The sequence below is a fragment of the Eublepharis macularius genome, chromosome 12 (genome assembly GCF_028583425.1).
Source record: "Eublepharis macularius isolate TG4126 chromosome 12, MPM_Emac_v1.0, whole genome shotgun sequence".
Taxonomy (NCBI): domain Eukaryota; kingdom Metazoa; phylum Chordata; class Lepidosauria; order Squamata; family Eublepharidae; genus Eublepharis; species Eublepharis macularius.
The window spans coordinates 1,092,682-1,160,102 of NC_072801.1; the positions used below are offsets into that span (position 1 = coordinate 1,092,682).

The 67,421-nt window shown below is 55.4% G+C and overlaps 2 protein-coding genes across 8 annotated transcripts; one reads left to right on the plus strand and one right to left on the minus strand.

The window, feature by feature from the left end:
* Positions 1–3,862: 3,862 nt before the first annotated feature.
* Positions 3,863–26,212, plus strand: SCNN1B (sodium channel epithelial 1 subunit beta). Of its 6 annotated transcripts, none has more exons than XM_054994734.1 (16): positions 3,863–4,047; positions 6,259–6,402; positions 6,645–6,892; positions 12,655–12,973; positions 13,973–14,270; positions 14,575–14,765; positions 16,020–16,126; positions 16,514–16,677; positions 17,166–17,273; positions 19,364–19,453; positions 19,898–20,015; positions 20,346–20,421; positions 20,571–20,628; positions 21,346–21,407; positions 24,094–24,169; positions 25,246–26,212. In XM_054994734.1, exons 3-16 carry the CDS (start codon positions 6,844–6,846, stop codon positions 25,642–25,644), a joined length of 2,115 nt encoding a protein of 704 aa, XP_054850709.1. In that variant the 5' UTR covers positions 3,863–4,047; positions 6,259–6,402; positions 6,645–6,843; the 3' UTR covers positions 25,645–26,212. The 6 variants fall into 6 exon arrangements, with proteins under 6 accessions (XP_054850709.1, XP_054850715.1, XP_054850712.1 ...); XM_054994740.1 differs by having other exon boundaries at positions 16,023–16,126; XM_054994737.1 differs by having other exon boundaries at positions 6,259–6,314.
* A 1,617-nt stretch (positions 26,213–27,829) lies between these two features.
* Positions 27,830–50,689, minus strand: COG7 (component of oligomeric golgi complex 7). 2 transcript variants are annotated; one of them, XM_054994733.1, is made up of 18 exons: positions 50,614–50,689; positions 49,713–49,936; positions 49,300–49,448; positions 48,427–48,543; positions 47,585–47,753; positions 45,706–45,788; positions 44,696–44,818; positions 35,283–35,397; positions 33,750–33,877; positions 33,147–33,301; positions 32,755–32,871; positions 32,061–32,126; positions 31,383–31,566; positions 30,563–30,700; positions 30,367–30,450; positions 28,949–29,063; positions 28,331–28,474; positions 27,830–28,128 (listed from the first exon to the last, which is right to left on the minus strand). In XM_054994733.1, the coding sequence occupies exons 2-18, from the start codon at positions 49,876–49,878 to the stop codon at positions 27,962–27,964; spliced, it is 2,220 nt and encodes a 739-aa protein (XP_054850708.1). In that variant the 5' UTR covers positions 49,879–49,936; positions 50,614–50,689; the 3' UTR covers positions 27,830–27,961. The 2 variants fall into 2 exon arrangements, with proteins under 2 accessions (XP_054850708.1, XP_054850707.1); XM_054994732.1 differs by having other exon boundaries at positions 35,199–35,397.
* Between the last annotated feature and the right edge of the window lie 16,732 nt (positions 50,690–67,421).

Consider the following 67,421-nt stretch of genomic DNA (forward strand, 5'->3'; position numbering starts at 1 on the left):
GCCCCCCCGGCTCAGGGTCCATTTGGACCACTGTTTCCCTACAGCTGCCCTGACAGACCGGGACCTCACCCCTACAGACCTCCTGGAAGAGAAACGGCTTTCCTGTTGTGCCTTTGCAAGGGAGGAAAAAACGGGACACCGGGCAGCTTGATGACCAACCGAGTGGATCCCTGGATCCCTGGATCCACTCATTTCTGCATTTTGAGTATCTGAGCGTGTGCAGGAGCCCCACTATCTCCCCCCCCCCCTCAGCAGAACAGGCCAGGACTTCAGGGCTGGAGTCCACTGAGGGTTTGGAAACACCGCAGGTGGTGGTGGTGGGCTCGCTCAGCCACGGAAGGGACACGCTCCACCAGCCATGCAAAGCATCCCAACAGGGTGGTTTTCTTTGGATTGGCAGAATGCGCCCCGGGCTAGCTGCAGCCCCTCTGCCAGCAGAAGGCCGCAATCTCCCCACAGCTGCCATTAAGCCCCCTTTCTCAAGTCCCGTCCAGTCTCCTAGAGGCCTTTCCCCCTTGATGCTGCCAAATAAGGGAGGTGGTGAGCTCCCCTTCACTGGCAGTTTTCAAGAAGAGGCCGGATGAATCTTTATCAGGGATGCTTTAGGCTGATCCTGCACTGGGCAGGGGGTTGGACTAGATGGTCTGTATGGCCCCTTCCAACTCTATGACTCTATGATTCTAAGGGCCCAGGGGTATTCCTCCCTTCCTAGAGTCCATGATATTTTCTCTGGTTCCTGGACTGAGTCCAACTGTAGCCTGAACTAAAGATGATCAGCCCAGTCTGAGGCTGGGGGGAATTCCTTTCCAGGGTGCCCAAGCAGCCCCTCCCAATCCCAGGCAGAAGCCTCACGGAGACAACCTGTGGACCGTCCATCTCCTAAAGCAATCTGATGCCTTGGCTACAAATACAGCTGCGGACCGCCTGTTTGTCCCCAAACAATTGTGTTCAGTGCGAAGTGTTAAGGCGATGTTGTGGAAACAGGGCTGAATTGTTCTTGCGTTGTGGACAACCATTTGCTTGGCCAGTGTCCTGACAGCGTCAGGCTTTCAGGTTTTTCTCCACTTGGGTCTTTCCCTTGTGTGAGAAAAGGCGGCACTTCCCCTGTCGGAGGGATGCTTGGCTGTGTCAAGTTTCCTGTTTGGGTTCAAAGCACCACCAGAGTTCAGCCTGCACGTAAGAGATCGCCTCATAATTACAACCTGTTTTACCCAAGAAGTGACTCAGAACTCTTCTTGTGAGAATTAATCAGGGGATATAGCAACACTTCTAATGAATTTCTTCCCCGGGGCTGGAGTTGCGAAGACCATCCACACCTGAGTAGATTTCAAAGATAAGGATTTAAATTACTTGAGCTGCTAGAGAGCCCGGTTCTGAACCGCTCCTGCAGGCAGACGAGTCCAGAGCTGCCATCGTTCAAGAAGCTGTAGGGGGAACCCAGAACGTCGTCCGCAGCCCGTCGCAGTCCCGGGTTCCCCCCATCTCAGCTTTCTCCAGTCTTGTTTTACAGCAATTTTAAACAACATCTGCAGCTCCAGGACCTCCAGTGTGGAGTGTCACGGCAGTGTTGAGGTTTGGGGGGGGGGCTATGTGCCCTGGAGCTCAGTTAGAAACCCCATAAAAAAGAGCAGCCATAGATCTGGAACTGGGTGCGGGGGTTCGTGGACACCTCACACCAGGAGGCCTTGGGCCAGGCAGACGCAGGGCGGAGAACTCTGGCAGGGGCTTCTGGCCAAGAGGGCCAAGGAAGCCTCCCTGTCCGGACCCCAGCGCTGGGGGGCAGCAGTGGGGGCGGGCTTGGCCCTGGTGCCCGGTTTATTTGACCTTCCAGGGCAACTGGGTGACTCCTGGGGCTGGTGGATGCAGGCCTAGATGAACCCCCTCACGGGGCACTGACCTGGGGACTTTTTGAACTTTGAACAGCTGCATTTTATTACTTTATTAACAGGGAGCCCAGCGTTCCCTTGTGGAAAACAACAGCCCAGCCAGCAGCTTCCTCCACAGGCCGCAACTTGCTAATGCCAAATATCAGGCACTCACCAAGAGGGAGGAGAGGCATTGAGGGAGAAGGAAGCGAAGGCCGAGGCGGCTTTTAGGGCGACACCCAGCCTGGCAGAAACTGGAAGAGGCCAAGGTGTGGGTGGGAGGAGGCTCCTCTGTGCAGCAGTCACATCCTCTGGTGTTTTGTAACTGCCTTCTAGCCTGGAATCGCCCAATGGCATGGCCAAGGTGACACAAAGGAGACCTGACCCCACCCGTGCCTGGGAGGGAGGCTGCCAGCCCCCTTCAAGCGAAATTCAGTGCAGGCTTGATGTGAGGCACACTTTAACTATAGGCCCACAGGGTCTGAAATGGCTGAGACTGAAAGGGAAAGAGATCTTGGGGCCGGAGAGGACAGCTTGATGAAAAGGCCGACTCGGTGCACACAGGAGTGGTGACGGGTCTGAAAACAGACCCCCCCCATTATTGTTAGGCCTTTTCCCTGAGCTATGAGGGTGGCTGCATCAATTGCTGTGTGTGTGTGTTGTGTCTTCTGTCTAGCAGCTGCTGTTCACCTTCCCTCCATTTTGTAAGCCGGCCAGAGCTTGAACTCCCCCTGGGACCCCCCCCAAGCCTTGCCACCCCTGCCCCCAACTGCCTGTGAGGCAGCCCCGCCCACCGTCGAAGGGGCGCCTCCTCCCTCGGGGGAGTCTGCCATTCTGCCGCTCCTGGCATTAGGGGCCACGGCGGGGAAGCAAACCAAGCTCGGCCCATCAGGAGCTTCAGCGCCAGGAGTGCCGAAGGAGATGCCCGAGGCCATTCCAGGTGCGGGCACTGACCCTGCTGGCAAACCCTGGGTTTCCGGGGAGAGCTCTGTGTTGTCTAGATTAGCCTCAGCCTCCCCCGAGGAAAATGCTCGCTTCTGGGCCCTCTCCGGCTGTTTGCTGCCTACAGGCCCCTTCTGCAGACAATGGGAACGGCGCAAGGAGCAGAACAGAACTAAGAGGCCAGGCAGGCGCGGAAGACGGAGAGCCGGCCGAGGCTCGCCTGCGGGAGGGCGCGGCCCGCACCCTGCTGACAAGAGGCAGCCGGACTGCCCTTGCGAAGGGCCACACAAGGAAGGCCCGGGCCGGCACAAGGGCCCGGGCGCAGGGCAGAGCGCAGCCGAGCGAGGGGCCCGAGGTTGCGCTTTCCCGCGGGAGACTCGAGGGCTCTTTTGGGAAGAGCTTCCGTGTTAAAACTGAACGCGGGGGACCCGCTTCGCCGATCCCTGGGCCCGATCCCCAGGCAGCAATCCGAAAGAGAGGGCGGAGGGGGGCCGGCGGCGCTCTGCAAAACCCCGCGCCGGGACCGAGAGCCATCGGCCCCGGCGCTCTCGCAGCTACGACTCGCCCCGAGGGCTTCCCGGCCCGCCGAGAGGCGCCTGCAGCCTCTGCCTGGAGCGACGGCGGACTGCAAAGCTCCCGGGCGGGAAAGGAAGGCGTCGAGGGCGCACGAGCGGCGAAGCACCGGCGGCAGGAGGGGCGCGTCTGGCGGGGCGCCGGGCGAGGCCCACAGGGCGAGTCCAGCCGGAGCCGCCTGGACGGGGCCGGCTCCGGCCATTTGACGCAGGGCGGCGAGCTTGCCGCAGGCGCGAAACGGAGGCCCCGAAGGGCCGGAGACGCTGCCCGAGCCCTCCTCGTAGGCCCGGGGGCGGCAGGCCTTCCTGGGCCCGGCTCCTGCGCACGCGGCGGGGAGAGGCGCGGCTCGGGCTTAGAAGCGAGCAGCCGCCCCGCCACCCACAGCCCGGCTCCAGGAGCCGCCGGAGGAGGGGCAGCCGGCCGGGGAGGCCCTGGCCTCTGCCCCCGCCCCTCCCTCATCGCCGGGCGGGGTCGCTACTTTTCCGCGCCCGCGGGACCGACCGGGGCGGGCGCAGTTCCCCAGTCGCGGAAAGCTCCACCGGCCGGCCCACTTCGCCAAGGGGCGTCAGGCTCGCCCTGCCCTCGCCGCGCTTCGGTGGCCGCCCCGTCGGGGAGAGGCCTGCAGCGCTGTGCAGCGGGCGCTGGAGCGGCGGGCGGGAGCGCGCAGGTGAGGCGGCGGCGGGCGGGGGCTTGGCCGTCGAGGGGCGGGCGGGCGAGGGGCTCACGTCGGGACTGCAGCGGAGACGCCGCCGCCTCCGGCTCTGAGAAACGCGGGGGCGTCTGGCCGGGGGAGCGCGCTCTTGCCCGCGCCTCCTGCTGCCGCCCCCGCTTAAGCGCTCCTTGCCCCGCTCGCCCCCGGGCGCTTTTCGGCCGCTCTCGTTGGGTTGCGTGAAGTCCCGGGGCGCGAGAGGGGCGCTGCTCCGCCTGAGCGTCCCGGCCAGGGGTGTCGGTCAAACGGCGCGGTGTTGCGCTGCGAGGGCCGCCCAGCCTCCGGCAGAGCGGGCTGGCACCTCCGCTGTGCCGCCGAGGCTCCCTGGGTGGCCTTGGCCAGTCCCGCCCGCTCGGCGAGCCCTGCCTGGGGGCCGGGCCGGACTGGTCTTTCTGGCCCACCCCGCTCTGGAGAGAAGGGCTGAAGGGCGCCTGCGGAACTCCCGGCCGCTGCTGGCCGCTCGGCTGTGAGGCTTGCGGGGCTGCGGGTGGCCGGGGGCTCCCTCTGGTGGCGGAAGAGAGTCCCGGCTCTTTCCCATGTGGCCCTCGCGAATGCGCCCAGCCAAGGGCCCCCGGGCGAGGACGCCTGTGATGAGCGGGTTTCAGGGGGGCAGCCGTGTGGGTCTGCCGCAGAACAGGGGCCCGGGGCACCGCGAGAACCACCGGGATTTTCAGGGCATGACCCTTCAAGAGTCAGAGTGCCCTTCCAGCGCTTCTACCCCGAAAGTCCTGGTGGCCTTTAGCGTTCCCCTGGGCTTGGAGCTTGATATTTTGAGCCGGTTCCTCTGGTGGTGTGAAAGGGACTAGAGCAGCGCTTCAGCCCCATACAATAGGGGAGGTCTCCAGGCCTGCGCTTTCTCCTGCAAAGCAGTGGAGCTCTCGCTGGGGCCGGGTTCTAATTCTGCCCCGCTTGACTTCCATCAGGGGACTCCAGGCACTGTGTACATGGGGGGGGGGGCACGGTCCCACAAAGTTCCCCGTCTGAGCACTGGCCTGATCAAGTCCTGCTTGGCTTAGGCGGGGGCAGGGGGGGCACATCTTGCCCCCTCAGTCAAAATCCAAAGCCTGATCTATAAAGAAAGATCAGAGGCCTCTGGGAAAGGCCCTCTATACAGAAGAGGTGTTCCAGCCGAGTGGTTGAGGCTGGCGTTGATCCCTCGGAGAGGGCGGGGCTGCTAGAAATGCCGCTGCCAGTTTTGTTGTGTGCTTACAAGTCTTGAGGCTGAGAGCACGACTCATCTTTCACTGGCTCTGAAAGACCAGAAGGGACCCTTTGGGCCCGTCGATAGCAAGCCAGTTCCACCCACTTGCAAAGCAAAAGTGCGAGTTCCGAGAGCTCAGTGGGGGCTCTGCAGTGCCTTTGGCAGGTTATTCTTCCCACCCAAAGACTTTGGGCTCTCAGCTGTGAAGCTGTGGCCAGCAGAGCCCCCAGCCTGAGTCAGTAAGGATCTTGCCTCTCATCCCCACGGGCCAGGGGGGTCTGGGCTCCAGGCAGGCTCCAGTTTCCGCTAGTCTGAAGGGAGCGCCTGGGGCTAGGTTCACAAGCAGCGCTGTTTGTTTGCAAACCTCCCTACCAAATCCCAATCTCTTAAATGGAACCTGCCTAGAGGACACTCCCAAGCAGTGTTTTGGCACTGCCAGCTCCCCTGGCAGAGACTAGGTAGGCCAAACACTCAGCTCAACATGCCAGGAAAGCCTCAGCACCTTTCTCCAGGCCCAAAGGGGGTTTGTGCTTTTTGCCATTCATCCTCTCCTTGATGCAACATCAAACCTGAGTGATTATTTGTCGCAGTGGATCCCACAACCTCAGAAATCTACTTTCTGAGGACAGCAATAAAGTGCAAACCTGGAGGCTCAGGTCACTGAAGGGTGCTTGTACTTTCCTCCTGTGCAAGCAGGCGCTCTTGCTTACCCCGTCCCCTCGTGTCGCTACTGGATCGGCCCTGGGCCTCTTCCGTTTCCTCAGAATCCCCTTTGGGCCTCTAGTCCCAGCTCCTTGTTTATGGCCTGTCTCTTTCCCTTCCTCTCTTCTTCGGCACTGGGCACTTCTTTCTCTGGGACTGATGGTCCCACCTGAGCTGGTCTCTTCCACCTGTCCAGATGTTTCTGTTTTGAACTGCCGGAGGTGCTGCAGATGAACTCAGCTCTCCCAACTCTTTTTGTAATGCAGGATGAAAAAACAGGAAACTGTGGAACCGCTTTTCAGCTTTACGAGCTTGAAGAATTGTATGTTTGTTTTTGGGTGTTTGATTCTGCCCTTCCTCCTCTGAAAGGTCACACTGATGGTTTTCAGGAGAAGTAAACAGTCAACCCGGTAAAAATCCAGGGAACTTAAAAGCTTCCCTTGTCTACTTAAACCCAGCCGCTAGCCCAACCAGAGAGAGGGTCTTCCCCGATTCCTCTGGGAAGCGCATCCCCCCGGCTCCCAAGGGCAGACAGCAAGAATGCGCCCCTGTGTGCCCGTGCTGCCTGGGGCGTGGGTGGCATAGTCTTAAGGAAGGTACTTTGGAGGGCTCAGAGGATGCCTAAGATGCCCTTCTCCTTTCTGTGTTGCAGGACACATCAGCGAGGGACTGATACTTGATCCGCCCCTGAGCCCTGCCGTCGCGGTGAAGGACTGAGAGATTCAGCCCAATAAGGAGGCTGTTGACGGACGCTCTCAGGGCCCTGCCCAGGACTCAAGTCATCGGGAACGAGCTCATTTTCCCTGCAGCATTCGAAGCAGAGAGTGATTCTGCCCTCTTGCCAGGTTTAGATGGCAATGGATCTGCCGCCTCTTTCAGAAGAAGATGGGAGTGGCCCAGGTAAGGGCAGGGCAAGTGGCTCCGGCCTCCACAGTGACCAGCTCCTGCAGCTGCCACTGTGTGAGCGAGACGGGAAGGGAGCTCTGCTGTTTTCTAGCCATGTGGGTGGGACTTGGTAGGGGCACACTCAAGGCCAAGCCGGAGATTCTGCAGGCGACCTTCCCTTTCCTTCTGCTTGTCTTTTGACTTTTCCCGGGGTGGGAGGAGATGGGAAGCAGATTGGGACGTTGCCTCCCAGGGATCCGCTAGGACGGGTTTCTTCCGCTAGGGCAGTCCTGTAACATTGCATGAGAAGGGCTAAAGAGGATTGAGATGGAGCCTGGAGTCCAGTGGTAGATATGACACGGTGGAGCACCTCCCTCCCTCTGTGGTTCCTCCCTTCTGACGGAGGCCGAGCTGAGCTGGGACACCAGGACTTCTTCAGATCTGGCTTTTAAAAGCGGCACCCTCTGTTTAGCCTTTTCCAGAATGAATGGGAGGGGGCATGTGAGTGTGTTTGTGCACACAGCCACCAGGGCTGGATCTAGGGTTGCCGGCGCACAGGGCAACCCTAGTCCGACTCCTTGTGCGCACGTGTGCATGCGCGTGCTCCCAGCGCTGCATGGTGACGTCACTTCTGTGATGTCATCACACAGGGTGGTGCATGCCGCCCATGCGGTGCACTGGCGGAGGCAGCGTGCAGGGCTGGGAAGCCGCCTGCGCCATTTGCCTCCCTGCAGGACGGGGCGGCCGCCTGCCCCCTGTCCTGCGGAGAGGCGAATGGCTCATGCAGCCTTGCAGCCCCCCGCACTGCCTTTTGCCTGCCCTGCAGGACAGGGAGCGCACGGCAAGCCAGCCACCCCCTATCCTGCAGGGCAGGCAAAAGGCAGCGCGGGGGGCTGCGAGGCTGCCCGCACTGCAGCCCGCACACTCCTGGCAGCTGGCAGCTGCTCCCAGCGCCCCCTCCGTGGCGGTACCAGGGGCAGACTACCCCCCTGCCCCCCCTTGATCCAGCCCTGACAGCCACATCTAGAGTTTTAAACGGGAGAACAAATCCTGCCTCAGGCCACCAAGGAAGCCCGGCCTGGGCAGGCTGGGTCACAGATCCTGCATGCTGCGCAAACGTCTCCCTTGCCCTGGTCGCAGCCCGCTGGTCAGCCTGTGAGGTTTGCAAGATCTGGGCCAGCAGCCTTTCAGGGCTGGCTTCAGTTACTGAGGTGGGCGTGGCTCGCCCCCTGCTCCGCAGCAGAGGCGGAGGGGGTGGGCTCTGCTTGCCCAGCTCTCGTGAATGCTGCCAGGGCGGCCGTCGTACAGGAGAAACAAGGGAGAGGGTTGCACGCAAGGGACGTGGAGGAAGGTCTCTCCAGCCTTCCGCTGCCAGTGCTTCGTGTGGCCCGGAGTTCTGAACCCTGCTCCAGTCAGCTCCTGGGGAGAGGTCTTGCCCAGACTCTTCGAACTCCCCGGACCCGGGGAACGGATCCTTGCCTCTCTTTGGGAGTCCCCTCCTGAAGTCCTTCATGGGGGAAGAACGGCTGCCCAGCTGCACCATAACAGCTGCTTAATCTCTCCTGGACAGCCTGGTCCCTCCCCCGACAAGAAGGAAGGTCTTTCAGCCTCTCTTTGCTGCTGATCCCCAAATCTGAATTTCTGCCCACGCCACGGTTTTTTGGATTGGCTCCCTTTCCATTCTGGAGGGCTCGCTGAGGCCACTAGTCTCCAGCAGCAAAATAAGACTGCAGTTCAGTGGCACCTTCAAGACAAACTGTATTATTCCAGCACAAGTTCACAAAAACGTGTGCTGGAGAAGACGCCGTTAGTCTTTCAAGTGCTGCTGGACTCTGGTTTGGCTGCCATGACTCCCAAGAAAAGGATCTGGCCCTTTGGGTTCCGAAAGGATATTGAACCTTCTCCACGCCTTCGTGGAGCTGGATCTGCCAAAGTTTCAACCACTCAAAGTGGTTGAAATTGGGAAGGGGGGAGTCCTGGGCGGCTCTCCCCACCCTACCTGGCCAGTTTCCATGCCTGCTCAGGGATGCCAGCTGTTGGGTGGGCTTCCCATCAGCCTGGGGGGCGCATTTTGTGGAGTGAGGAGCCTGTGCATTGCAGAAATTGGGCGCTTCCTGTTTCCCTTTTTCTCCCAAAGCCCTACCGGATGAGAGCAGGCAGGCCACAGGCAGAGACCTGGGGCTGTCCCAAGGGGGGGGGCAGCAGCAGGAGATAGCTCCCGCCCAGAGACAGGCATTGCTTTCAGAATTGCCGAGAGAAGGCTTTCTTTCCCCTCAGTCCTGGTACTGGGTCGCCGGCTGCATGGGAGGGCATCTCTTCAGGCATTTTAAAAATCTTTTGTTGAAGAAGAATATTTTGACAACTTAAAATTATTACCCCAAGCAATTCTTGGGTTGAGCTGTGGGTTCAGGTTCTTCCATCCACGCACCCTGCCGTGTTGCAGATAACGCGCTTCAGTCCCGTTTTGAAAAAACAGCGAGAGTTGCTACCTGCCAGGCGTTCTCCCAGAATTGCAACTGCTCTCCAGAAGTCAGTTCCCCTGGAGCAGATGGCGCCTTTGGAGAACAGATTCTCTGGCCTCTGGTCCCCACGGAGCTCTCCCCACTCCCCATGCATGGCCCCCACCACTCCAGGAGTGTCCAGGATCCAGTTGGCTGCCCTGGAAGCAGAGCTTCCGTCCCCAGCAGGCCCGGAGGAATGAGGGGTGGGGGCGGCTTCCTTCAGTGCTGTGGAAGAGGCTCACAGGGTGTGGCCTAAACAGGGCAATGAGGCTCATCTTGTTGTGATGAGTAAGACCAACTGAAAGGGCCGTCCACGGAGGGGGTGGTTTGTCCTGAGTGGGATTTCTGCCTGCCTCAGATCCACCTGTTGCAAGCTGGTTGGTCCCAGAGGAGGCGCTGGGTCCCGGGTAGTTGAGAATGGATCTTCCTCCCTGGCCAGCCTGAGACATTTTGGAGCTTGAAGCACGAATGAATGGCACCCCCTTCGCGCATCAGTTCACAAGCGGAGTTGTGCAGGGCCTTGTTTGGACGCTTGGGCAGCTCCTCTTTCCTGCAGGCAGGCAGAGAGCTCGGGGGAACTAGAAAGCTCGCAGTCCCTGATGTCAATGGAGAGCAGCACCCCAAAAGACTTGGGAACAGAAAGAACGGACGGCCAGCCCAACAGACCCCTTAAAAAAGGAGAGCCTGGGGGGAGGGGACAATCCCTTTCCGGCACTTTGAGGACGCGGCTCCCCTCCGCCCAGAAATCTGACTGAGAACAGGCTCCAGGCAGAGTCGGGTCCTGAAACGGGGTGGGGGGTGGGGGGGCACTGTGGGAAACAGGCTTTGGGCCCGAGTGGCTCACTGGCCTGGACCTGCGTGGCTGCTGCCTTGCACGGCCACCGGCTTCCGTGGCTCTGAAGAAGCCCTGCACGTGTTCCTCGCATCCAGCCCTGCCCACAAAAAGAGCCAGGCAGGGTCAGTTCAGAAGCCACGTGCCTCTGAACGGCAGCGCAGAGGGGAAGCAGCCCAGGCTCTGGCAGCTGCTGAAGCCGAGTCGCTGAGCTCGGCTGCTCTCTCTGGCGTCTCCTATTCAGGGCCTGATGCAACATCCTGTCGCTCTGGGCCATGCTCACAGGGGCAGTTGCGGCATCATTTGCATCAGACCTCAGCGGGAGTTTCTGAGCTGGGGTTTCCTTAGGTGTCCTCTCTGGCTCTTCGCTGGCACCCCCTTTGGGAAGAATTCTCGCCCACTTCCAGAGGGTGTCCGTTTCCCCCCCAGAAAAGTGTCAGTCTCCTTTTGAACTCCTTCCAGTTGGTTGACTGTCAGCTTTCAGAGCACGATGTGGTGGTACCTTTCTTCCCCTTGAACACCCCAGCCATGCCCAGCGAAGAGGGAGGGCAGCTGCCCTCTGGGATTCCTTCAGGGACTCTGCTGTGGCACTGTCAACTGACTGGGCTGGCCGAGCAGCCTCCATCCTGGGCAACCTGCCAGGGTCAATTGGGATGTGCTCTGGCTGGGCCAGTTCCTATTTACCTGTGTCCCTTTGGCAACGGATGTTTCTCCGCCACAGCAGGAATTTGGGAGAAGCCCTGAAATTGGAGGCCCCCTTTAAAGCTTTGGTGCACTCCCCGTTAGGACAGGGGCCCAATTTGCAGGACTTGATTCTCCCTCCACTTTACTGGGCGGAAGTGACCTGCCAGTTGCCTCCTTGAAATGGCCCTGTTTGGGGCTATTTCAAGGAAGGAGGCTTGTGGGGGATGGCCGGCCTCTGTGTCCCACCTCCTGCCTTCACGAGGGAGCCCACTGGCCCACTTCTCCTCCTGTCGCCAAAGGCACCGGCCCCCTGTTTGGCCTCCCCTCCCAGCTCTCTAGAATGACAGTCAACATCACGGCTTCTCTCCTCGCTCCTGCGGTGGCTTCCGGCTTTCCTTAAGGTGTAAACCTTAAAACTTCTGCAGCTTTGTCTACACAGCACGCCGTTCTTTGCCTTTTGCCCTTCCACCTAGGGATGTAAAGATGCAGAAATATGCGTTCTCACCTTACAGACAGATGTGTGCTTTAGGGCTCGCAAGGCCAATGCAAACTATGCCACATCCCCTCATCAGCAGAACAAAATGTACTGATGGTATCTTGACAAGGAAAGAATGTAGCAAACAGAACCTCTTGTCCCTTCCCCTGCCAGGCGGTTGGTGCCTCTGTGGAATCTCCCCTCTCCAGCAGGAAGGAGGCTTGTGGGGGACGGCCGGCCTCTGCGTCCCGCCTCCTGCCTTCACGAGGGAGCCCACCAGCCCACTTCTCCACCTGTCGCCAAAGGCACCTGCTCACGTGCAGGAGACTGTGAGAGGTCTGGGCCTGGTTTGGGCAGCGTTCCCTGCTAATGCTGTGGCCCAGAACAGGTGATCTGGAAGGGACGGGATACATCTCCGAAGGCCTGGCGCCGTGTGCAACTCTGCACACAGGGCCTGTGAGTCAGGGGGCTCTGTGCAGACTGAGCCCCCATGCAGCGGAGCAGGGGGAGCGTTGACAGCATGCACATTCTCCCAACAAGCCTGTTGCGTGCATTGGCGATGCTCACCGTTCTCTGGACAGTCGCATGTGCACAAGCAGAATCAGTGGCTCAGCCGAGGGATCGGTTGGGGTGGCGCGCTGAGGACTGATACACGGTCCTCAGCAGGAGACGGGAATCTCCTCCGAGGCCACAGCAAGCCCTTGGCAGTGTTGGTAGGTGGGCTGGCCTTGGGACTGACGGTTGTGCCTAGTTTGCAGCGGCAAAGTCCCTTGCCCAGCCCTGAGGCCGGGCAGGGCCCAGAGCAGCCAGTCCGTGGCCTCCCAGCGCCGCTTCTGCTCTGGGCCACACACACAACACACCCTGGAGGGACAAGCGCCATCCCCGCCTGTTTGGTTCCCTGCTGACCCAGCTTCCTGTCCCTGGTGAAAAGGCTGGCATGGCTGGGGCAGGCAATTGCCCGCTTCCTCCGGTGGTGGGGCTGAAGTAGGCGGCTTCAGAGCTGGCCTTTGGAGGAACACCCAACTTTAAAGGCAGGTTCATTGGCTGCAGTTCCGTGGGTGGACCGGGACCACCCGTCTCGCCCACACTTGGGGGCACCCCCCCCTTCCCATTGCCGCTTCCTCTGGCTGCCCTGCAGGAGCTTCTAACCACATGGTCTGAGTGGTTGCCCCAGAAAGCACCTGCTTGCCGGGAGAGCGCAGCCTCAGTCCAGCCCCAGAGAACTGGCATGAAACCCTGCCGGGGGTGCTTGTCGGTGTGACTCTTTGTGATCTTCTGGGGGCAGGTTCCAAAATGACCCTGAAGAAGTACTTTGTGAAGGCGCTGCATCGCCTCCAGAAGGGCCCTGGCTACACCTACCGGGAGCTCCTGGTCTGGTACTGCGACAACACCAACACCCACGGACCGAAGCGCATCATCCGCGAAGGCCCCAAGAAGAAGGCCGTCTGGTTCTTCCTGACGCTGCTCTTTGCCTCCCTGGTGGTCTGGCAGTGGGGAATCCTCGTCAGATCCTACCTCTCCTACAACGTCACGGCCTCCTTGGCCATTGGCTTCAAGAGCATGACCTTCCCGGCCGTCACCATCTGCAGTGCCAGCCCTTTCAAGTGAGTCCCCTCGGGCGCCAGGGTGGGCTTGCTGGGGCTTTGTGGCTGGCGGAGCCTGCACCATCTGGGCTGGGCTGGCCGAGGGTGGTCTCTGGCTCGGTCTCCAAAGATTGGCTGGGTGGGTTTTAGTTGGACAAGCACCATGACGTTAATGCAGAAGTTGGACATGCACCAGGGGCAGCATTTGTCTGAATCCACTCTTTGTGGGCAAAGCTGGCATGGGCACATGCTCAGGGGTGCTGCAGAGCAGAATTTTACACCACGCTGGCCGGTGCCCTTCAGGAGCCAGGGGTCCAAGCCTGTTCACGGGGCTAGTTCTTCAGGGACCGTGGCTTCTCAGGCTGATAGAAGGAGACTAGAAAAACCAAAGACTGGATATATCTAGCTGGGCGTAGTCATTTCCGAGAGAGGCAGAAATGTGCCAATGCCCCCAGGTACGTCAGGCAAGAGGTGTGTGGCCTCAGCATCCTGAAGTGTGTTCGCATTTGTTTCCTGGTGCCCTGCTGTGCTGCGCTTTGAATGAATAATCCAGAGGGGACCCTCTGAAGGGCCGGCTGCCCCGAGTGAACTTGCCAGGCTAAGCAGGAGCTCCTCCCTGTCCAGATCCAGCCCGGCAGCCCGCCCACCTGAGCAGTGCTGTGGGGGGGGGGGAGGGACACTCTCTGCACCTCCTCCTCCTCCTCCCTCCCTGCCTTGAAGGGCTGAGCCCAGACCTCAGAAATGGGCTCCGGGGTCGCTACTTCAGGTGGCAGCCAGTGGGCACCTCCGAGGGCGATGGAGCAGCAGAGCCGGGGCAGAGGGCACAGCCCGGTTCTCCTGCAAGGGCCCTGGGAATGGACACCCGCCGTGCAAGGGGTGCGTGTGCGCACGAGCGCAGTTGCACCTCCCCCCTTGAGGTTAGCATGGCCTGAGCAGAGGCCTTGCTGGGGTTGGGGGCGGGGGGGGGGGTTGGAGCCTCCTCCTCAGGCCACCCCCCACCCCCCATTTCGCTGCTTTCAGGTATTCAAAGGTGAAGAACCGCCTGAAGGACGTGGACAGCCTCACCCAAGCGGCCCTTGAGAGGCTCCTGCTGTCTGGCCCACAGAACGGGACTGCAGCCCCCCCAGCCAATGCCACCGAGAACCTGAACTTGGACCTGTGGAGGAAAATGCCCTTGGTGGTGATCGCGGAGAGCGAAGGGGCTGACCCAGTTGTCATTGACATTCTGGGGAACAGCTCAAGTGTTTCTGGAGGGCTCCCCAACTTCTCCTCTGCTACCACTTCAGATGCATCCAAGTTCAAGCTGGCTGTAAAACTGGTGAGTGAGTGGTGAGGGCCACAGGACGTGGGTGCGTGTCACACGGCAGAGGGGGATAAAAGCGGACCTCCTTGCTGGATGCTGAACATGAGCACTGCTCCACTGAACTGATGCACGGCATCCAAGATCCTCTCTCCAAAAGCCGTCTGGCAGGCGGCGGGAGGCACTGCCATACCCTATCCTTCCCTGCCTCTGGTGGTATACTGCCCCTGAACAGGGAGGCTCCAGCTCCTGGCTGATCTGCCACCTGCATCACCCCTCTCTCATTTCCCCCTCAATTGCGTTCCTCTGGTTGCCTCCTCAGTGCAGTAAGAACGGCACCAGATGTGCCTATCGGAATTTCACCAGCGCAGCTCAGGCAGTGACCGAGTGGTACGTCTTGCAGTCAACAAGCATCTTCTCCCGAATGTCCATGAAAGAAAAGGAGGAGGCGGGCTACCAGCGGAACGACATGATCCTGGCGTGTCTGTACGGGGCACGGCCCTGCAATTTCAGGTGCGCACACCAGACTGGCTCCCTGGACGGTCGGTGGGGGAAATGGAGGGGGACGCGCCAGAGGCAGCGGCCGCGGGGTTAGGTCAGGGAGGGAGTGTGCCCAGGGCCCTTGCTGCTTGGCTGTAGGATGGCCGGGCCAGAGAGAGCCCTTTGGCATTTCGTTGGTGTCCAAGTCCTTGCTCCCCTTGATTAGGCCTTGCTCCGCTGAGCTCTGGCTTCCTTCCCAAGGAGGGGATGTCACCAGTACCCTCTCATCTGTGGATGGAGCCCTGAAATTCAGGGAGCCTACCAGGCTGGAGGGCAAGGCACCTTTTCCACATTTCAGGGTACGGGTTTCAGAGAGAGAGCGAGAGAGAGAAAGAAAGAGAGCACGTAACAGTGGGAGTGTCGCTGCTCTCGGCCCGCCAGTGCTGCTCTGTCAGTGGCGCTTGTGTCCTGCCCTGCTCTATGCTCGCCAGGTTGGCACTCGGGAGACCTCTATCAGAAAAGTGATTGGGGTGGAAATGGTTTTGGCCCTGGTTGAGCTGCGATTCACCTGCCAAACCAGTCACCAAGGCTAGGTCTGGGTCCTGGGCACTGAGTCACCCCGGCCAGCCCCTACCTAGCTGCTCGCCAAAGAGCAGAGAAGGAGATGCTTGGCACCAAACGAAAAGTCAGTCTCCAAACACTCACGTTTAAGTGCCTGGCTGTCCTTGGATTTTGCAGGGGATGTTTTCCCACAGTAGAAGCTCTGTTTGGAGAGGCAGGTTGTTGCTTGCGCAATCCGTCAGCAAGGTGGGTGTTCAGGTCCATGCACTCTGGAAGAGATCTGGATTCCGCTCTGGGAAACAGAATGCTCAAGTCCAAGGGGAAAGCCGGTCCTTTGAAAGGGCCCCCTTTTGTTTGCCTTCCCCTCCAGTCTTGAGTTGGGCTCCTTGGCTTAAGTTGTCGGGAGCTTTGATCCCCTTGCGGACTGCCTGTTTCTGGCTTCTGGTTCCTACCAGCTCAACACGTGGCCCGTTCTGCCCATGTGGCTCTTGGGAGGTTCCTGGCCGGGATGTGGTGGGGAGGAGCCAATCCCACATTGCATTTTGTTGTGTGCCCGAGATGGAAATGGGCAGTACGCTGCTTACTGAAGAAGGGGCTAGAGGCTCCTGCGTGGCCTCTGTGTGTGTGAGACATGCCCCGCAAGAGAGTTTCTTTGTGAGCCCAGGTTGCCTCCCCCAGGGGACTGAGCAAGCCCTACATTTACAGCCCACCCTTCCTCCCTTCCAGTAGAAACTTCTCACAGCTCTACCACCCAGACCATGGCAACTGTTACATCTTCAACTGGGGCATGGAGGAGAAGCCGCTCATCTCCTCCAATCCGGGGGCAGAGTTTGGTGGGTACCCTAGCAGGATGGAGGCACTTGTTTTGCGGGGGGTGGGGGAGAACCCAAGCCAAGGTCCTGGGGAACCTTCTACGGACCAAGCAGGTGATCTGCCACAAGCAAAGCAGCCTTCCCCAGCACAGGTGATCCACTTCTCCCTGCCGCTGCCCAGGCAGCTCTGAAGGGGAGCCCCACCCCACCCCACCCCTCCATGGCAGATGGGGCCCAGCCCTTCCTTCCATGCAGCGCTGGCTGCGAACACTGCTTCACCCCCACCCCATTTCCCCAGACAATGAGGACAGTGGAGGCCTCCCTATGCCGTCCCTTCGGGGTCTGCTTCCTTGCAGGCTCCCATAGATTTGGGGGGTAGGGGCTGACTCTTGGCTCTTGCTCGCGCAGGACTGAAGCTCATCCTGGACATCAACCAGACAGATTACCTCCCCTTCCTCACCTCGACTGCTGGGGCCCGGCTGATGCTGCACGAGCAGAAGAGCTTCCCGTTCCTCAAAGACGAGGGCATCTTTGCCATGGCTGGGACCGAGACCTCCATTGGGGTGATGGTGGTAAGAGAGCAGAGGGGAGGCAGTATGTTGGCCAGTTGCTGGCTCCTGGGAAGGGCAGGAGGCCGTGCCCATTGCGGCTCTCTGGCCCAGCCTCCTGCTTGGGGAGGCCCAGTGAGGAGGGGGCTGATGTGCTGTGGGGGCTCAAGCTGTCTCCATTGGCAAGCGGCAGGTGGCACCCCCTCCTGGCAGGCAGTGGACGTCCCTCAATTGGGGGAACAAAATAACCCGAGCTGGCCCTGGCTGAAGCCAGAGAGACGGGAGCCATTGCTCTCTGGCTTCCTGGAATGCTTCCCCAGAGTGCGGGCGGTAGGGGTGGTCTTCTGCACACTTTCTCCTTGTGGTTGCATTGGTGTGCTCCCCCCGCTCACCTTCTCCTTATTTTAGCTGAAGCCAAAATCTCCTTGTAGAGGTTGGGCCCTTCTTTTTCTGTGCTTGGCAGCGAGAACTGGCTCCCTGTCCTCTGCGCTGAAGACTTCTCTCCTTTGCAGGATGAACTCAAACGCCTGGAGTATCCGTACAATGACTGCACGGTCAATGGGTCTGACATAGATGTGCAGAACCTCTATGAAAACTACCTGGAAGTTCAGGCCGTGCAGGTGATGGGGCCTCGCCCTTGAACGTGGCTGTCCCTTGGGGGGGGCGGGGCGGGGGCTGCTTTTCCCATTAGCAGCTGCAAACCTTCAGTTACTTGCCTGAGTACAGGAAGCACAAACATGATGTGCAGGTCATTAATGGCCAGAGTGAGACCTGCGCCTCCCTCCCTGATGGCGCAATATGTTGTGCCCCTCTCCTCCTAGCAGCCTGGCCCAAAACTCCGCTCCTGTGTGAAAGGAGACCCTTCATGCCGAAGCCCCCAGGAAAGGTGCTATGTGGGAAAAGTCAGTCTGTGAGCGAGAACACAACGAGCAGACAGGTGGAAATCAACCCAACCCAACCCTCTATCCAGCATGGTGGCCGGCCATTGTGAGCTAACAAGCTGGCTACGGTGGGGGTCAAGGGATCTCTGAAAGAGCCGCTGAGGCATCTGGCCGTGAGTTCCCTCCGGTCCCGGCCTCAGCAGAGTCTTGGCCCCCGGGGCCCGTGTCTCCTCTGGAATATCTTGGCCCAGTAGGGCTTTGGCTGTGAGCCCCTTTGAATCACTGCAGAGGAGAATGAAGGGAAGGCGTCCGTCCCAGACACTCCGGAGCCTGGCTTTTCGCTGGGGGAGTCCCTTCTTGCGGCGCTCTTTGCTCTTCTGCTGCCCTCAGTGAAGCCAGCCACGTGGCGAGTTTCCCAACATTCTTGTCGGTGCCACAAAATCCCAGCTCCTGTCGCTTACAGGCACCCTAGCAGCCGGCAGAGCAGAGGAGGAGGATCTCAGTCCTCCCAGTGCAGCACGGAGGTGCACCTGCCGCCTCCCTAACAGAGAGAAAGGCCCTCCACAGCAAGCGGGCTCTGTCCTCTTGCCCACGGCCGAGGGGCGGCGGGGGGGGGGCAGGACTCTAATAATCACAACGTTCTACCACCGAGCTCTGCCAAAAGTCTTCCTGCGAAGCGGCTGCACTCCAAGTCCGGCCTTCCAGCTGTGATCGGTGGGGGGGTCCTTGTCCTTTCCCCTCCCCCAGCTTCTGCATCCATTGGCGCAGGAGAAACGGGGAGGGGCGGCGGGTGGCACACCTGGGTTCTGCCTAACTGTAGGGCATTTGCCACTAGCCTTGCTTTGACTCTTGACAAGTGCCACTTTCAGTTTTATGAGGGGATTCCCAGAACTGGGTTTCAGGGGAATCCCATTCCCCCCCCCCATTAACCATCCTTGCTCTCACAGTCCTTATTTTCCTTTGCCCATGTGGCTCACCCAAAGAGGACTTAAAGATGTGTAGTGAGAAGAGGGAAAGAACGCCATGTCTGAATGGAATGGTAAATAGATCTTGGACACTGGCCGTGTGGGGGGGGGGGGAGAGAGAGAGAGAGAGAGAGAGAGAGAGAAAGAGCGTTCCACTTCTGAAGAGTTGTCACCAAGCTAGAGCTGAAAAATCTCCCAATATGCAAAGAAGCCTGAAATTCTGGCCACTCCTGAGGATCACTTAAGGTGTTATGAGAGATTTTTTTTAAAATGAGCATACAAAAAATAAAAACAATTCAATTGTCTAAATTCCATAGCTTCTGCCATTGGAAGATTCAGGATTAGATGTAGGCGGAGAAGGGAATGTCTGAGACGGCCCAGATTGGGGGGGGGGTGCTGGGGGCTGTGCTGAGAACCCCTTGAACTCTGGCCACTCCGTGCAAAAACCAGGATTGAGGCTCAGACATGAGATTCGTCTTTCGTTTCAAAAGGATTGAGTTTCCAGTCATAATGGAATTTGGGGATAACAACAGACCGCCTGTGATTAAGAGGCAGGGCTGGCCCACAGTGGGCGTTTACAGAATAAATTGCACAAACATATCCCAATACCACCATAGCAGCCACCTCGCCACGCCCGTGCCCCTGCAGGGCAGGATGGATGGACTCCGATCCGTGTGGGTGCTCCCTGTCCCTGCTCTGTCACTAATTGCACCTCGGGGGTCAACCGGCATCGGTAGGCCAAAAGGACCCCAACACAGAACAGATGCTCACAGGAAAGGCTGGGGAAACGTGAATGGTTTGGACCAGGTCAGGCAGGCAACCAGGAAGAGAGGGGAGGGCAGATCTAAGTTCTCTCCCTTCTAGGAGGAAGTGAAGTCCTGTGCCAACTGCACGTCAAATGGAACTGAGGGGAGTTCTGCCAAAAGCCAGTTCAGAACGATGTATTCCATCCAGGTGAGTGGCACTGGGGCGCTTGTGCTCAGCCCAAAGAGTCGCCTTTTTACCCAAACTCCCGCCGAGCTTCTCTGTACAATTTCAAGGAGGCCAAAAAGTGGCTGGTTGGTGAGATCACATACTAGCTGGCGGGGGTGGAGGGAGCTTCGCTCTTCCGTCTCTCTTTCCCGCCTCCCTGTCAGCTCTCTCTGTGTGGGGCAGGGCAAACAGGCAGAGAACCCGCCTCCCCTGGGGGACTGCAGCCCAGCTGACCACCTCACAGAGAAAGTGCCACGTGGAGAGCACCAGGCGTGCTCTTGTGCTGTGCCAGAGACTTTACCGTCCCTGACTCTGTTTCTGCTCAGTTCAGAAGGGGGGGGAGGGGTGAACCTGAGCCCCAGGCCAGAGGCTGGCTCTTGGCACCCTACCCCTCCTGCCTTCACCCAGCATCCTCCCCTCCTCTAGGCATGCCTGCGTTCCTGCTTCCAACGACAGATGGTGGACATATGCCAGTGTGCCCATGCTGCCTTCCCTCGGCCCACGAGAGCAGACTATTGCAACAATGACGACTATCCAGATTGGGGTAAGGGCAGCATAGGTTGGCAGTGCCAACACTTGCCAAGGCTGGGAAGGGAAGGAGCGTGCCACAGCATGGGGAATGGTCTGGGAGAGGGAGCGGAACAAGTTTTGCTCTTAGGTTTCAGTTGTGAAAAGGACGCCTCACTTGTGGGAAATTTGAGTCTGGGATCTAGCGAGGATGTTGGCGAGCCAAAAGCCGCTCTTGAAATACTGTTTTCTCTTTGTCCGACTCTGAGCTTGACGTTCCTCAGAGCAGCAGCAACAAACCAGTAGGGAGGCATCGTCTGCAATCCACTCCCAACTGGACAGATTGCTCTTTGTTTTCTCCCCACAGCATATTGCTATTCCACCTTGCGTGGGAGCCTGGAGCACCGGCAGTATTGTATTGAGTCTTGCAAGGAGACCTGCAAGTAAGAGCAGGGGGGGCTCCAAGAGGGCAGAGTGGGGAGGGAAAGGCTGGACTTCGCCTGGTGCGGATCCAAGGACTAAGAGGGGGTTGAGGAATCAAGATGGAAGTCCTTGTTTCTGACTCTCCTTTTTCTACTTCCTTTCGCTCCAGCAACACCCAGTACAAAATGACCATCTCCATGGCTGACTGGCCGTCTGAAGCTTCTGAGGTGGGTGAAACATTCCTTTGACTCTGGGAAATAGGCCAGGAGCTGACCCCTGGGCCCCCTACCGAGGCCGTGGAGCTGGGGTAGATTCCTGTGTATTTAATCCACTGGATCCTGGAGGCTCTGGGTGGGTGGATTACATGTCATGACCAGCTGGGCAGCTAGAGTAAAAAGAATAAAGCCAACAGAAAGCACAAAGTGAAAAGCCTGTTTTAGTATTTCATTAATAGCTCTGGTAGTTGTCTACAGAGTGCCTTATGCCCAGTTGCGCACTATGCACGTAAGCAAGTGCCTGAGAGTGGTTTTTAGCCCAGTAAACCACTCCTCCGGATGGCTCCCCACCACCAAATGATACCTTTGAATGGTCCTAAAGATGCCCAGTTGCAGATCCCTGCAGCAGGCACTGGGAACAGCTCTCTGTGGGCCTAGTTCTGCCCTGCGGCCTGCTCTTGACAGAGCTGGGTCAGGCAGGAAGCGGCAAAGGTTCTGCCTGCCGGCTGCAGGACTGTGGGAAGTGTCTAAGGGGGAGGCGGGCTCCTGTTGGGGCGTTCACAGGAGGAAGCCCATAGGGCCTCTCCCTCCCGCAGTCTTCTCACCTGCATGGTGACAGGAATTGGACCCTCCAATTGGACCACACAGGAATTGGACCCTCCAAAAGCACATCAGCAGCCAGCCGTTCTCCACCTAGTGGCTCGAGCGCTCTTGTTTTCCTTTTCCTAGGACTGGATTTTCAGAATTCTGTCGTACGAAAGGGATAAGTCAGAAACCATCACTCTAAACAGGCAAGTAAAGTCAAGCTCCTCCCTGAGCTGTAGGTGGACAGAGTGCGGGAAGGCAGGCATCCGTCTAGCTAAGGCCCAAGAGAGGCACATTATGATCTGTGGCACTCATTGCCACTGGATCTAGTGGTGGCCACAAAACACCTTTTAAAAGGGGGCAGCTATATTCCCAGAGACTGCTTATTCATAACGGAACAAACTACAGGAACCCCGTCTTCTTCCCTCCCATAAATCATTTTTCCTTCATCGTCTCCAGGGCACAGCAGGCAGTACTGAAGCCCACTTGGGTGTCTAAGACTATAGCAGGTCTCCCTGTTTCCACAGCTTTGGGGACCCCCCCCCCAAACCTTGGTTGAGTACAGGCAGACTTGTGGCCTCTCCGAAGGCCACTACCTGTCCTCTGGATCTTTGCCCATCTTGGCTACTAAAATCTTGCAAAGACCACATAAAGGAGCCCTTGAAGTCTTATCAGAAATCAGTCACTCACTCAAGGCACCTTTCCTCAGCCTCTCAAAGAGGGGGTCGTCATTACTTTAAAAAATCATCCTTAAACAAAAATGATGTTGCCAATTATTGCCCAGTCTCTAAGCTGCCCTTTCTGGGCAAAGTAGTTGAGAGAGCAGCAGCTGACCAGGCCTTCCTGGACACCTCTGGTGCTTTGGGCCCTTTTCAGTCTAGTTTTAGACCAGGCTCTGGGACAGAGACAGCTCTGGGGGCTGGAGTTGACGGCCTCTCCCTAAACGTGGCCAGCGGCCTTGCTTCATTGTTGCTCCTCCTCCGAGATCTGTCTGCAGCCTTCCACACAGGAGACCACGCCAGCCTGTTGAGGCGTTTGAAGGCAGAAGTAAGTTAGGTATCAGAGAACGCGCCTTGGACTGGTTTAAATCATTCCCCATGGGACGGACTGAAAGAGTTGCCCTTGGAGACCAGCTGTCCTTGGAGCAGGAATTATCTTGTGGCATTCCACAAGGCACAATCTTATCCCCCATGTTGTCCAGCCTCTATGTAAAGCCTTTGGAAGAACTCATTCATAGCTATGGAATTGGATGCCAACAATATGCGGGATGACACTCGGCTCTAAATTTCGTTCTCCAAATCCCTTGGTGGCGCTGTAGAGGTGTTTGCCAGGTGTTGTCAACTGGAGGAACGGAAACAAATTGAAATTGAACCAGAGAAGAGACAGAAGTGATGCAGGTTGGAAAAGCAGAGATCTTGAAGGAAGTGGTGCCTTCTGACCTTTGAGTTCAGTTGATCTTGGCTAATTCAGGGGAAAGCCTTGGGATTATATTAGATCCAGCACTGCTACCAGGGAAGCAAGTAAACACAGTGGCAAAAAAGGCCTGGAAGATGGACCCCCCCCCCTGCCGTGACACGACTGATGTGGCCACCTGGATTCGTGGCCCAGTAATATTGAGACTCGACTACTTGAAGGAAGGCAACACAGGGTCTCTCCTGAAAGTTAACTCGGAGACTTCAACTGCTGCAGAACGCTGCAGCTGGTTTAGTCAGGAGGTAGATGGAGCATGCACGTCACTCCCGTTCTGCAGTCGCTCCACTGGTTTCCCATCAGATACTGGGCTCCAGTCACAGTCATCGAAGCCCTTCGTGGCCTCGGCCCCTCATATCTGTGCAACCACCTCTCCCCCCCCCACCCCCGTGTTCTGCCAGGGCAGCTTCGCTCATCTGAACAGGGCCTTCTGAAGAGACCACCCTACAGTGGGGCAAAAGCAGCAGCTGCCCGCACACGTGCTTGCTCTGTAGCAGCCCCTGCCTTGTGCAACGGCCTGCCTGAGGGGGTCAGGAAACCTCCTACTCTCCCGGCTTTCCGCAATCCATGCAGAACTGAATTATTCAGGAGGGCTTTCTACCCAGATGATGACTGTGCCACAAGAAATAGCTCAGAGAGATGTCTTGGTAGGGACCCAGACGAAGTGCTGTGCTGTTGGGCATGGTCTGCTGACGTAGGTGTGCTCCTACTAGCGAGCTTCCACGCTGCTAAACATGACATGAAAATTAGTGCTGCTTTGTTTCAGATAGATTTCATCTCTGTGCTTGGCTTTACGCTTGTTTTAAAAAAAATTCTGCTAGCATTCCCTATCTGTTTCCTGAATGTCCAGACTGTTGTTCATTATTGTCCTTTGCCCAGTGAATGTCTGAGCTGTCAATTATATTGTATTTTCACTTGCATTGTTGTAAGCTGCCTTGGATCTCAGTGAGAAAGGCAGACTCTAAATAAAGTGCTGAGCAGCCATTCAAGGTGGGGCTGAGTCCTGGACAACTGCCCACTACACGCCTCTTTCCTGTGCCAACTGGGAAGGCAACTCTGTGAAGCTGCCTGGCACAGCTCTTCTTAATGCAGGCAGCTTCATCTTAGTTACTGGTACAGAGGCAGGAAACTGCTCCCACCCCCGCCCCCCGGCTGCCTTGTTTCCTTAGCCCTGGGACAGGAGGGAGAGTGCAGGATGGCAGCTCGGGGGGGGGGGGAAGGGGGGAAGGCTGTTGGTGGGGCTTCAGAATCACCCCTCCTCCCCAGGACTTGCCTAGAAGATTCCTGCCAGGCACAGTTTTCTCAGAAAAAATTGGGGGGGGGCAGACTAGGGAGACAGCAGGTAGTGGTGGTGTAGAGAGGCAGCCCTTGGAAAGACCTTGCTTGATCTGAGGAATTCTCCCTTCTTTTGCTCCCCTGCAGAAGCGGAATCATCAAGCTGAACATCTATTTTCAAGAGTACAACTACCGAACCATCTCAGAGGCAGCATCTACAACAGTAAGGGGCATGTTCGCACTCTGGCCTTTGCTGGAGTTCCAGCATCCCATTGCAGCCAAAAGCAGCTTTAGGGGGCGGCTTTGGGACCCCTTTGTTCATCCAACCACTGTAGGCCATATTCTCGATGGTTTCCAAGACGAGAGAGATCAGGGCAAAAGCCCTCCCCCAACTGTGAGAGTGGTGGGAGCGGTCTTTGGCTTTCCTATAAACTTGCTTTTCCCAGGGCTGTGTTTTGCCGTTCGTCCTTCCTGGAATTCTTGTCTTACAGGATAAGGAGACATCAGGCATAATTTTATGAACCTGCGCCTCGTGCCCCATAATTGATCTTTTAAAAAAAATGGAAAAGTTCCAGTCTTTGTAGCCTTTCCTCATAGGAAAGGTGGCCCAACGCCTTAACCGTCCTTTTCTGGCTGTGCAGCGTCCTTTTTAAAAGATAGTGACCGAAACTGCATGCCAGTATTCCAAATGGGGCCGCCCTATAGATCTCTACAGAGGCATTCCAATATTGGCTGTTTTTATTTTCAATAATCTTCCTAATCATCATCAGCACAGATTTGGCCTTTTTAGCCGCTACTGCGCACAGAGTCAACATTTACATTGAGCTGTCCAGCGCAACTCTTTTTAAGATCTCTCTCTCAGTCAGTTCCGGTCCCATCAGTCTGTATTAAAAAGCTGGGATTTTTAGTTCCAGTGTGCGTTGCCCTACGCTTACCTGCACTGAACTTCATTTGCCACGTTGTTGCCGGCTCATCCAACTTTGATAGATCCTCCTGACGTTTTTCACAATCTACTTTGGTTTTCACGATCCTGAACCGCTCTCATCTGCAAACTTCCTTTCAATGTTCCCCTCCTCGTGTCCAAAATCTTGGACAGCCAGAGTCTCAGGTGCTGAGTCACAACTCTTAACAGCCTCTACTCACTTGGAGCCGAGGCGGCAAACCCAAATCCAAGTTGAATAAAATAGGAATTTTTTGCAAGAGAACGACCAGGTCGCTAGCCTGCCGCCGCTCCTGCTCTTCCCATGGGCTCCTCAGAGACCAAGGCGTCCTCATCCCCCCCCCTCTCTCTCTTTCCAGATTGTCTGGCTCCTTTCGAGCCTGGGAGGACAGTTTGGCTTCTGGATGGGGGGCTCCGTCCTGTGCCTCATAGAGTTTGGAGAGATCATCATTGACTTCCTGTGGATCACCATCCTGAAGCTCATTGGCTGGTGCAAAGGAGTGAAGCAGAGGCGGGCGGAGGCCCCGGGCCCCGAGACGGCCCTTCCAACGGTGGGGCGGAGGGTGGAGGGCCACACTAACCGGGCCTTCCAGGAAGAGGGGGCTGCTGAGAACCCGGAGGAAGAGGAGGAGGAAGAGGAGGCGTGTGAACCAGGCACCCCTCCCCCCAACTATGACTCCCTCCGCGTCTCCCCTCCAGATGTTGGGGACCTGGACAGTGATGGGGAGGCATCCATATCAGAACAACAAAGAGCCTAAAAGGCTTTTGCCTCTGGGAAGCGGCACCCAAAAGACGGGGCATCCATGCAGCTTTCTGGGGACTCCCATCCACACTCTCTCTGTCTCCGCTCAGGAGGGCAGCATCCTTGGCTGCAGCGGGTGTGTTCGTGCGGCAGGAGTTTGAGGGGCGCTGCTCTCGTCATGCCCCTGGCTCCCTGAGACGCAGCCCAAAGGTGGACGGGAGACTTTGGGAAGCTTGGGGTGGTGTGCGTTAGCAGGGTGGACCAGGGGGCAGAGGCAAAGCTTTGGTGGCCTGATACAAAAAGGGTGTGTGTGTGTGTGTGTGTGTGGAGGGAGGGGAGCACCCTTCACCAGCGAGCAGCAGCAGGATCCAACAGCACCCGGAGCTGGCCAAGGGGCTCTCATGCTGGGCTAGCAGCAAAGGGCTGGATCCAGTCGGAGCCTGTGCTCAGTGCTCCCCCGCGCACACGCACACACACGCACACCCCGCGCAGGAAAAGAGTCCCTGTATTAATGTGTGTTGGGAAAAGCAGCGGCACATCACAGGCTAATAAAGATGCTGGCTGGTCACAGCACTCCCCCGAGAGCCACGCTGTTTACTTGGAGGAGCAGCCTGCCTCTGGCCGGGGCTGGGCCGTGCGCCGTGCTCGGAGGGCCAGAGCTGTTCTTTCAGACAATAGAATTGTGCACGCGCCAAAGGAGTTTGGCTGTGCCCTGATGGCTTCACTCGCGTGCACTCTCCAGAGAAGCCCCGACAAGAGAGTGTCTCAGGATCACCTGAAGGTTTCAGTTCGGACCTGATGGAAAGGAACTGGAAGCACGGCTGGGAGGGCGAACAGCCTTTGGGGTTTGATCATGTGAGTACAGCTGGCCCTTTAAACTGTTGACCCTCCAAAGGAGGTCATACCATCTCCAGCCCAAGGCGACCCCCGAGCACGCTCTTCCCACTGCTGCACCCACTCTGTAGCTGACCAGTGGCTTCCTGATGCCAGACATGCATGCAGGACGTCCCTAAAGGCGGGAGGGGGGAGAGGGTAGAAACCTCCAGATGTGGGTTGAGCCCCCACACCCCTCCCACAGGGCCCTCTGCTCTCCCCTCCCCTGCCTCCCTCCAAGGGCAACCGTTCAGCCACGAGCAGGCCCTAAAAAATATACAGCCTGTTTGGGAAGAGGAGCCCGGAAGCATGCTTGCCCCAGACAGCAGCATCCAGTTGGCGCTCTCCACTACTTCCACTGGCTGGAGGAGCCGCTGGGTTTCCCATCAGCACCGCTCCAAGGTCTCCCCCACAGAAAGAGCCGAGCAGAACACCTGCCAGGGAGTAGCAGCCCAGGGGGCTTTTGGGGGGGGGGTCCTCGCCTGCCTCTGCAAAGCTTCACTAGGCTGCTTCTGCAACACAGTGGAGTGGCCAGCTGCCACTCCACCACTGTACCACCACCATCCGCAGCTTGAGGCCAATATTTACACTTTGGCAGAGTGCTGAATGCTGAAGAGTTGTGCGGAATATGGAATCCTGGATCCCCTGCCCACTGGACACCACATTCCAGCCAGGTGCTTTTTGAAAAAGCCCCACCCCACGTGCTGGGCCAAGCCCCCCCCCCCATGCAGCTGGACTGGGGGAAGTACAGACACCAAGGCTGAGCGCCCACCTGTCTGCCCTCCTCATCCAACCAGGAATGAGCGGCGGTTTTCCTGCCCCCCCCCAGGAAAGGACACATGAGCAACAGATTCCACAGTATCAACAAGGGAGCTTCACAGAGTTGCCTTCCCAGTTGGCACAGGAAAGAGGCGTGTAGTGGGCAGTTGTCCGGGACTCAGCCCCACCTTGAATGGCTGCTCAGCACTTTATTTAGAGTCTGCCTTTCTCACTGAGATCCAAGGCAGCTTACAACAATGCAAGCAATGGAACTGGTTTCCCTGCTCATGCCCAGCCCTGGCAGGCCCGCACCGGACTGCTGCTGGCCAAAACCAGCCCTGCGCAAGAGGCCATGGCAGTGGGGTCAGGCAGCATCTGCGCCCGCCAGCACCAGAGCTAGAGCAGCCCAGTTGACCTGGCCCTCCTGCAGCCGCGTGGCATTCAAGGCCTCGTGAGGGTGCAGCCACCCATTTCTCCCCCGCCCCGGTCATTTGAAACCAGCTTTACTCCAGAGATCCTTTGCAGAGACCCTCGAGCATGCCCCCCAACAAAGGGCACAAAGGGCTAGCTGCCTCCGCAAAACGTTTATTGAGTTCTCCGCTCCCCCCTCTGCAGCAGGCAGGAGGTTGGGGGCCCTTGCTGTCCTCGTGCTGCGCACAGCCAGTCTTGCGCTTCAGAGTTCTCGCTCCGCACCCTGGAATTCAGGGCTCCAGGCCCCGCATGGCTGCGATGGTGCTGGCCAGCCGCCGGGGTACAGGCTTGGCTGCCTGCTTGTACTCTTCTGGTTTGGCCTTCAGCAGGAGAAGGGTGTGCTGCAGGGCCTTGGAAGGCTGCAGGCCCAAGGCATCCAGGACGTTGACCAGGTAGTCTGCAAAGCAGAGTGAGCAACTCAGCAGGAGCCATTCCCCACACCCACACCCCCAGCATGCGCAAGCTCCCCTTTGTGGGCTCTGCTGCTGCTAGGACAAGGGCAAAGTTGAGCCCGCCTACCCTGCCCATAGCAGCCCCAGGGGAACGGAAGAGGCCATCTGCTGAGAGGCCACCACAGACATGCCCTGGTCTTGCCTCACCGATGTCCGTGGCCAGCTGCTTGGTGGCGTGGGGGGTGAGCTTGGGGATCTGCAGGATGACTTCACAGTAGGTCTGCATCGTGGCCCTTGCGAGGGAGCCCAGCCAGTAGTCAGCCATGTTGTCCAGTTCGGGAAGCTCATCCCCTGAAGGGAAAGAGAGGGCATGGCTGCCTGAGCAACGCTGTCACCCCTGGGGGGGAGTAAAGGGGGCAGCCTGTGCCCATCTCGGGGGGGGGGGCGGGGGTGGTCCCAGCTGCCACAGGAGCCAATGCACAGGCCGGGAGGAAGCAGCCAGCAGCCTGTCCCAGACGCCCTCTGCATTGCACGGAACAGCCCCTTGTGGGATTCGTTATCCCTTGCCCAATCCTGGAGGACCCCAGCCCTGGTCCCACACTACTGGCACGCGCCTGGGCCACGGCCTCTCACTCACTCACTCACAGGCAAGACTAGCAGCTCTAGAGCCCAACCAGGACAGCTTCACAACCCAGCCTCTTCCTCTGCCCCTGAGAAGGCTGGCCTAGACCACCAAACAAGGTGAGGGGGGGCCTTGTGACCAGAGGGTTTGAGACTCCGGGAGAAGGGGAACAGCAGGCAGGGCTGGGGGGGGCCTCCCCATACCTTGCTCCGGAGGAAAGGGAAGTTTCCCCATGTGCAATGCCAGTTCCAAGGCCGAATCCTCCTGCGTCACGAAGGGCTCCAGGTGGAGGGGGAGAGACATGAGGTATTGGCCGATCTAAGCGGAAGCAGAAGGGCTGAAAGGGGGACCAGCAGCAAGACACAGGAAGAGGCAGCCCGGAAACAGGCTGCCACGCAGCATGAGCGCAAACAGAGGTGGTTGTTCAGGGCAGGTGCAGTTGCCTCCTGGGCACAACTGCTGCCCCCTCGCCAGTCCCATCGATGGCCCTCTTGGCTGCTGGTTCTGATGAGCCCACAAGGAGGGCCACTCTCAGGCCCTTCAAGCCGCCTCCTCCTCGCAAGCGGCGGCTACGTGGCCGCCTGTCAGGAATGCGGACTCTATGAGACTCTTTGAATTTATGCCGGCTGAGAGGGGGATGGCAGGAAGGGATGAACCCGCACCAGGCCCCCGCGGCCCTTTCTTGCATGCCCAGGGGAATGCCAATCGCTACTCTAGAGTCGGGGAGGAATCTTCCTCCGGGCCAGATTGGCCAGCGAGCCTGGAAGTTTTTTGCCTTCCTCTGGACATCGAGCAGGGGGAGTGGGGGGGTGGCGGCTGTGAATTCCCTGCATTAGGCGGGGGGGGGGGGGGGGTTGGACTAGGTGCCTCTGGAGGTCCCAGCTCATGGTTTCTCTTTTTCTGAGAGGTCTTGGCTTCACCTCAGGGCTCTCCCCCCGTGGGTGCCTCTCCCACCCACACCCCGGAGATGCTATTGGAGGCAGAAAGCCAGCAGAGAGACCACCTTTGCCAAAGAGGGGTTTTTTTAATTGTATATGGCTTTTTACATGCTTTAATGTTTATTCATAATGTTTTTATTGTTTTTAAACTGTATGTTATTAATTGTATGTTGTCACACCGCCCTGAGCCCGTCCGACGGGGAGGGCGGTCTAGAAATGCAATAAATAAACAAACAAAGATCCAGAGCTGGCACTCAAACCCACCCAGCAAGGGGATATCTGGAGAGCAGCTCCAAAGAGCTCCTGCGAAGGGGAGGGGTGAGGAGTTGGCAAGCGGTGGGAAGAGGAACTCGCCTCCTTTCCTCCCCCCTCAGGGCTGGTGCTGGAGTCAAGGCAGGCCAAAGGGAGGGCTGTGACTGGCCTGCACAAATCCCTGGGTCCAGGCGAGAGGACCACGGGCTCAGATGGGTTTGAGAGGGGGGTGGGCAGATTTACACAGAGATGGTCTCCTCACTGGCCAGGAGCCACAATACCCAAACGGGATCTCCAGGCTGAGAGAGAGAATGCCTCCGACTCTCTAAGGCTGGGAAGCCGCAGGCCCACAGCCTCTCCGGACTCTGCTCGAGACAGGTGTCCGGGGGGCTCCCGGCCGCCCCCTGCACCCCCTGCCCAGCTCCTCTTACGTTGCTGATGTACTCCAGAGGCGTGAGGCTGAAGTTGGGCAGGTCATCGGTCAGCATCTCCCCCGGCCCGGCCGTACTCCAGCCCTGGGCAGCAACCAAAGCAGAGCAGAGCATGTCGGCAGGGCAGGGCAAGGGGGGCACCCCCTACTCCCGCTTGCACCGACCCACCCTCGGGTTCCTCAGGCACGACGCTCACCTCCGTCATGGCTGCCTGCAGCAGCTGGTGCTTAATACGCAGGAAAATGGAGTCAAAGGCCAGCTGGTGGGCCAGTTGGTTGAGGCGGGCGAGGGCAGAACGCGGAGCAGCCAGGAGGTTGTGGCTGGTCCCTTTCTCCTGGGAAGCCAAAGTCACCATCAAGCCAGATCCTGGACAGCCTCACTGCCGTTCCCAGCCCTACCCCCAAAGCCACAGGGCACGAGCAGCCTGCTTGGCACCAGGAATGGAGGGGAGCCGCTCAGCATCTTCCGCCTCATCGGGCCAGGCAGACCCCATGGTTGACTCTGGCTTGCCCTCACCGCGAGACCTTCACTTGCAGGCTTGGGAAAGCCCTTGGAGACAGACTGCCAAGAAGAGGCCCAGCTGGGCTCAAGGGATCCAGTCTTCGGATGCTGTGCATGTTCCGGACAGGGCGGAAGTCAGTGCCCATCTGCAACCATTCTAGGTGCATATGGTGGAGCGGTGAGCTCTGAGGTTTCGTTACACAGCCAGTCCTGACACTGCACCACTTCCTCATTGGCCGCATTGCACATCTGGCTCAAGACCCTTCTGGTTAAGGGCAGGCCACGAGAGATCTGGCAGAAAGCAAGAGCCGTCCAGCGACAGGGGACACCAGCTCTGTGCGGCATGGGTGGAGGCTCTGCTCAACTCCCGTACCCACAGGGGGAGCTGCCCTATGGGGCAAGGGGGTGGGGCAGAGTGCTCCAAGGGGCGATGCGTGCAAAGCTCAGGTGAGAGCCAGCTAACTCAGTGCAGTCCACCTAAGGGACGCTTGCCAGGCACACGGCCTCCTCCCTACCTTGAGAGCATAGAGGGTCTCCAGGAAGGCAGCGAACTCCGTGGGGCTCTCCTGCTGAAGGTAGTTGTATTCCTGCCAAGGGTTCTTGACAGCAGTGGGCCTCTCCGAGCTAGACTCTTGGAGGCTGCCCAGGCCACAGGAGCCGTATGAGTCCGAAAGGTACTTGCCAGCTGTGGAGAGGATCCTGCAACCGACCGGACAAGGAGGAGGGGCAGCTGCAAAATGGCCCTGGGGGTGGGCCCGAGGGGCTCCCCCTCCCAGGCAGCACCCAGGCCCAGAAAGGAGGGCTCTGCAGGCTTCCTGGGCAGGACACGGGATGACACAGCCGAGTGTGCGGGAAGAGGAGCCCCGGCTGAACAAAGCCTGCATGCACAGCCAGGGGGGCTTGGGCCAGCAGATCAGTCAACTCGAGCATGGTTGATTAATCCACAGGACTGCAAAGCGAGGGCACACTTGAGGCTTTTCTTCACCACGTGCCGGGGAAAGACAACACTTGATGAAAAGGGCTGTGAAGGGCCGCCCTCCTTTGTCAGACGGCAGACAGGGAGCTGCAGGAGGCTCCAGTCTTTACCAAGGCCCCCCCCCCGCACACGCACACGCACACGCACCCCTTCTAAGCCCCAAACCGGCAACTACAGAGGCCCTCGACAGCCACCCCCTGCCCTTCCCTGCCTCCACCTGTTTGCCAGCTGCTGCTCCAAGTCTCCACACTGGCGCAAGAGTTCCCCACAGGCAGCCAGGATTCTGAGGGGAGAAGGGGAAAGGCACCCGTTAGTCCCCTGGGCCCGCCACGGCCACCATCACTCCAGAAGGGACCGGCCGCTTCCTCTGGGACTGCCGGAACGGGGATAAGCCAGGCTCTGGGTTCTCCCTGGGGAGGGAGGGGGCAGGGAACGCATCACCCTGTTTTCCAGAGTCAGTGTTGGGAGAATAGCAGAGAGTCCAGCAGCACCTTTAAGACTAACCAACTTTATTGTAGCATAAGCTTTCGAGAACCACAGCTCTCTTCGTCAGATGCATCTTGCATCTCTTGTATCTGACGTGGAGAGCTGTGGCTCTCAAAAGCTTATGCTACAATAAAGTTGGTTAGTCTTAAAGGCGCTCCTGGACTCTGCTATTTTGCTACTGCAGACTAACACGGCTCACTCCTCTGGATCAGTGCTGGGAGAGACTCTGAAGAGCCCGTCCCGCTCGGCTCGTGCCTTCCTGTTCTCTGCTTGTGATCAGGGAAGGAGGGGAGGGGAAGGCCCAGCCGATGACCCTCCATGAGCCAGGGAGGCCATCCGTGACCCCAGCCCTTGTGATGCACCCACTGCAACGGGCACAGAAGAGAAGGAGGACGCACAGCCACTTCCGCACCCCCAGGGCTTACCGGACTGAGCTCTGGAAAGTGGTCCAGTCCTCCTGGAAGAGCGAATGCAGAGGGATCTCGTCCAGCTTGCCCTTCTTCCGGATTGACTGCAGGGTGCTGCTGAAGTCCGAGGCGTACCTGGGGGAGGGGCAGAGCAGAGCGGCACCATCCAGGAAGCGGAACTACTGGCCTAAGAGGTCCACAGGAAGAGTCCCGCCTCGTGGGGGGGGGGGACGGGACGGGACGGGACTGAGCCACACACCAGCGCACCCGAAAGCGCTCCTCGGAGGCAGGCCCGGGTGCTGGCTGCTCCGGAACCCTTTGCCAAGAAGGCCAAGCTGAGTTCCCTGCCCTAACCTGCTTATTGCCCCCCTGTGCCAGCCCCCCCCTGCCAGTCACAACCATGGACTTACTTGCCAAAAAGGGCTCGCAGGGCCTTGAGGAGGCCACCCACACCCAGCCCGTCCGTCAGCTTCAGGCAGTTGTCAACCGCCAGCAGGGACAGGCCAAAGATCTTGTTCACTGACTGGCACAGCTCCTGGACGCAGTCCATGATCTCACCGTGTTCCTACACAGCCACAAAGCACCAGTCAGCCTCCCCTCCAGGGTGGCCAGAGAGCCACACTGCCCACCCTCCCAAAGGCCCCAAACAACAGGGGCGGAGAAACCACCACCTCTTCTTTGCTGGCTCAGCCCGCCTGACCACCACCACGATTCTTAACACAGGACTCACAAAGGCAGGCAGGCAACTCTCCCGCAACACGGCCTCCCAAGAGCACAGAGCGCCAGCAAGGCCTTGCCCACCCAAACCGGGCTACTGGCTTGGAGGCTTTTGCCATTTACCCGCTCTGAGCCAACAGAGCCCCCCTGCTCTCCAAGGCAACACTGCAGAGGCCAAAGACTGCCGCTTTCACGAGGTTATGCACAACCCGATTTCGTTGCTTTTCCCTTGGCTTATTACGTTTGGGTAACATTCAGCGCAGCCAAAGACAGAACCAGGACGGGTTCTCACCTACCAGGGGGACAGCACTCATCTGGATGAGGAGGTTCTCTTCCTCCAGGGCACCATACTGCAGCTGGAAAGGCTTGTAGGGCCCATAGATGGCTTCCACCAGCTCCGTCACCTTCACCAGGTTGCATTCCCCTGCAGGGCCAAGAAGAGAAACTCAGCACCCACCATGGAGGGGAAGGGAAGGGGCCAGCTGGCCTTGGCGGTTTTTTGAATCATGCATTCATTTATTTAAAATATGTGCATGCCTGCCATTCTCCCAGGCACCCTGGGATCCAAGGCAGGTCACAACAATATAGAAAACAATATAATATTTTATAATATTTGATGTATGTGTCGCCCTTCAGGACAATTTAACACCCACTCAGAGTGGTTTAAAAAGTGTGTTGTTGTTATCCCCACAGCAATCCCCCTGTGAGGTGGGTGGGGCTGAGAGAGCTCTGAGAGAGCTGTGCCTGACCCAAGGTCCCCCAGCTGGCTTCAAGTGGAGCATCAGACCCGGCTCTCCAGCTTTGAGGCCCGCCACTCTTAACCACCAAACTCAGGAAATTCTCTGGCCAAGCTGTCACCTCGGCTAGTGTGACCAACTGGTAGCTCCACTTTCCAAGGTCTGCCCCCCCCCAGGGAGGCCTCCCCCACTCAGCTCCTAGGCAAGAGTACAGGCAGCCCTCGTTCTAGGCACCATCCACATTTTGTGGTCCCAAATCCAAAGGAAAGAGCTTTGGGCCCAGAAGGATCCTTCAAGTCAACAGAAAAGCAGCTGCTAGCAAACCCCACTGTTGGGGGAAACCCCTCAAAATCAGCAACCTGGAACAGCAGAATATGCAGCAGCTGGCTGGCTGTGAGGGCCCCCACAGTGACTTGGTCTCCTAGGGTCCCCCACACCCTTGCCAGAGAATTGAAAACACACCATCGGGGATCGCCACACCCCAGCAGAGCATGGCAGGGTGTTCCCCGCACGGCGTCCTGCTTGCTGAGACCCAAAGCCCTCGCTGGAAGCATCCATGAGGCCCTGGACCTGAAAACGGGGGCGGGGGACACACCCTCGAACCGCATCCGTTCCTGTCCCAAAGTGACCTCAGCGGTGGTCCAGCCAGTGCTGCTCTCCCCTCGCCAGGCCCGGAGGAGGAGGAGGAGGAAGGTGCCTCCCGACCCCAAGAGGCTGAGGGTTACTGGTGCTTGCAAGAAGCAGAAGGGCCAAGCAGTGTTTACTCAAGGTAGTATCAGAAAGGTTCCACTTCAGCAAACACTCAAGAGAACTGTGTCAATACCACACCGGAGTAAGGTAAACAAAGTTTGGTACAAATGTTATGTAACTTATAAATACCATCAAGACAAACGCTAACAAACTGTGTTCCTGTAAAAACTCCCACATACAGAAACCTGTGGCCGGGGGCGGGGGGAGAGGGCGGGGAGGAGCAGATTCCGGCCCCAGGGAAAGCCAGGGCACGCTTACTCAAGCTGGGAAGCAGAGCCACCTCCAGGCCACGTGCGAAGTAGGCCGTGGCGGCATGCAGGCCCAGGAGCTGGCCCAGCTTGCCTTCGGGGTTGGCCCGCTCCAGGGCAGTGTTGAGGCAGACGGGGATGGAGGGTGCCAGAGCACCAAGCGCCTGGATCAGCAGCACAGTCACCACCTGGTGGGGATTCTGGAAGACCTGCAGGAGACAGAGCGAGATGCCAGCCGCAGCAGGCGGTCCAGGCAGGGCCCAGGGCCTGCACGCATCAGCCTAGGGTGAGGCTGGGAAGAAAACCCAACCCTTGCAGGGAGTCCTGGGGCCACAGCCACAGGCACACCCTGTCCCAAGCGGGCTCCAGGGGCCTCCCCAGTGGCTTCTGAGGAAGGTTTCGACACCCACCCACTTTCTCTGTCACTAATTCCTCTGTACATGTGAGGTGAGCGGTAGCCCTGGAACGTGTCTGACTCTTGCCCAAATCCCAGCACTGCTCCTGCCCAAGCGGGGGAGCAAGAGACTCGGGCTCCCTGCAACAGCCACCAAGCCCATGTTCTGGCAGCACAAGCAGCACGGAGAGCGCCAATCCCAGCTCCTTAGGCCCTGGGTGAGGGTGGCGTGCGCATACACAGCTCACACCATGCTGGCTGCCACACCCAAGAAGCTGCAGGGATTGGAGTGCAGGAGAGGGATCTTGGCACTCCCCACCCCTAGCATGTGCTCACGGCGCCCAGATTTGTGCCACAGTAGCCAAGTTGGAAAGCACCATCTGTCCCACCCCCCACCCCCAAACTAAGTGCTTGTCAAGAACCTCCTCCCCAGAGAAAGAGGTTCTGGACAGTGTGTCTCCTACAATGTGTGCCCACAAATCCCATCCTCGGCCTGTGAGAAAAGCCATGGGCAATGTGCCAGGACACCAAGCGGTCCCTGTCACCCACCAAGGCTCAGAGAGCATACAAGTGCATCACAAGGGAAGGGGCCAAGGCCGCTATTCGCAGGGGAGAGGAACCCAGTGCTTGCTCATGGCCTAGAACAGCGATGGCGAACCTATGGCACGTGTGCCACAGCTGGCACGCAGAGCCCTCTCTGTAGGCACGCAAGCCAAGTTGCCGATCACTAGGTCCAGGGCTCATTTGGAGGGGGAACGCATGTAACGGCGTTCCAGTAGCTCTGAGCAGAGATCACATGGGTTTTGGCCTTGCCCACGTGATTCCTTTTCCTCAAGGCTGCCTCCCTGCTGCCCGTCTCTTTAGCAGCAGGAAGCGGAGGCAGTAGCCAGGCTTCTGGGGCTGGCTTTCTAAAGAAGAGTAAGCTGCTTTGATTTAACTTGTTTTACTTTCAGTCATGGCTCGTGAGTGAGTGAGTGAGTGAGTGAGTGAGTGAGAGCTTGCAAGCAGGGCTGCTGGTCTAAAGAAGGGCAAATTGCTTTGATTTAACTTGCTTTACTTTCAGTCGTGGCTCTTGAGTGAGAGTGAGAGAGAGTGCTTGCAAGCAGGGCTACTGGTCTAAAGAAGGGCAAACTGCTTTCATTTAACTTGCTTTACTTTCAGTCCTGGCTCTTGAGTGAGAGAGAGAGAGAGAGAGCTTGCAAGCAGGGCTGCTGGTCTAAAGAAGGGCAAACTGCTTTGATTTAACTTGTTTTACTTTCAGTCATGGCTCTTGAGTGAGTGAGTGAGTGAGTGAGTGAGTGAGTGAGTGAGTGAGTGAGTGAGTGAGTGAGTGAGTGAGTGAGTGAGTGAGCTTGCAAGCAGGGCTGCTGGTCTAAAGAAGGGCAAACTGCTTTGATTTAACTTGCTTTACTTTCATTCGTGGCTCCTGAGTGAGTGAGTGAGAGAGAGAGAGAGAGAGAGAGGTTAATTAGTTGGGACAATTGTATGAGTTGCTTTTTCTTAACTAAAACCTCAGTATTCAGGTTTCATTGCAGTGCTGGCACTTTGAAATAAATAAGTTGGTTTTGTGTTGCAGTTTGGGCACTCGGGCTCAAAAAGGTTCGCCATCACTGTCCTAGAACATGCAGGATGCCGACTGGTCACTGAAGTCTGAGTGGCCATTAAAGAGCGGAAGAGGGAACACTGACTTCAGATAACTTTAGAATCCAACACAGACTTTCCAAAGCAGGAGGCCAAGCGCCGACCAAGAGACTGATCCGCTTTTGTATCCCGAAGCTGCGGGGCTCGTGGCCAGCCACCTGAGGCCCCCACCCCAGGAAAACAGCAAACGCCCCTTTGGCGACCCGCCTTCCAGCCCAGCTCTTCCCTCGCGGGCCTCCTGGCCACTGCTCTGCAAACCACTGAGGCCAGACCTTCCTGGCACTGGCTGTCACCTACCAGCTCTGGCCCCCCCTTCTCCCCCCCCTCTGCCCTGCCACGAGAGCTTCACTCATCTGAGCAAGGCCTTCGGAGGGTGCCACCCTGCAAACGGGCAGGATCAACAACAGCCCACCCACAGGCTTCCTGTGCTGTGGCTCCCCAACTTGGTGTAATGTTATTTACTTTATTTACTTAATTCGGCTTACACCCCGTCCTTCCCACAAGCAGTCTCAGGGCAGCTTTCAACAGAGTGTACCCAATTAAAAAATCATAAGAAATATAAAACCAATATGACAGCTAAAATCCAGGCACCTCTAAACAATAAATTGACATTATTTCTAGTCCATCTTTCTCACTGAAACTCAAAGCAGATTACACAATGTAACTCAATGCAATTAACAGGATGACAGATCTAATAAACAATGTAATAGTGTTGCAATAATATAGATCAAAGCACATTATACGAATCAGTACCAAGCCCATACATAGTAATGCACTTGTATTTTGGGTGAACTCCTCAACTTTGCATGAACTGTCTGTGTGTTTTTTTCAGAGTGTTGGGTAACCAAAACAGGTGTGCTTTCATCTCTTGACAGCTAATTAAAAATAGTGGATTCCATCTAGATTAATGTTTCTTTATCAGAGACTGGACCAATAGTGGTCTAGTATCTTAACTCTTTCTGTCATTTCGCATAGATTTATAGCTTTGTTTTGCAAGTTGGCTATAACGTCAATTTTTGGCTAATTAGAAGGTTATGCAATAGAAATTATGAATATTCAATGAAGCATTAAACCAATCATAGTTTGTTTATGCTATTACATGAAAAGAACTTAGATATTTGCATAAGATAATCTACAAAGCATGCAAAATTCAGATAATAGATTACAGTTCTGATTGGAAAATATCTCATGAGAATTCTAGGTGAGAATTTATCCTTGCTTGGTATGCTATGAGAATCTTAATGCATTTCATAGGAACTTTGATTGTTTTAAAGAGTTTATTAGGAAATGTTAGCAAGCTTAATTCTTACTGCCTTTCTGTGTTCTATTTTTGTAGGATTTACATTAATAATCATATGTTTTCTAATTACTTGCTTCATTAAAAAATTAAGAGTATATTTTCAATAAAGAAAATAAAACTCTAACAGGTGTCTGTGTACCTTGATGAGAAGCGGCAAAGCAATAAAGAACCTTTTATAAATAAATGTACTGATAAGCAAACTGTTCAAAAGAGCAGTTTTGTTTGACAGGTCTTGAACTAATTGCTGAACGCTATCCAAGAGAAAAGATAAATCTTTCCTTTGGAATAGTGGAAGCTTAGGTAAGATGCAGGCAAGAGAGCCTGTTATAATAGGACTAGGAATGGTAGAAGTTGGAAATAAACCTATTGCCTGTACAAAGTATTAAGTGTTAAACATGACATGGCCTGCCTGAGGAGGGCAAGAAGGCTCCCTCTCCTGGCATTCAGCAAACTACACACAACTGAATTATTCAGGAGGGGTTTTTTGAAGACAGGTAATATGCCTGTACCCTGACCTGGATGGCCCAGGTGAGCCTGATCTCATTAGCTCTCAGACGCTCAGCTTGGTTAGTAATTGGATGGGAGACCTCCAACGAAGACCAGGGTTGCAGAGGTGGGCAATGGCAAACCACTCGTTAGTCCCTTGCCATGAAACCCCCGCCAGGGGTCACCATAAGTCAGCTATGACTTAAGGGCACTCTCCACCATAATACAGCTGTACTGTAATGAGGAGGTTCAGAAAGAGGTTTTGGTAAAGGGACAGGGACTGTGTATTATACTACTGCGTATAGTTATGTACTGTGGGCTGATGCAAGTATCACCCTCCTATGTAATTTCTGCATCATTTAATGTGTCGTGTTAATGTTTAATGTACTGATAGTATTATTAGAAGAAAAAGTGAAGAGCCTGGAGGAATGGAACGTCATGTGTCCAGGCCTGACCCCAAGGCCCGAGAGGTGTGTTGCTTGCCAGGGGCAAAGATCAAGGATATCACAGACCAGGTGGCCAAGCTAGTTAAACCAACAGACCATTACCCATTTGTGAGTACATGTGGGAACAAACGACATGGCCCTGAACACTACTGAACACGTTAAGATTGACTATGAAGTCCCTAGGGGCAACTGAAAGGAATGGGGGCACAGGTGGTATTGTCTTCGATCCTGCTGGTCAGAGGAAGAGGAATGCAACAGGAACAGAAGATTATGGAGGTGAACCATTGGCTGCGTTCATGGTCCCAGCAGGAGCTGCTTGCATTCTGGGACCAACAACGACCTTTTCTTGAAGGTGGCCTGCTTGCATGCAACGGACTCCACCCGTCAAGGACAGGGAAGAATGTGTTTGGAAGGGACCTGGGGAGATTCCTCGGGAGAGCGTCAAACTGACATTGCAGAGAAATGGAGACAACGGGCATAGGAATTTCAGGGAAGAAGGAGAACAAATAGCAGAAGCCTAGCTGGGAAGGCCAGGTCAAAGATGGGAAACGTCACAAGGCTTCCAGTGCCCAAAGCTTGGACAATAAGAAGGAGAAGCTTGATCTAGGAATGCAGATGGAAAGATACGACTTAGTAGACTTTGCTGGATGATTCCCATGACTGGAATGCAGTAGCAGATGGGTATGAGTTGTTCAAGAACAGGAAGTGTCGTAAAAGTGGTGGAATGGTGCTGTATGTGAGGAAAGGGCTTGATTGTCGGGGAATACTGGAAGAGGAGAGTGGCAGCCCAGTGGAAAGTGTCTGGGTGAAAATAAGAGCGGGAAGGATGAGCAGTTTTGTGGTTGGGGGCCTGCTACAGACCACCAGACTAAGGTGATGAAGTAGATTCTGCCTCTTATGAGCAACTTAATAGGGTATCCAAGAAACACAGCCTTATAGCTATGGGAGATTTCAACTTCATGTGTGCTGGGATTTCCACTGACGTGTGCTGGGATTTCCACTGACGTGTGCTGGGATTCCAACTTTGCTACATGTCCAGGGACACAAACTTCCTGACCTGCCTGGCTGACAACTTCCTATCTTAAATGATGAGGGAAGCAACAAGGGGCTCGGCCATACTGGACTTGATATTCACCAACAAGAAAGAGTTGGTTGATGGAGTAAAAGTGGTGGGAACTTTTGCCAAACTCACAAGTTAGATTTCACTAGGCCAAACTTTAATAAACTTAGAGATATGATGAGAGTTATTCCATGGACAAGAATGCTGGAAGGAGTGAGTGAAGGGTGGGCTCCCCTAAAAGCTGTTGAAGGCTCAAGCTGTTATTATTCCAGATAGATGGAATAGATGGTAGAGGATCTAAGAAGCCAATGTGGATGAATGGAGAGCTCTGTGATGAGCTAAGGAAGAAAAAGGAGATGCCCAAGAAACTGAGGGAAGGAAATGCATCTAAAGCCGACTAGGGGCATCTAGGCACTGAGATCAGCTGAGACTGACCAAGGTGGCTCGCCACAACGAGACGACGTTGTTCAGATACATGAGCAGCAAATGGAACATGAAGGAGGCAAGATCCCCATTGCAGGGTAAAAATGAAGAAACTCTGATAAAGAACAGAACAAGGGCAGAAAGGCTCCATGCCTACTTTGCCTCAGTTTTCTCCCTGAAGGAGAGAACAGGCCCACCTCAAGAAGGTAGTAAGCAAGGCATGACATCGGGGCCGCTGGTTGACACGAGCAAAGAAGTTATGGAGAAGCACCTTGCTTCTGTGTACAAATCCCCTGGGCCAGATAGGGTGTACTTGTGTGCTTAAAGAACTTTCAAAAGAGACTGCAGTCATCCATCATCTTCCAGGCCTCTTGGAGGACAGGTGATGTGCCAGAAGACTGGAGGAGAACAAATGTCATCCCAGTCTTCAATGAAGGGGAAAAAGGACAGTCCTGGGAACTACAGGCCAAGTCAGCCTGTCCTCAGTCCCAGGGAAGATACTGGTGCAGACACATGGTGATATGAGGAAGTCAGCACAGGTGGTCCCCAACTGTCTTACGAGACCAACCTCATCTCCTTCATGACTGAGTGACAGGCTTACTGGATCATGGGCATGTTGTCGATGTTGTTGTTCTCAATTTTAAAAAAAACTTTTGACAAGATTCCTGATGATGTCCAGATAGGTAAACTGGTGGACTGTGGACTGGACTCTAGGGTGGTTAGATGGACAGGGAACGGGCTGGACAGCCGCACCCAAAAAGTAGCTCTCGGTGGCATCGTGTCTGAGTGGAGGGAGGTATCCAGTGGAGTGCCACAGGGCTTGGTTCTGGGCCCAGGGCTTTCCACTATTTTTATAAAAGATCTAGATGAGGATGTGAAGGAATTGCTCATTAAATTTGCAAATGAGACCAGACCTGGAGGAGTAGCAAACACCCTTGAAGATAGAGATAGAATTCAAAGAGATCTGAACACACTGAAAAAGTGGGCAGATTTGAATAACTGAACATGGATAAGTGCTGGGTTCTCCACCTGGGTAACAAAAAGGCAAAGCATGCATACTGGATGGGATGCTAAATATGAATAGTCAATGTGATGCAGCAGCAAAAATGGTGAATGCAATCTTGGGATATTATCAACAAAGATACAATATCCAAATCCCAGGATGTCATTGTCTCAGCATATACTGAGGCCTCCCCTGGAGCACTGTGGGCGGTTCTGGAGGCCTCACTTCAAAACGGATGTGGACAAATTGGAACGGGTGCAGAGGAGAGCAACCGGGATGCTCGGGGGCCTGGAGACCAAGCCCCGCGAGGCAAGACTGAGGCACCTGGGAATGCTCAGTCTGGAGAAGTGGAAGTTGAGGGGAGACCTGATTGCTCTCTTTCAGTATTTAAAAGGCTGCCACTTAGGGGAGGGGAGGAAGCTGTTCTTGTTGGCAACAGAGAATAGGACTCAAAATAACAGGAAGATATTGGCTAGATGTTAGGAAAAACTGTTTCACGTTTAGAGTAGTTCAGCAGTGGAATCGGCTGCCTGGGGTGTGTGGTGGGTTCCCCCTCATTGGCCGTCTTCAAGGAGCGGCTGGAAGAATCCTTGTCGGGGGTGCTTCAGGCTGTTCCTGCATTGGGCAGGGGCTTGGACTAGATGGTCTGTAAGGCCCCTTCCAGCTCTATGATTGTCCTTTGTTTCAGCTCCATGTTTAGATTTCTGCTATCCAAATCCTATTACACTGTTTATTAGGATGTCCCATCCTGTTGAGCATATTGATCTATACCACGCCCTCTTTAAGGATGGATTAACCAGCTGTCCTTTCAACACGTGTGCGACCCCTCCAAATGAGTTGGCACGAAGTCCCCTGTATGCCAGGATGGCAAAGTAACCATCCCCATCTCCCTTGGTCCACTGCTGCTGAACAGGACTGGCAGCCTGCAGCAGTGGCTGAGAAAAAGAGCCTCCACTACCCAGAGGAACTTGCCTCCGCCCTTGCCATTCATGCGCACCCCCCCCCACCCACACACACACCCATACACGCACTGAGCCAGCTCTTGGGAAAAGCACCAAATGAGGATCCCCTGCTGCCAACCGGCAAAGGTCAGCACAACCCGAGAAATGCCTGCAGGGCTCCTTGCCAAGGCGGCTGAAAGCCGTCACACCTGAGATAAACATCAGCTTTACTCTTCACGGGTGAAAGGACCCATCCGCCTAATCTGATGAAACTGGCAATTGCCTACAAGAGCTCAGGTCATAACTGGCAGGGTCGGTCTCCAACAGGCCCCCTCGGGCTCCCTATCTCCTTGTGGTGGTTATGGACTGAAAGCCATAACCCAGAAAGGTCTGCTGGAAAGCCGCGGGCTTCCCTTCTGCTCTGTTCCCGGACGGGAAAGGTGACGCCTCGTGGTGTGACAGCTGGGTCAGCCACAGGCTGGAAAGTGTGGAGGGTTAGGACAGAACCCCCCCCCCTTGGGGCTGGAAAAGAGGACCGGGGCCAAAACTGACCACTGAAGAACATCACATTTCCTGCAGGGGGGGGGATTCCCTCCCTCTGAAAGCCACACTCTCCCTCAGTTAGACCCCGTTTGAAAAGAGGCTTTGGTTTTTTAATTTTCGTAATCTGCCCTTAGTCTCACAAAGAAAAGTGGACTGAAACAAAGAAAATAAATTTGTGGGCACCTAGTCAACATACTCGGCTCCGGTATCATGACAGATTCTAATTGGAAAGCCCTCGTGGAGCTACCTGGCTGAAAAGCCAGGGCCCAACCGAGGGAGGAGCGTTCCAGGCTGCTGGGCCCGCTCTGTCCTTCTACAGAGAAAAGAAGAACTCCCAGCCAGCCAGCCAGCAGTCAAGGTCTGGGGCCCATTCTTGGATCCTCTCAAGGTTAAAGAGGGGGGCAAGGGAACATCTGGTAATAGCCTTCAGCATGGAACAAGTAAGCCCCTTCCTGAAAAGCAAAGTGTTTGTGCCTGGGACATGCATTCTCCACCGGGAAGCCCGTTTCACTAGCAACGGTTATTCAGCAGGGCGAATCTGAGCCGGCCAGACATGCAGAGACTTTGGGGGGAAAACACCCCGGATCAACCACAGGAGGACTGAGAGGGCAGCATTGCTGCCCCCCACTACCTCCCGCCAAGATGCCCAGCTTTAGAGGAGGACATATCCAGGCAGATCAACACTCTGCACTTAATGGGTATCAATCCTGCCATTTAAAACAGGCCTGCAAATTTATACTCTCCTTCACTACCTATACAGAATGCCGCCTATTAGAAAGGCTTCACAGAGCTCTACACGTTTCTCCAGACAAATCTCTGCAGCCACAGGGGCTAGAAACTTGCTTCTAAACACACACAGACAGCACTTCTTAGGATGGTAAGAGACCACTTGGGCACAGCACGGTCACAGATGCACAGAAAATATACCAACAGTGGAGGATCTTTAAGAGAATCAAATCTGACGCAACCTTCCACGTGTGATTAAATCTTCAGGCATGCTATTTTGGAATGCAAATCTAGTGAAACTGCACAAGCTGGCTAGGAAAACCCAGAAGGGATGCCCTGGGCTGTAACAGAAAGGGCGGGCATTGAACTCTGGCAAGAGCCCCAACCTGGGCCGCATCTCGATGATGAAAGTGACCACACAGCGGCCAAGCTTCAGTTCAGAGTCCCCGCTTTACCACCCGATCTTCACCTCCTCCCCCTTGGTCACGCCAGCCCCCACCCTGGCTCCGACGGCAGTTGCTCGGACACCCTCCTCTGGCTGTACCTGGCTGGCCCACTGCAGCTCCGAGTGCCACGTCCCCAGCAGCATGTCGTAGAGTTCCATCAGCTGTTGGTCCAAAGGGAGGTCGGACTGGCACAGATCTTGCCACATGGCCACCAGCTGCACCTTCAGTCAAAAAAGGGGCTGGCATCAGCACCCCCAAGCAGCCCTTTTTTGCCCTTGGACAAAATGGGACCAGGCAGGCTCCTGCCATCCCTGCTGCCCACAAGGGCATAGACTTGTGCACCTGGCACCAGCTCAGTCATCTCTGCACAGCCCCCACCCCACCACAGGCTCTTTGATAATCAGGTGGGAGTCTGCAAACGCCCGCGCCAGCCCATCTGGATCAGGACCCAGCAGAATGGGGAGGGCAGAGCACGGGATCTGAGCCGGGAGAAACCACCACTCCCCCGAGGATCGCTCACCTTTAAGAGGGCGTTGCCTGCAGTCTACCCCACGCTCCCCCCCTTTTGTAAATGGACGCTGAAGAGTGTTCCACATGTGGAAAATGAACCAGGCCCAGGCAGAGAGGCCATTTAATTAAAGTTGGAATGCTGCTCATTAAGGTGCATGAAACCAACACCGCCCCAGCTCTGCACCTGAAGCGCCTGGCAGGGACCCATGGCAGAGGCTCAAGGGGGTGTGGCCGTTGTGTCCCAGGGAAGAGGAGCACGGCGAGGAACTGGCCAGCTGCCCACAACGCAGCTCCTCCACTGCCAAAGCCTCTCTTGGGTGGCGGCGGGGAGGGGGCTGGAGCCTTCCTCTGCTTCTCTGGACTGACCAGGTCTGGCAGCATGTGGAGTTGGTGGCCACTCCTCCCCATTCACACTGCTCCAGACAGCCCCACACACACACACACACACACACACACACACACACACACACACACACACACACACACACACACACACACACACACACACACACACACCTGGGCCTCGCAGTCAAAGCCAGCCCCCACCCTTGCGTGATCGGGGGGGGGTCACCTGGCAGCTGTGCCAGGGGCAGGATACCTTGTGACACTTGTAGTAGTAGGCCAGCAGCTGGGGCAGCCGGTCGATCTCCGCGAAGACCTTCACAAACACCTGGGCCTGATCTGAAACGCAGCAGCACCAGCACAGGACCCATCAGCCGATCGGGGCACCCAAAGGTCATCCGCTCCAGAGGCCTGGAATCCTGGGCTGGGGATCTGGAGAGGCCGTGGGGCTAGCAACTGTCCACTGATGTGCCAAACAGGCCCAGAGCTAAGACAGCCAGGCCTCAAGCTGAAGGCTGCTGGCCAAGCTCCCACGGGATCTCTCCACACTGGGTGAGCGGGCGCCGAGGCAGCCCAGTGGGCAGAAGAGTGGTGCCAGTGGGGTGGAAAGCCCTAACTCTGCACGCACGCAGCCGGGTGTCACCAGGAGGAGAGCCTGGGCCAAGCAGCCAAGTGTGTGGCACAGGAAGGAAATACAAGGCAGTGCTAGGGATCATTTGGGGAAAGAGAGGGGACCGAGAGCCAGCACCGCAGTGCCCCAGCACAGATCCATGGCGTGCTCCCGTTGGGAACACTGCGTCCTATTCCAGCTGCACATTTTAGTATAAGGATATGGTTGAGCTGGGCAGGGGGCAGAAAAGGCAACCTAAAAGATCAAGAAGTTGGCACACTTTCTCTGCGAGACGAGGCAAAAGAGCTGGGGATTTTCAGTTTAGAGGAAAGGTAGTGGTGGGAGAGGGAAGACTGCAGACAGAATTACACCCGAGAAAACACACAGGGACACCTTCTTCTCCCTCCCAGTGCAGTTTGTGAGCAGCAGACTGAGGACAGACAAACCAGAAGCTCTTCTTCTGAGAAAGTTATCAAGCTGTGGCCCTCAGTGTCACGATGTCAGTGATGGACAACAGTTTAGCTACCTTAAGCCGCAAACTCACAGAGGAGAGGTCCACCCACGGCTAAATGGAACCTCTGTGTACAGGGTCTGTCCCTCTCATAATGCCAGTTGCTGGGGGGAATCCGTGGGGGGTGGGGGGGTCTGGCTGACCACTAGGAGAAACAGAAGAGTGGACTGGATGGACTCCACTCGTGGGATCCTGCAGGGCCCCTTCTGATGTGCTTCAGAGGCAGCAGCTCCAAGCAGAACTCCCTTGAGCAGCGCAAGGTTACCCCCTCCTGGTGGATTCCTAGCACTGCACCAAGGGAGAGCGCATGCGAGAGTGGGGCTCAGGTGACGGCCAAAGGCAGATGAATTCACTTCATTGTCCAGCCTGCCCCCTCCTTTGACAATGCAGAGAACAAATCAACAACCCATCACAGCCAAGAAGAGAGTCACTTTTCACCACGGACATTAAACCCAAACCACAGAGGGCCTCTCAGGCTACAACTCAAATATCACCTGGCCAGGAGATGTTTTTGGAGGCTACAAAGGACGTGCTCAGGCTTGGGTTCAAAGGGAAGGGACCAGCTACCAAGTGCTGCATGGGCCCTGGCCTAGAGCTCTGGGCTGACTCTTTCCCCTGGGCAGGAGGCCGCTGGCTTTTTGGACACTTGGAAGGGGGCCCAATACAGCCAAAAGACCACCACTTGCCGCACTGGGAAGGCCCCCCCCCAGATCTCCCTGCAACTTACCAGCTCTCACTTAAGGGGCACAGACCCCACAGCAACAGCAGGGGTCTTATTTATTCCTGCTATGCACCAGATTTAAGCTCTGAGGCTTTCTACTTTGGGAGCACAGGGAGGTCTGACAGAAGGAAGCCCCCGTCTGGGATTTAAATACTCAGTCTTTTAGGCAGGCATGACCTCCCCACCCCCCACACACAGTTCCCACGCCCTTTTCTTGGTTGGACTCCAGCCGGCAAGAAGGACGTGCCCCGCCTTCCCACCCCCCCCTGCCAAGGCTGCTGCCTCCTACTGACCAACAGACTGTGTGTTGAAAGCCGCCACGATCTGGGGGCTGGCCAAGGCCTCCAGCCGGTTCTTCAGGGCCTCCAGATGCACACACTTCTCTGAGAAGTCCGGTGTGTCCACCAGCACCGTCAGGCTGTTCTGCATGCTGGTCAGCTTGGCTGAGATCACAGACACATCCTGTCCACAGAGAAGAGAGCCCCGCGCTTGGTTAGCCTCCCCCAGAACCAGCAAAGAGCCCCCTCTCTCCGCGGCATTCAGCAAGTCTCCCTACTTCAAGCAGCTAGCTAGCCCCCTTCCCCTCATTGCTTCATTGCTGTCTGTGCAGAAATACAATCTGTGCTGGCTGCTGAATCCTTTTGATTTTGTCTCAATGGACAAAGAACTTAATTTCCAGACTGAAAAGAAAGCGAAAGCGTTCAGCGGCCAGTGCAGGCAAAATCAGTGCACAGAACAAAACCCAGGGTGCCTGGAGATGATATGGCTGCTTCTGCCACACCAGGATCCTGCACATGGCCACTCACAAGGAATCACAAAAGTGGCTCTTTATTGGACATACAACCGAGACACACTTAAGACCTCTTGAGCAGAACCCCCAGCCAGCTTCGAGTAAAGCCAAGAAAGAAAAGAAAGCCTTTCCGAAACAGCGCCTGAAAACCAGCTGGCTGTCCCAGGGAACAAGCAGCGCTGGCCCCAGGCCCCCTGTCACAGTCGCCTGCTCCAGCTTCGGCACTGCCTCCATTCATCTGGAAGGGCAGATCTGAAGGGGTGCCTCACTGCCAGGCTGTCACCGGAAAGCAACCTCCTCATCCTCCCCTTCACAGTCAGGGGTGGGTGGGTGGAGGGAAGATACCTGGGTTTTAAAAGTCTCTTCGATATCTGCACTGAGGGTGCTCCACTTGTCAGCCTCCTGGAGTGACTCAGCTGCAAGCTGCATCCTGGATTTCACATGATCCAGTTCTACCAAGACCTAAGATGGAAAGAACAACGCAGAGGGCAGAGAAGAGCTGCATCCCTCATCAGAAAGGGACCCTCTTCTGCACACCATTTACCCTGGAGTGGCACCCGGGTGCAAGTGAACATTTTGATGCTTTCAAAGCCGCAGTGGTTTACAGGCTAGGAGATGGAGACAACATACGATCGCAAAATGAGGTGGCAAGGCCAGTGTCTGCCTCTGCCCGATCAGGCCTGCCTACTTCTCCAACCCAGGGAGCTCTCAGCCCCTGCCTGCACGCACGCACGCACGCACGCGCACGCGCACGCGCACACGCACACGCACACACACACACCCATTGTTATTTTCCCCACAGTCTCTTCAAACCAGAGAATTGGCTCAATCCAGCCTGGCTTCAGTAATGTCTGAAACTGGTCCAGTTTGAGCCCACTTCTACCACCAGGTCAGAACAACTGCGCAAGTGAATTATTACTATGCTGACTGAAATTAGCTACCTCAGTGTTAATTTGTATAAGGAGATCATTCGACCCAGTTAAAATCGTATTCCAAATCTCCTTCTTCAAGTCCAGATGAGAGAGTCAAATAATACTGTTTCTTTGTGGTTTTCAACAGGCTAACATGGCAACTGCAACCACAGCAAGCAGGGACAGATGATGCTCCCAACCTCTGTGACAAGCCAGGGGGCAGATGGGCAAATGGGTGTGCTCTCCCAAGGAACACGGGCCCCAGGGAAAGGACGATACCTCGGACCCCCCCCCCCCCCGCAAGTACCTGCATGGACTGAGCTGTGTCCTGCTCCAGCCTCTTTATATCTTCCCGCACCAGGACCATCTGCTCCTTCAGGAAAGTTGCCTCCTGCCTCAGGGCTTCCACCTCCCGCAGGACTCGGGGCATGCTCTGCAGCGCCTGCTGACTCGTCTCTGTGAGAAGGCAAGGGAACCATCCCCTGGGCAAAGCCTCCAGTGTTGGGGAAGCAGGGGCCACAAACACACTGACAACACGGAGAAATCTCACCAGCAGGGCAAGCGGGAAAACAGCCAGCTGGCCCAGGCCCTGGACGCAGGGGGAGGGCAGCACTCACAGATTCAGGGCGTTTGGGGCCTGCCTGGCTCCCTTGCCCAGAGTTACCAGAGAGGAACCCCAGAAGGCAGCAGCGGGGGGGGGGGGTTCCTACAGCACCTCACCTTCCACTGCTTTGTTGACCTCTTGGATAAAGAGCTGCAGCTTCATCACCAGGGTGGCTGCCTGGGCATCCACTTTGCCTTGTGCCTCCTGCTGCCCTGCCCGGAAGGCCCCATTCACCCAGGCCTTCACCTCAAAGTCCTCAGCCAGGAACTTGGAGAAATCCATGCCGGCCCACAGCACTCCTCGCGAGGGGCAGAGCCGTAAGGACAGGAGCCTGGAAGGGCTGAAGGGGGACAGACATCCCTGAGGCTCTTCAGGCCGGAGGAAGCAGAAGCGGGAAGTTCCAAAGCAACCAGCTGTGTAAACAGCTCAGCCACTGCCCTCAAAGTAGAGGCCAGAAAGGTGCCTCTGCAAAGCCCCCTGCAAGGCAAAGATCCCCAAAGCACCTCTCAGTTGGATCCCCCTCCACAGAGCAGAGGACGACACGTGTCCCCACGCCCACCCCTGTCCACACAGCGCCCTTGGGAGGGGAGGTATGCAAAGGGCAGCCAAGATCTCTCTCTATGCACTGGGACACAAGCCCAAGTCTCCCGGGCCTGTTTCGCGCATGCACAAAAACAAGGCGAGGCAGGAGCGGCGGGGCCTCATGAGGCGGGTGGGGCAGATGCCAGCGTGCACAAAACCACCCAGCAAACGGAAAGCTAGCGCAGCAAACAAAAGGTTTCTACGCTCCACTGTGCCAGTTTTCTATGGGTAGGGGGCCTTCAACTTAAGGCGGCATCTTCCCTGCACACAACCAGACCAAGAGCAGGGAGGCGCCCCTGATCCTGCCCCGCCTCTAAACAGGGGCCCTGGCCACACAGCTGGCCCCCCCCTTGGGCACAGCCCGGCGACGCTGCCTCCCGGCGACCCGCCCACCCCGCCGCCCACCCCTGCGCGCAACGCGGGGCCTCGCCCTACCTGCAGGCTCAGCAGCCCGCTCAGGTGGCCGCCATCGTAACTGAGGGCAGCTGCGAACGCCCAATCTCCGCCTTCGACGGCGTCACTGCCTTTCCTTCCGGGATTTCCGGGAACACCCCCTACACGCTGGGGATTGGCTCCGTGCTGGCTGAAGTGGCCCAGGATTGGTTCAAAAAAGCCACCTATTTCCTGGCGTATGGCATCCTACGATTGGTTACCTGATAGGGCGAGAAGGCACGAGGGGGCCAATTGCAGCTGGTCCTTCCAGCCCACTCGAATCTACCGCGGTGAACGGCGGCGGCTTCGAGACGGTCCCCCGAGGCCCGAAGAGGGAGGGAGGGAGGGAGGGGAGGGAGAGCGCGCACGGCCGGCATAGCAGAAAATCAGCCGCGCCTGGGAGTCTTTGGACGCAGGGGAGGGCTGGATTATTTCTAGCCGCTTTCGCGCCCCCCGCCCCGCGCTCTCTGAATGCAGCGCCCCTGTGTGGGTCCGTATCCCGCCGCTGCTGCTCGGCTGAGCCGGTTCCTGCCCGTGCGGATGCTCGGCTGAGGACCTGCCTGTCGCCCCCACCGCCCTCCTGCCCTGCTCCCGAGGCCGCGTGACTTGCTGCTCTGGCCCGAGCCCGGCAACTCTGCGTGCGGAGGGCGTGGAGTGTGGCGCCCTGGCCAGCTGCGCGAAAGCCCCCCCCCCCCTCCCGCGCATGCAACTTTCTCGGCCCCGTCTGTCTCTCCTGTGTGCAAAACCGCCGCCAAGGGCACCAAAGCCCGGGACAAACCAGCTGGCAGGACAAGGGCGGCGGCGGCAGCAGCAGGCCCGTGTAGGAAAAACGGGGGAGGTGGCTCGTGATGAATGTATTTATTTATGCCGTTTATGGTCCGCCATTCTCATCGAGACTCAAGGCGGATTACAAAGTGTGAGAGAAATACAGTCCGTATCAAGGACAATTTCATAAACAGTGCCATAGGGTAAATAAACACAAGCTTACAAAGACACAGCATTAGCAAGGATCCAGTGCAGAGTTGAAGAAATGATGAAACAGAACATAAGCAATTCTAGGGCTGACATAGGAGCACATGTTTAAAGCAACAGCGAGTACTTAAGGCAACATAGTGGTGAAGTCTATGGTCCCTAACTCATTAGAGGAGCATCTGAAACCCCTCCCTACAACACAAAAACCTTTTTGAATAATTTGGTTTTGCATCGTTTGCGGAAAGCCAGGAGAGTAGGGCCTTTCCTGACCTCCTCAGGCAGGCTGTTCCACAGGGTAGGGGCCACCACAGAGAAAGCCCATGAGTGGGCATGCTGTTGATTTCGCCCATGTGCAGGCTGGCACCTGCAGGAGACCCTGTTCAGATGGGCGAAGCTGCTCTGGAGGAACATGAGGGGGAGAGGCAGCCTCACAGGTACGTCGGGCCAAGGCTGTGAACAGTTGACGGCCAATACCCTGAAATGAGCTCGGTAACTAATAGGTAGCCAATTAGCAAAAATGGACACAATTTTGACAGCTGCAGGCTAATTAAACAAGGTCCTGAAAGAACGACTGTCTGTCTACATACATGCCATGATTGTGTTGCTGACATTTATTGCTTACTGCTGCTGACATGCTAAAGTCATGCTACTGTATTAATGTGTATTAATTAATATGCTCTCTCTCTCTCTCTTCCTGCATAACTGTAGTGCAGATGTTACTAAAGACCCAAGCAAGGGCCTCTCCCTTCTCTTAGAGAAATAGGCAAGTCTCGGCTAGCTGTAACCTTGAAGTGTAAATGCCAACCTCAACTACTAACCCCAAATGCTAGGAATAAGTTGTTGTCTGTCTGATTCTTAGTCACAACTAAGTTGAGTCTCACAGAACCTGTGTAAGCTATGTGCCAAATGAAGTATAACAGAGATTGCCTGATTTGAATTACCACTTCTGTCAAACTCCGTGATGGAGGGCAGACCTGAACTGTATGGATTCTAATAAAGCTACTTCTTAGGGAGCCAACGTGTATTCACTGCAGGTGGGCTTCTACCTGCCAGGGACTGACAGGCTGGGTTGATTCCACCTGCAAACCAAAGATCCTGACAGGTGACACAGCAGCCAAAGGAAAAGTTGGATCCCATGTTTCTTTGTCCATGAACTGGGTCCTTTTCTGACCTAAGAGTCAGAAAAGGTGGCCCAATGAGTTCTTCACAGTGGATTCACGGCCAGATTTCTTTTGGTAGGTGCATTGTCCCAAATTCCAGAAGAATTATGAAGTATGTATTGTCGAAGGCTTTCACGGCCAGAGAACGATGGTTGTTGTGGGTTTTCCGGGCTGTATTGCCGTGGTCTTGGCATTGTAGTCCCTGACGTTTCGCCAGCAGCTGTGGCTGGCATCTTCAGAGGTGTAGCACCAAAAGACAGAGATCTCTCAGTGTCACTGTGACCCACAACAACCATAATTATGAAGTACATCACACCTCTAAATTCATCAGAAAGCTTTGAAAGGATAAAAGTCCTTGGTCTAGCAACCGCCCCCAGAAAAAGGGGCAGCCTCACAAGCAGGCTGTCACTTATGGTTGGGGGGGGGAGAAAGGAGTAAACTAGAATGTATAAAGAGAAGTTTCTCTCACATGATGTCATTCCTGTCAACTTCTACTCTTGCTGCTTAGAGGTCTACCTTGCTTCTAAGTAGTCCTATGGACCTGTATATGGAAATGATCTGATTTCTGAATAAAAGTCATTTGACCAAGCACTTGTGTCTTGCTGCAACGGTCCGGAGATCTGTCTGCTGTATCCTGTCATCCATAGCCTGACACCAAGCTTCAGTGCCAACATATGCTGCACACTGCGCCCCGCCCTCCCTCAGCTGTTTGGTTCATCCCTCCCTCCTTTCCTTCCTCTGCTTCCTAGGCCGCTGCCCTTGCAGTCTCTTTCCCCTCAGCCACCCCCTCCGCTCGCTCCCTGCCCTTCCCAGGCCTCCTGCTCTTTTGGAGCCCCTCCTGTTGCTAGGCCCTGCAGCCTCCCAGAACGGCCAGCATTTGTTAGTATCTTCCTACTGGAAATTTCCACCAGAGCTGTTTGATGGAGGCGCCTTGGCACTCCAGTAACTTGGCAATACAAAGGAGAGGCTACTGTGGGAGAAACCCAAACACAAACAACCAAAAGTCTCCCACACAGACTCACATCAATCTTACAGCAGTCAATGTTAAGACGGGCTCAAAAAGATTTTTATATAGATTTTTTATATATAAAGTGCAAAGTGAGTAAGTGCAAGAAGTGCCACACCTAATAAATAATCAATATTCATAAATAAACATCAATAAATTGCATAAAAGCCTAGTACATAAATACACAATCACTCAATCTCACTTAAAGGTACATCAACAATGATTATCAAAGGAACAGTCCATGTAGTAAACGACCAAATAAATTTCTCTTTTTCTACAGGTCCAGGTAAGAAGTCCAACACGGAGTGCCCAAAGAATACAGGTAAGTATCAGTTTATAAATGAATGAACTGGTGTTCTCTTGTGTTTTCAGGTTCATTCAGCCTGTGGGACATCCTTGGAGATGGCTCAGCCCGACAGACCGATAGCCCAGTCTGTTTCACACCAACGTGCTTTTTCAGGGGTAATTACTGCTAGACGTGAACAAAGTATATGTACAATAATAATACATACAAATAAACATATTTAGAAACATCTGTTTCATTCGTGAGCATTCACTTACAATTATATAGGAACAATTTATCACTGGATGTACCCAAAGCCTTCATACAAGACAGAAAGGACGCTTCCGTGAGCACGTGGTTACTCTTGGCACCTTTATACTGGGTTAATTACACATTCTTTTTACTAACGTTAAAGGGACCATACCTAAAGGAAGCAAGACAAATCTAACTCTTGATTAAACCCTTTGGGGACTCTAGAATCAAGCTGAAAACACCAGTGAGACTCCCATAGGGACTCCACTATTGAAAAACGTAAATCTCTGTCCCGATGATGTCACTCCTCCCAGTGAGCCACTCATGGCGCCTCTAGGGCATGATGTCTAATCTTTGATAGGTGTTCTTGAATCCTAATACATACTGGCCGCATAGTGCTGCCTATATAAGTTAAAGGACAGGGGCACAGTATGATATAAATCACTCCAGCAGAACTACACGTGGCAAAATGTTTTAAAGCGATGGTCCTGTTCTGATCTAAGTTGATACAATTACCCTCCAGAGCCAATCCACAAACCTTATAATGGCCACATCTGGAATGGCCTATGGGCTGATTTGGGTGTCTATTTCCTTTATGTCAGAATGCACCAATATATTCCCTCAAGTTTTTGGTGTGCCTATCGCCCACAAATGGCATCTGTGTACATCCTGGCAGGTGTTCTATCGGGTGCCTGTTTTTTTTTAATAATCTGACTGATCTGGGCCAACAGCCCAGTGTATTCAAGAGTCCAATGGATACGCTGGTCATTTTGTTTGGATCTCATCTGTAACAATCTTGCCCTGTCTATCACGGCTGCCTTGTGGCAAGCTCTTTCCACTATATGTTTTGGGTAGCCCTCTGTTCAAAGTTTTCGGTCACAATCCTGCTCGCCTTAACATAATCAAGCCCAGAAGCTGAATTCATTTTAATGCCCAAAAACTGCCCCAAAGGGACATTGGATGTTAAGTCATCCTGAAGGGTGGTATATAAATTGAATGTTGTTGTTGTTGTTGTTGTTGTTGTTCCTAAGCTGGAATGGGTGGTGGAAGGTATTAAATAAATAGGAGTTCCTGTCGGTGCTTTTTTTGTATGGCCTCACTGCAAGGGAGTGAATAGATGATTTATAGACCATCTCATACAAATAATTAATTTGGTTGACATTTGTGTCCCCAGTGAATTTTATATGCAGGTTCAAGGTATTAAGCCCATTGCCAAATTTACTGCGCAATCCTATGGCCGGCCGTAACGCCGGCGCGGCAGCACAGGTGGAACGCCGCCGCCGCTGGGCCGGATCCCGTGCCAACAAAGTGCAAGTGCGGCGGCGGCGGCGGCAGTGGACCAGAGAGGCAAATTGGAAGAAGCAGAAAGCGTTGTGGGTGGATCGGATGCGTGGGCCCCGCCAGCCGCAGCCAACAGGTGCTGTTCCTGGCAAACAGCCGGGGGAGGGGCCAGGAAAGGCGCAGCCAGTGGGCAGCACGTGATCCCGGGCAGCCTCCAGAGCAACAGGCAGACCGTGCCCATGCCGGCAGACCACCCCGGCCCGTGCGTTGGGCGGAGCTTGCAGTTGGGAAGGAGAGGGGTGGGCGTGGTCTGAGGAGCAGCTCCCCCGGTTGCCCAGTGCAGTGTCAAGTCCGTGGCGGCCGCGTCCAGAGATGTTGGCATGGGACAGTCAGGCACCCTGTCATGAGGAACCCGGGGGTCCCTGAACCGGGCAGCAGTCATTCTCGGCAGCAGGGCTCAGTCACCAAGTGATGCCTCGGTGGAGGGTTAGCCAGAGCCAGCCACCAACATGCAGACACCACGGCCACGGCCACGGCCCCACCCCAAGGCAATGAACACAGAAACCCGTTGCACAGAAACCAGTCTTTATTATACCGCCCCACCACACAGTGGAAGTTTGGATGGGGAGGCGTGTAGGAGGGGTAGGGCGATGACACGGGGTGGACACGGGGCGGCATGGCAGGAGAGGGCCCGTTTGGAAGGACGGGCAGCCTGGGGCCCGTTGATGGCCCGGGCGCTGCGTCACCGCCCGCCCCGCCCCCGCGCTCGCCCCCTGGCCGTCTGGTGCCGGTTTGTGGGTGTGGCCAGAAGCAGCTGCCACTCCCACCCATCCGGTTGCAGCAACCAGGTCATGCGGCCAAGCTCTACGTCGCTGCCATTGTCCTCCAGTGGACGGGGAGGCATTGCAGAGGGCTTGAAATAAGGATACCCGGCCCCCGCGGGGACCCGGCCAAGAGATGGTCCCATTCTCAGGAAGACGGCGAGCAGCCCTCCCACCCCAGAGCATCCAACCCCCCTGCACTCACCCCACTGCCCTGCGCACCCCTTGGTCACAATGCCGTGGCCCCGGTCGCCAACCCCACCCCACCCCGGGACCATGGCCCATTGCATCCAGGGGCTGTATAACATCAAGGGCTGTGGCCCACCCGCCTGCACAGCCCCACACCCCGTCCCCCGGCAGGTGGCGGTGGGGCTCACCAGCGTGCCCGGCGCCCTGACCTCCTCGGGCATCCACGGGCCCAGCCCCTTACAGGGGAGGCTCACCTCTGGGGCAGGGCCTCGCCACGGGCCTGAGAAGCGTGGAGCCCCTCTCCCAACTCCAACACAACAGCCATGAACTCCCGGCTGTGGTTGTTCGCCTCCTCCCATGTGCCGTGCACTTCTAGCCGCTCCCTCTTGATCGCCGCCCACATTGCCGCCAGGGTCGGGGGAAGTCACTGGGCAGGGTGGGGGACGCAAGCCCGAGCACCTGGAAGGACCCCCTCCATGGGCCCCTCCTCCTCGGATGCGGAGGCCGGTCCTTCCAGCACACGGCCCGCTGCACACGGGGGCGGGGGGGCGGGAGGGGGGACTGTTGAGGATTGGGATGGCTCCTCAAGTGCCTCTGTCGAGGAGGTGTCCTGAACCAGCGGAGTCCCTGGATCACCCTCAGTCTCCACCGACACAGGGAAGCCCAGCGACTGCAGGAGAGCCGCTCTGGCCGCAGAGGTCCTCCTGGAGGGTGTCAGCTCGCGCAGCTGGGTGATCACATCACCACCTATCTCCAGGCACATGGACCCTGCCGGAGAGAGATGTGGGTGGGAAGAGGGCTCAGCGAGGGATGAGCAGCGGTCCAACACAGGCTGCCGCAAGTCATCGAGCCAGGCCAGGCGCACCCATCCCATCTGCAGGTGCAGTCCACCATCCCGAGACTGCCCGGCGCTTAGAGGGGCCTTGCCGAGGCCCGTGGCCATGGAGGTCCCCGCCCCCTCCGGCACCAGGGCCGCAGACACATACCATGCTCCGGATCCACGGCCCCCAACAGGCCCGGTTAAGGCTCCTTGTCACTGACATCAGGGTCTTGCTGCGTAAGGGGGAGAGCCGTCTGATCCTGGGACCCGCTATCCACCAGTGGGGGAACAGACCCTGCCAGCTCTGCCTCAGCATCGCTTGGGTGCGGACCCTTGGGCTGTGCCTGCCCACAGGAGAGGCCCCGTCACACATGCGCCGCACTCCATGTGGTCTCTTTCCCCTCGCCCCCCTGAACCTGTGCATACTAACCGGGCAGGACCTCAATGCCCAGGCCGCCCACCACTGCCTCCGGAATGACTGCTCGCATGACCGCCTCTGGGCCAGGGAGCCCCTCTTCGAGGGCTCGCTCATAAGGAACCCCCTGAGACATGAGGAGGCACATGCATTTGCAGGCCCAAAAGAATCATTCCAGCGTTTCATTGCAGAGTGAGTGGAGCGGGGAGCATTGCCCACGGCTGAGACCCTGTCAGCTGCCATCTGCCAGAATGCCCGTCGCCTAGACCGGGACAAGGCGCCCCGTTTGTGCTCAGGGCGACCTCCGCATTGTCCACCACGAGTCCAAACAGCAGCACCTTCTCAGCCTCCGTCCAGTTTGCCTGGCACTGGCTCCCGCCGCCACTAGTGCTCTCAGAGGACATGGGGGCAGTGCCCACTGGAATGTCCGGTCCCTGAGATAAGTTGTGGGAATCAGCCGCCTAGTCATGTGCCCACCCACTCCCTTGGCAAGATGGAGGAGGGTGCTGGGGGTCCAGGACGGAAAAGGGTGGCTGGGCAGGCCCCTGCAGCAGGCAGGGGACCCTCTTCTTTATGCATGAAAGATGCACTCTCTCGTTATTTAGTAAGAACTGTGAGTAGAGATACCTTGAATGTATGAAGAAGTTAAATAAAACCATTTAATTTTGTAACCTGTGAGTGTGCGTTGACACTTGACGACAAAGGGTTGGGATCCCTGACTCCCATAGGAACAGTTAGATTTAGCCTTTAACCCTTTCCTTCTTGCCCCCTCTGGGGAGATTGCTGCCACCAGGAATTATTATATTCCAAAATAATTTAAATTTCCCCTTCTCCTTCATGGGACTATGTGGCCATGAGGAAAGGAATGGGATATAGGAATAACTCTGAGATAAATAAATAAATAAATAAATAAACTTATTTTTACAAAAAGCGTATCGGTTTCATGGTATTTCTTAAGCTTGATGATTTCAAAGAGTATTACCTATAGAATCATAGAATCGTAGAGTTGGAAGGGGCCATACAGACCCTCTAGTCCAACCCCCTGCCCAGTGCAGGATGAGCCTAAAGCATCTCTGACAAATATTCATCCAGCCTCTTCTTGAAAACTGCCAGTGAGGGGGAGCTCACCACCTCCCTAGGCAGCTGATTCTACTTTTGAACTACTCTGACCGTGAAAAAGGTTTTCCTAATATCCAGCCGGTACCTTTGTGCATGTAATTTAAGCCCATTGCTTCGGGTCCTACCCTCTGCTGCCAACTGGAACAGCTCGCTGCCCTCCTCCAAATGACAGCCTTTCAAATATTTAAAGAGAGCAATCATGTCCCCCCTCAACCTCCTCTTCTCCAAACTAAACATTCCCAAGGCCCTCAGCCTTTCCTCGTAGGGCTCAGTCTCCAGACCCCTGATCATCCTCGTCGCTGTCCTTTGCACCCTCTCAATTTTGTCCACATCTTTTTTGAAGCGAGGCTTCCAGAACTGCACACAATACTCCAGGTGCGGCCTGACCAAGGCAGTAGAGAGAGGGGCTATGATCTCCTGCGATTTCGACGCTATGGCCCCTTTGATACAACTCAAGATTGAATTCGCCTTTTTTGCCACCGCATCACACTGACTGCTCATATTTAGTTTACAGTCCACTCTTACCCCAAGATCCCTTTCACATATACTACTGCCCAGAAGTGTATCCCCCATCAGTATTTGTGCTTCCCATTTTTGTGGCCCAGATGTAATACTGTGCACTTGTCTTTGTTGAATTGCATCCTATTCACAGCTGCTCACTTCTCCAGAGTATTCAGGTCTTGTTGAATTTTAATTCTATCTTCTTGGGTGTTTGCTACTCCTTCCAATTTGGTATCATCAGCAAATTTAATGAGCAGCCCTTCCACTCCTTCATCCAAACCATTGATAAAAATATTGAAAAGTACTGGGCCCAAAACCGAGCCCTGTGGCACCCCACTGGACACCTCCCTCCAATCTGATGAAACGCTGTTGACCACCACTGTTTGGGTGCGGTCCTCTAACCAGTTCCCTATCCACCAAACTGTCCAATAGTCCAGTCCATAGTCTTCCAGTTTGCCCATCAGAATGTCATGGGGGACCTTATCAAAAGCTTTACTGAAATCCAGATAAATCACGTCAACAGAGTTCCCCCGATCCAGTAAGCTGGTCACTCGATCAAAGAAGGAAACCCGGTTGGTCTGGCAAGATCTGTTAGGAACAAAACCATGCTGACTTCCCCGGATCACCAAGCGGTCCTTCAGATGCTTACAGATTGATCCCTTTAAAATCTGTTCTAGTATCTTCCAAGCAACAGAAGTCAGACTGACCGGCCTGTAGTTTCCTGGGTCATCCATCTTCCCTTTCTTAAAGATTGGGATAACATTCGCTCGTCTCCAATCTTGTGGCACATGCCCAGTCCTCCAGGAGGCCTTGAAGATGATGGACAGGGGTTCTGCAAATTCTCTAGAAAGTTCTTTCAGCACTCTTGGGTGCACTCCATCTGGCTCAGGGGATTTGTATTCATCCAGTGCAGCCAGGTGCCTCTCCACAACCTCTCTGTCAATCTCAATTAGCCACTCAGGTGTCCTGCCACATTTTCTACTATCTCTAGATGTGCCTGAGTTCTTCAGGGAGAAAACAGAGGCAAAAAAGTTATTAAGCCTGTCTGCTTTTTCTCTGTCCTGCACCAGAGTTTATCCATCTACTCCCAACAGCAGTCCAATTGCCTCTTTTACCTTGTGTTTGCTTCTCACATATCTGTAGAAGTTTTTCTTATTGTAGCGAACCCTCCTGGCCAGACCCAGCTCATACTGAGCTTTGGCCTCTCTGATGGCTGATCTGCAGTACCTAGTAACCCTCATATACTCCTCTTTAGAGGTCTGTCCTTCTCTCCATTTCCTGAACATTTCCTTTTTCTCCCTTAGCTTATTCTGGAGCTCTCTGTACATCCACATCGGTTTCTTGGAGCCCTTACCATGTTTCCGTCTTGCTGGGATAGTGAGGGCTTGAGCTTGCAAAAGCTCGTGTTTGAGAAGAGCACACCCTTCACTCGCTCCTTTCCCTTCCAGCACACTCCCCCACGGAATGACTCTCATCAAGCCTCTGAGTTCATCGAAGTTGGCCCTACAAAAATCTAACCGACGAGTCTGGCTATGAACTTCCTTGGCCCCCCACAGCAACTGGAATTCAAGGAGGACATGGTCACTTCCCCCTAAGGTCCCCACCACCTTCATCTCATCTACCAATTCTTCCCTGTTGGTTAATATCAAGTCTAGTATGGCCGAGCCCCTTGTAGCTTCCTCCACCTTTTGAAAAAGGAAGTTATCGGCCAGGCAGGTCAGGGAATTGCGTGATTCATGACGCTTTGCTGAGCCTGTCTCCCAGCACACATCTGGGAAGTCGAAGTCACCCATAATTACAAGGTTCTGATGTCTGGATACTCTGCCAATCTGTTCAAAGAGGGCAGCATCCGTTTCTTCTTGCTGGTCAGGTGGTCTGTAGCAGACTCCAACAATAATACCCTTTGTCCTTCCTCCCCTTATTTCTACCCATATGCTTTCCACTGGGCTGTCCACCCCATTCTCCATAACTTCTTGACAATCAAGCCCTCTCCTCACATACAACGCGACTCCACCTCCTCTTCTACCCTTCCGGTTTTTCTTGAACAACTCATACCCATCCACTAGCACATTCCAGTCATGGGAATCATCCCACCAAGTCTCAGTAATTCCTACTATATTGTAGCCCTCTGTTTGCAATAGAAGCTCAAGCTCTTCTTTCTTATTGCCCATACTTTGGGCATTGGTATATTGACACTTGTAGCCTTGTACCTTTGTTTGACCTTTCCTACCCAGATGGGTCCCCACTGTTTTCACTTTGTCATTGAAATCACCATGTCGATCGTCCCCTTCCCCTTGCGGCATCAGTTTAAAGCTCTCCTGATGAATTTCTCCAGGTTTGTTCCAAACGTTTTCTTCCCTGCCCTTGAGAGGTGAAGCCCATCATGTGCTAGAGGGCCTTCTCTAAGAAAACCTATCCCATGGTCCCAGAACCCAAAGCGCTCCTGCCGGCACCACCATCTCAGCCAACGATTCACCTCAAGTATGGTCCGCTCCCTGCACATTCCTCTTCCTATGACTGGAAGGATAGAAGAGAATACCACCTGAGCCCCCAATGTCTTCAACTGCCTTCCAAGAGCTTCCTAATTCTCTTTAATTCTTGCGACAGTATTCGCAGCCATGTCGTTCGTTCCCACATGAATCAGCACAAACGGGTACTTATCAGCGGGCTTGATGAGTTTCGGCAGCTGGTTGGTAATATCCTGAATTCTGGCCCCCAGCAAGCAACACACCTCTCGGAATAGGGGATCTGGCCTAGAGACATGGCATGGCATTCCATACCCCTGAGCAAAGAGTCCCCAACGACTACCACCTTCCGTTTTTTTCCACTTCCGTGTGGCCCCATATCCTCTGCACACCCTCTTCCAGATCTTTGCGGTTCTCCTTCCACTTTCATCTCCGTCACCATCTCTAGCACTTCAAAACGATTCTTGAGCTCAAGTGGACCAGAGCGTCTTCTTCGTTGACATCTTCGGGTTTGTACCGTAGATCTGAGAGGAGGCTCAGAAGGGAGATCGACTCTTTCTTCTCCTCTTTGACTTTCCTCTTCTTGGCTGTGCAGAACCCCCAGGCTGTTGTCAATAAAATCCTCTCCCTCCTTGATCTCCTGAAGGGTGGTGATCCTCTCCTCCAGGCTCTGAACCTTTTCTTCCAAAAGTCTGACCAGCTTACACTTCTGGCAAGTGAACTCCGTCTTCTCTTCTGGGAGGAAAACAAACGTGGCACACTCCATGCAGGTGACTGCGAAGGGGGCTTCAGTAGACATGACATGACAGCAATTCACTCAGCCCCCGACAGCCCCACACCGAACTTAACCAGAACCACTCTCTAGCCAGCTACACGGAGCCCACTCACCCTCAGCTTCTCACACAGTAGCTAGGAAACCTGTTCTAAAAGTTTCTATTTATAGGCACAGTCTCTCAGATCTTCATAAATTTTTCAGGCTGCGCACAGCTTGCCTAATTGAACTAGAACAAGAATCCTTTCCGGCCTCCACGCAGGTTTCCTGCTTTGCCCAGTCTCCATATTCCTCTCAGAAATATTTCTCTCAGACACCCTCAGGCTGCACACAGCTTGCCTGCCTTGCCCAGACTGAACCTTTTGTTTCCACTCAGTAACTGAAACAGCAGTTTACTCCGCCCACACTCCCAGTCATCAGCCAATCATCTCCCTCACTCAGCCCTCCCTTTCACCCCCACTCTTCATCTGGACCACACCAAGCATTTAAAGACACAGGTACACACGCTTAAAATCATTACAGGTCCCTAGTCAGCAGCATATAGCACAATTAATTAAAATAGTATTAGATTAGGCTATGCTTGTGGGTGAAATTCCACCTTCACTTCATAAAGCTTTATTGAATAAGAGCTACAAATTGCCCACTTTCTATGTTCTCCCCAAGATCAAGAAGGGAGGGTTCCCTTGGCCATAACTCCCTGTTGGGCAATAACAGTTTACTCCAACCTATAGTCCTTGCCACTCCTGCTTATTTAAAAGGCAGTGTATTTCCTTAACATCACAGAACAACAAAAAATCCCAGCTGGTGCCACGCTGATGACTTTAGACGTGGCTTCGTTATATACCTCAGTTCCTCATGAGGAAGCCAGTGCGGTGGCAGAAGAGGCATTGCTGGGGCATGCCAATCAGGGCCCAAAGCATTCTTGGTCCGATCCCGCATTGGGCAGGGGTGTGGCTGCCTGTGGATGTTTCCCCTTTTAACACGTATTTCTCTACTCAATACAAGGTAGTCAAGCCCTCTTCAAGGGACAGGTTCCCTAGTGACAAGCCCCATCAACAGAATCAAGTTATAAAAAGCATGAAAAGTCAATGTTCGCATTCAATACTGTTGGCATCCAAGTCTTTAATTTGAAAATCCAAAGGGGTTCTTTCTGTAGTATGTCCCTTTGGATGGCATTAGCATTACAAAGCCCGCAAACATAAATCACCATGTATTTTAAATCTGAATCCTTATGTTGTGCATCCACATAGTGGGCAACTAAGGGGGCGCCCACATACAATTCGTTACATGCACATTTAATCAGATACACCACACTTGCCATGTTACAGTTAGCAAAGACCTCAGCCTGTGGTAAATGCGCAGCTCAGTCCTAAACCCCAAGTCAATGCCTCCGCTCGTGCGTCAACATAAATGAGGCACCCGCCCCTATGGACTTGTGTAGGAGAGTCCCGCCGGCGCCTGAGCACAGCAAAGTGAGGTGCAGCTGCTGCCAGAAGCAGGCGCCCGCCGATCCCCTGACAACCCCACTCACACCAGCCAATGGCCACACTGCTCCCCTGACAGGCAGGTGAGGGACAAGTGGGGGTGCAGCCAATGGGGACGCCAAGATCCCCGCTGCCCACCAACAAACACCCCCCCCCCCCGGTCAGGGAGCAGGCATCCCTGCCAGGGAAGGGGGCAGAGGTGACAGTGAAGGTCCGAAACGAACACTCACCCTCTCGCCCATCCAGCCCCCATTTCCGATGAGGTCCAGGCCAGTGGCCGCAGCTCTGCACCTGCAAATCCCATTCCCCACCACCACCACCACCACCATGAGAAACAGGTCCCCCCTCCCTGAAAATTGGGACCAGAAAGCTTGCAGCACTTGGGAGCAGCCCCCAAGATCCAGAGAGGCATGTGGGGGGGGGTCTTCAATGAGTGACAGGAATGCCCATTGGAAACCACATGAGAGGCCAGAAGGGAGTGCAAAGCACCCACAGACGTGCGGTGGTGCCATTTGAACACATCACTGCATCACAATGATGTGAGAATGTGGGTTGGACCTTAGGAGCCACGCCCCAGTCTAGGAGTGATGCCCCTCCCCAGTGGACTGACAGCCCGTAGGAGCAGAGAAACTGCTCTGGGGGGTGCCATTCACCCCCTCCCCGTGCCAGATTTCCCAAGTCCATCCCTGCTTCCGCAAACAGCGAAATGGAGGGTGCTCCATCCTTCCAGAGGAGGAGACCTGGAAATCCCAAGATGTCACTCCACATCCCCACCTCCCGGCAGTAACTTCCGCCTTCCCCTCCGCCTGGCTTATCAGATGCCAGCAGCTCAGTCTGTCAGAGAATGAATGTCCTCAATGGAGCCTCCCCCCGCCCTGCCAGACATTCACGGGCTACACTTCAATCCCCACCCCGCTACCTGAAGTTACATTGAGGGGTGGGGAGGGGGCAGAGAAGCTGGACAGGGCGCCACTTGACACCTGCCCCCTCTGGCAGCAGAGCCCACCCCATCAACCCCAGCCCCAAGCCAGGAAAAATCTGCAGGGATGTGTGAGAAGACATCCTGACGGGGAGTTGGGGGTGGTGGCAGCTACTGTCAATGTCAAGGGAGCGAGCGAACAGACAGCACTTTCTTGTTTTTCAACACACATTTTATTAAACTGGAAAAGGTGCAGAAGTTCTCTGGAAGTATTTCCTGCCAATGTGGATGGCAGGAAGGCTTACGGGGGGGTGGGGCTCAGACAACCATGCTCCTTGGCCTTCTGGACGAGGGGCGATCTGCCTGCAAGGGAAAAGACACGTGTTGCACATGACCTACCCAGGCCGGTGTGTGGCCAAGGCCAAGCCCAGTCTGCAATGTCTGGGAAGGTGTCCATTGGTTGAGCGCTGTGGCAGCAGCTCCACAGGTGCAGCTTGCGACCAGATGATGCATGACCCTCTGGTGAGACAGCGCTCTGCCTTGGGGTGATCTTATCCCGTGAGGGAGAAAGTCAAGTGGCTGAGCACCCTCCAGCAACAGAGTATTACGAACACCCAGTCAACCCGACCGCTGGCCGCACTACCTCCTCTGCCGAGAGGGGCCCCCGCTGAGGGAATCTGAACAGAGCACCCACATGGGTAGCCACCCCCCCCCCCCCGCTGGCTGTATCATGAGTAGTTTTCTGGGCAACCATCTAGATACAGATTTTTCCTCTGGAATAACCCACCATCATCTTTCTGGGCCTTATACTCCTGAGTTTTCCTCCCCCTTTTTGATGAGCTGGACAATGCATTATTGCATCTTCTAGGGGGAATGCAAGAGCCTCCGCGAGATCATAAATTTTAGGTCCATTTTGAACTCTCTTTCCTGCAGCTGTTATAGATCCTCTCTCTTTCCACTCAGAGCGGTTTACGAAGTATGTTGTTATTCATTGCGAGGTGTTTTTGTACCAGCGTTTTCTCTAGGGTGACAACTCTACATCCTGTTTGCCGTTTCCCTTCTATAATTCAGATGGACCCCTCCACAAACAGTTCCAAATCAGGATTTAGGACAGGGGTGTCAGTAAGTTTGGATCTGGAGTTACTTGATCCAAAACCTCAATGCAACTGTGCCACTGGGTTCTCTGTGGGCTCTGGCAGCAAGGGGGCAGGATTTAAGGTCGTGGAAGTAGTGGACGTTAACTCAGGAGAATTTAACAGAGAGAGCTTATACTTTCACCTGGGTTCAAAGATTTTGAACTTCGAGTTCCCAAGGCCTGAGTCACCCTGTAAGGCGTGAATATTTGTGTCGGCTGGCCCAGTGTTAATTTTCTGCTGTCATCTACTAACATTGCAACAGCAGCTACTGCACGGAGACATGCTGGCCACCCTCGAGCAACAGGGTCTAGTTTCTTTGGAAAAAAACCCAGTGAGTCGCCAAGGGGGGGGGGGGTCCATTTGTTGAATCAGCACTTCTGAGGCTATGCCCTGATTTACATGTGGCGGTGATGGTGGAGCGTGCTGTCAAGTCATAGCTGACTTATGGTAAGCCCTAGTCAGGTTTTCATGGCAAGAAAACAACAGAGGTGGTTTGCCATTGCCTGCCTCTACAACCTTGGTCTTCACTGGCAGTCTCCCGTCCAATTACTAACTAAGGCTGACCCTATGTCAGGCTCTGCCAGTTATATCCCCAGTTACTTCACTGAAGACACTTTACGAGTCCAGTTAAAGTTTCTTTATTAGAGATCCATCAGTATCAGTGCGCTCAGACTGCAGCATTGGCAGAAGTGACATAAAGGGGGAAAAGCAATGTTAGTTATAGGGCAGGATACCCGCCTTGGGATAAAGACGGTTAGGCGTGCAGGGCCTAGGAGGTTGGAGGGGGTAGGGAAAGGGAAGACACGGATGAGCTCATTTCATGTCTCGGGGAGATGCGTTCCAAGGACGTTCCCATGCCAGCTGAGAAAGCGAAAGCAGGCCACCTGCGAGATAAGCAGCTCGTGGCTATACAGACAGCTACACAGATAGTTCTTTTTACATTCTCAGAGGCCCCAAATCCAGTACAGAGAATAATAGGCACACATGGCAGATAAGCAGGGCGCATCTGACATACTACCCCTCCCAAGATGCCCCTCCCCTCACAGCAGACCCGGTTTCTCCAGGTAGGCTTTGTGAAATCTGTGTACCAACTTGGGAGCATTAACATCAGTAGCTTTTACCCACTCCATCTTACTCTTATCAAAGTGTACCCATTGAATGAGGTAAAACAGTTCACCCCTTTTTCATTTAGAGTCCAAAACGTCTTTTAACTTCA

Excerpts from the sequence above, each read along its gene's own strand:
- SCNN1B (XM_054994734.1), top strand. The coding sequence starts at position 6,844 with ATGGCAATGGATCTGCCGCCTCTTTCAGAAGAAGATGGGAGTGGCCCA. Across the intron at positions 19,454-19,897 it reads GAACGATGTATTCCATCCAG|GCATGCCTGCGTTCCTGCTT; the intron begins GTGAGTGGCACT and ends CCCCTCCTCTAG. Across the intron at positions 20,422-20,570 it reads TCTTGCAAGGAGACCTGCAA|CAACACCCAGTACAAAATGA; the intron begins GTAAGAGCAGGG and ends CTTTCGCTCCAG.
- COG7 (XM_054994732.1), bottom strand. The coding sequence starts at position 49,878 with ATGGATTTCTCCAAGTTCCTGGCTGAGGACTTTGAGGTGAAGGCCTGG. Across the intron at positions 44,819-45,705 it reads ACTACTACAAGTGTCACAAG|GTGCAGCTGGTGGCCATGTG; the intron begins GTATCCTGCCCC and ends TTTTGACTGAAG. Across the intron at positions 35,398-44,695 it reads AGCTGCAGTGGGCCAGCCAG|GTCTTCCAGAATCCCCACCA; the intron begins GTACAGCCAGAG and ends TGTCTCCTGCAG.